Source organism: Streptopelia decaocto (genome assembly GCF_964273445.1).
Source record: "Streptopelia decaocto genome assembly, chromosome: 22".
NCBI classification, from domain to species: domain Eukaryota; kingdom Metazoa; phylum Chordata; class Aves; order Columbiformes; family Columbidae; genus Streptopelia; species Streptopelia decaocto.
The window spans coordinates 542,520-613,601 of NC_138677.1; the positions used below are offsets into that span (position 1 = coordinate 542,520).

A 71,082-nucleotide genomic window follows, 5' to 3' on the forward strand; every position below is an offset into this window, starting at 1 on the left:
ACACCCATCTGTTTCTTGTGCTGTCACTGCCCATAACTGGAAGAAGAGAGAAGAAAATAACCTGTGCACCTGATTCCCTCACCAACCATTCCAAGGCCCTAAAGTACCTTTTCATTTCCCTTAGACTATGGGTCACAGCCTCATCACTACCCACATGAAAGATGAGAAATGGGTAGTAGTCTGAGGGCCACGTCAGGCTAGAGAGTTTCCTGGTGATGTCCTTAACCCGGGCCCCAGGAAGGCAGCAGACCTCCCTAAGAGGAGGGTCCTTCCGGCATGTTGGACCCTCTGTACCCCCCATAAAGGAGTCACCTAAAACTAACCCTTCTTATGAAGGTAGGCCTTTCAGATCATGTGAGCACCTGTGACGTAGATGGTTCTTCGTTTTCATTGGCCATTGACTGGCCTTCCACTTCTAGAGCATCGTATCTGTTGTGTAGAGGCACATGGGAGGGTAGAGTGGGCAAGGGGATGTTTCACCTCCCACCTTGGGTATGGAATTGTTTCCATTCACCCCTTTCCCTTGACCTACTGCCTTCAGTCAGGCAGGGGGAGGGTAATGGACTCTCTTGGTCTTGGTTATTTGGTGGTGGCCTTTCATGTCTCAGGGAGGCCAGAGCTTGATCCCACCAGTCTATTTCCTTCTTCTCCTCCCTGATTCTTCTCAGCCTTTCTACCTCCTCTTTTAACTCTACCACCAGGCTGAGCAGGTCATCCACTTGATCACACCTCACACAGCTGTTCTCTCTCCTACCCTTCCACGACAGTGAGAGACTCTGGCATTCTCTGCAGCCTGAGGTCTGGACAGTTGTATGCTTCCATGGCAGTGCTGTCTTGAGTTGCTGCCTTCTTCGTGGCAAATACAAGGGACTTACCGTTCCTCCAGGTGGCTACCATAGTTAGGCTCCTTCTGTGGGGGTGATAACCACTAACTGAACTAATCTCCTGAGCTGGCAGAGCTTCCTCACCCTTCCTGCTTGCCCTTCTGCACAAACTGCCATGCTAACTGCCTCACCTCTGTTCGCTGGCCCTGTTCACTGTGCTGCGTGGTCCCCTGTGCTCCCCAGGGACAGTTTAAATCTTCTGGCAATGCCCCCTCTGCCTCAGCCTCTCATGAGATATGCCGCTTCTTGGCACTGCTGAGGCCCCACCTTGAATACTGTGTTCAGTTTTGGGCCCCTCATCATAAGAAGGACATTGAGGCACTAGAGAGAGCGCAGAGAAGGTGATGAAGCTGGTGAGGGGCCTGGAACACAAGTCTCATGAGGAGTGGTTGAGGGAACTGGGTTGTTTAGCCTGGAGAAAAGAAGGCTGACAGGAGACCTTATTGCTGTCTACAACTACCTGAAAGGAGGTTGTAGCATGGAGGGTGTTGGTCTCCTCTCCCAAGTAGCAAGTGATAGGACAAGACGAAATGGCCTCAGGTAGTGCCAGGGGAGGTTCAGATTGGATATTAGGAAAAAAATTCTTCATGGAAATGATTGTCAGGCATTGGTACAGGCTGCCCAGGGCAGTGGTGGAGTCACCATCCCTGGAGGTGTTTAAAAGGCATTTAGACGAGTTTCTCAGGGACATGGTTTAGTGTTAGAGTTAGGTTAGGTCAGGTTATGGCTGGACTCAATGATCCTGAGGGTTTCTTCCAACTGAAATGACTCTATGACTCTACGAATGCCAGAAACGCCTCTTCCTTGGGTTTCCTTGCCTTCAGGAAGCCTGCTGTCTGCTCTGGTCTAGCACTCAGCCACAGGAACTAGCTGATCTGGTGCTCAGCCACAGGAATTAGCTGCTGCTACCACTGTGTACCCCGCTGACTGACTGCAAGTGGCCTCAAGTTGCATGAGGAGAGGTTTAGACTTGATATTGGGAACAGTTTCCTCCCAGAGAGTAATGTCAGGCGTTGGAACAGGCTGGCCAGTGAAGAAATGGGCGCTCCCACTGGGTTGAACCAGAGGGCCTTTTTGACTAGAAATTACCTGTGTCAAGAAGAATGGAAACATCTCTGTCAGACGGACTATTCCCCGGGGACCAGAGGCTCTCACAGCCCGAGAGCCTGAGCCCAAGCTTGCTGCCGCTGAGACATGCCCCCTACCCACCACCATGTCTTTGTTCTGCTCCCTCTAATCAAATTCAGGAAGATTTTCTGACACCTGGGCAGGCACAGACCAGCTCTGGGTCAAAGCCCCCTGAGACTTTTAATAAGAACAAATACGATGTACATTGTAAAAATGGGAAAAAATAACAGAGGAAACTCTGGGCTATTTCTGCCACCCATGGGTAAAGGTAGGTGGCTCCCCAGTGCTCATGGCTCTCCCAGCTGCACAGACATCTCCTCCCTCCTGGCCGCACCCAGCTGCATAGCGGGGATGGGCTCTGCTGTTGTGGGGCTCAGGGACTGCTGTGCACCCAGGTCCAGTGTCACAGCCTCTGTGTCCTTATGAGGATGTGCCAGAGAGACCTCTTCAGCATCATCATAGCCCATGCTCTCCAGGGACAGGGATGAAGTGTCTCCTTCAGCTCCACAGAACCCAGCCCTTCTCTGGGAAGGCAGGTCGCCCCCTGCAAGCAGCAAGGCAGGACATTGCAGTTTCACCCCATGGGGTCTGTGCATCACCTTCCTCCCTGCTCCTCACCACATTCAGCTCCTTCTCCCACCCTTCAATCCCTCCACAGAAAACTCCTGGGGCAGTTCCCCCTTCCCAGGAGGTTTAGGTCTCAGTACAGCAGCAACTAGGATGGCAGCAGGGATGGCACCCCAGGAACCAGCAGCTCTAAATTTCCCCCTCACCTCTGGGTGCACCCCTGGGTCCTGCTCCCTTCTCTAGCACCCTGGGCATTTCCCAGGCTCCCTGCCCAGGGGCAACGTCCTCTCCAGGGTCAGAAACCTCCCTGGCATCATCATAGCCATCCACTGGGTCATCCCCGGGCAGAACACGAACATCTGAAAAGACAGGGGAGCTGGCGACAGTGAAAAGATACATCCTGCAGAGCAGAGAATGGGAGGATGAGCAGGGACACAGGGCTGAGACACTGATGTTGGTAGCACCACAGGAGACCCTCAAGTCCTCCCCATCTCTGACAGTGACACTCAGTGACACCTCTGTCCATCATCTGTCTGTAGGGAGATCAGCCCCTTCCTGCTCCATTCCCTAGTGCTGATCCCAAACTATCTTCTTCTTCTCTGACCTCATGGTAGAGCTGCAACTGGGTCAGGGATTCCTCTGCAGAGGAGCCTGAAGAGGTGTGCAGCAGGTGTTATGGAGCAAACCCACTGACCTGGCTCATGGTCAGTGCTGCTGGGGAAGAGTGATCCACAGAACTGGGGCTACATGGGGAAGAGGGCTAGAAATTCTCCCTGCTCCCCTGGGACAAACCCTGCCTCAAAGGTGCTCCCAGAGCTGCCCCAGGACGGGTCTTCCCTCACTCCCCTGGTGTAACATGAAGTGCAGGGGCAGGAAGAGAGGGGCTGTCCAGCTCTGATGGGCCAAGCTGGTTGAGAGGCACCTTCTCTCCTGGGCCTAGGACCTGGGTGCTCTTCCCACAGACCACACAGCACTGCATAGACCACGGGCTCTGGGGCTTCAGAGGATCAGCGCTGGTTTGGGGCCAGGGGAAAGGATCCTGCAGGTGTTCCTCCAGGGAGAACCCACACCCACCTGAGCGACCAAACCTTGCCTGCTTCTCCCACGCTGGGCTGTAACCGATTTCCTCGTACACAGCCTCGGGGAAGAGTTCCTGAGCTCTCCTAGAGCCTGGAGACAGAGGCAGGGCTGGCAGAGGGAAAGGCAGAACAGCAACAGGACCCCATTGTGCTCAACCAGATCTGTTCCATGGGCCAGCCCTGGACCACTCCAACAGCACAGACCCACTGCACTGTCCAGGAACAGCTGCCACAGCCCCAGTGAGGGCCATATTGCCATGGAGATTATCTGGGGCACTGTCATCCTCACATCATCACTTCATTGACAGCACTCATGTTCTTCTGGTCCTTGGGTCATGCCCTCCACTCATGTTCTTCTGGTCCGTGGGTCATGTTCCCCTTGTCTGACCCCAGAGCAAGTGCCATGTTTCCTTTTCACCTGGACCTGAACACTTTTTGTCCCATGAGTCCATAGCATCGCCCCTGCCCTGCCAAGGGGTGGGCAGCACTGGGCAGAGGGTCAGCCCAGGGGCCTGACACCATGGAGATGGACGCTGCTGTTCTGTGCTCCTCCTGCCTTCTCCCTTGCTCCAGAGCCCTCTCCAGCACTACCCCCAGCACTTCCAACCTTGGCCATTTCCCCCAGACTAAAATCTCCCCCAGTTCTGCTCTGCTGTTTCTCTCCTTGCCCCATCACAATGTCCCACCACCTCTGGGTTCTCTCCACCCCTTGCTCCTGGTGCCCTGTGGTCAGTCAATGGGGACGTGTGTGGGACAGGTGGCAGCACATAGTCTCATGCTCTCAGCTCTGTTTGTGCCCCTTACTGACACCCCACAGCACCCACAGACCTTCCAGGAGGCATCACTGGGACCTCTGTGGAAGGACCCACCTCTGCACCCATCCCTGGCACTGAGCACTTGCCCAGCCAGGAGGGCCAGGACCAGGCAGAGGAGGGCCCCCAGGATGATGCAGATGATGATGGGCACTGAGACTTTCCCGCTCCCAGTCGGATGGCCTTGGGTGGGATCTGCATGGGCAAGAACATGGAAAGGGCAGCACCAGCCCTGGGAGCGGCAGAGGCAGCACCAGTCCTGACCCCCATCACACAAGGCAGCAGGGGGTGGAGGTTCCCAGGGGGAGTGATGGAGAAGTTTCCGCTCTGAGGAGTAAATTACAACCCTCCTCAATCCCCGCAGAACTACCCCACTGCCTCCACCTAGGAGTTTCACACTCCAGCAAGGAGCTCCTTCCACCCAACTGTGGGTCAGAGCCTGGCCCTGAGGATACCCAGCCCTAGGGGGAGGACAAGTTACCTGCTTGGGGTGGGGATGCTGCTGTCCTGGGTGTAGCTGCAGAGGAGGAAAAGGAGAGCTGGGCTGAGAGGATGGGAGTGCACATACCAGGGATCCTCCTTTCCTACACACGATGGTGTGTGTCTGCAGATGTCCCTGACACATCCCACCCAAATTGCCCCTCCTGTAGTCCTGGAAAGACCATGCCAGGCCAGGGTCCAGGGCCTCTGCTCTGGGTGGCAGGCAGGGTGGCACAGGCACCCCAGGGGATAGTCCTGGAGCTGCAGGGCCCTACGAGCAGTGGCCAGAGGACATCCAGTTGCACCAAGGCTGCTCCCTCCTTGGCACCAGGCTGCTGCGCTACACAGGAACATCCTTGTTCTTGGGAGGTCAGGGGACAAGTGGGCGAAAGGCCTTCCCCAGCTCCCTGCCAATACCCGAGCAAGGGGTCCCAGCCCCCCGCTCACCCGAGCAGCGCACAGCAGCATCTTCCTTATGCCGGCAAGCACGTCCGTCCCCAGGCCGGGCCCAGCAGTCTTGCAGAGACGACTCCGTCCCTCGGCACTCTACCCGCTCCAGCCAGATGGGGCCTTGCCCTACCCCAAAAGCAGCCTCATGCAGGGCAGACACTGCAGGGCCGCAGCCCAGCTGCCTGCACGCCACCTGGGCATCCTGCATGTCCCAGGAGTCATCGCACACTGTCCCCCAGGAGCCGCGATGCCACAGCTCCACTCTGCCTGAGCACCCGTCCTCGCCTCCCATGGCACGGATCTTCTCCCTGTCTGGAGAAGGCAAAGAGCTCCCACGGCACTCAGACAGCAGAGGAGCCAGGCAAGAGGAGCACGCGGAGGAGCAGCTCCCTACCTGTGCAGCTGCTGGAGTTGGGGCACGGGGCCAAAGGCTCTGGGGGCATTTCTGGGCGTCTCCCTGAAGAAGGAAACACTGTGGTGAAGGGGCTGGCTGGGGGATTGTGCAGAAGGGTGGGGCCGAGCTCTGCTTGTGCCTGTGTGTGCCATCTTGGTTATAGAGCAGCAGGGGCGTTTCAGTGGAGGGGAAGCTCCTCTGAACCCTCTCTGTTGTCTGCTTAGGCCTCACCTGGAGATGTTTCTGTCTCCCCCGGGCACTGGTGGGTGGGAAGTGCTGCTGCACATGTGAGGCTCTGAGAGCTAAGGTCACATTTGTGCCATCAGCAGCAGAAGGGTCTGACAGGGAAAGGAAAAGCCTGTCCATCTCTTTCTCTGCATTTGGCCATGCCCAGAGGAGAGCAGAAACTGAGGTGACACCAGTGCCCAAGTGGCTCAGAGTTACCATTGCAGGTGATGTGCATCTCTTCTTGCAGGTCATTGCAGGACTGTGGCTCCCAGGGAGTGGAGGGACACTGCCAGAAGGAGAAGTTTGTCTCCCCACACTGCACGTAATCCAGCCAGGCAGGACCAGACACCCTGCCATGGGGCAGGGCTGTTTCCAGGGATCCTCCGTCCCCGCAGCCCAGCTCTTTGCACACCAGCGACGCTGTGTCAGGAGTCGTTGAGTTGAAACAAACACTCCCCCACGTCCCATTGTAGAAAACTTGCAGGCGCCCGGAGCAGCCGTCACTGTTCTCCAGCCTCAGGGCCACGAACTCTGGGAGGAAAGGCAGCAAGAGGAACAGGCTGGTCTGGGGCTGTGGGAGCCAGGACACCCCTGCGCTCCCCAGGCCCCCAGCCAGGGAGGGCAGGGCCAGCAAGTCCCCCTTGCACCCAGGGCAGAGAGAAGTCCCTGATGACAGACACCACTGGTCTCCCCACTAACCCTGGGGGACAGCTGAGCCCCCTAGGGAACCCCAGTAGGACTGAGGGCACCCATGCATGGTTGTCTGTAGGACGGGCTCAGGCAGAGGCTCATCCAGGGACAGCATGGACCATGCCCAGCTTTCCTGCGTCCTGCCCTCCCCAGGAACCAGGCTCCCAGCACAGCTCCTGGCACAGACCTGAGCAGATGACACCCACGTCTTCTTTGTGCCCACAGTCGTGCTGCCCCCAGGGCCTGGCAGCACAGTCCCAGAGAGCAGCTTCGGCCCCGGAACAGTTCACGCTGTCCAGCCAGATCTGCCCGGAGCCTTCCCCGAACAAAGCGAAGCCAGCTGCCTCTACTGCCCCTCCGCAGCCCAGCTGGTGGCAAACGACGGCGGCATCAGACAGGTCCCAGCCATCGTCACAGACGGTCCCCCAGCTGCCCTGGTAGTAGATCTCCACTCTCCCTGCACAGCGCCCCGGCCCGTTCACCAGCCGGACCCGCCGGCTCCCTGCAGTGGGGAGAAAGCCCAGGTGCTGTCAGGGGGTGGCTGCCCATCCTTCCCATCATTTGTGGGCTCATGCAGCACCACTCACCCCAGCACATGACTCCCACGTCCTCCACAACCCCTCCCAACAGGGCACTCCCGGGCAGGGAGGTGTTGCAGAGGGTCAGGCTGGCCTCGTGCCCTGCGCACCGGACCCCTCGCAGCCCCACGGGGCCCGTCCCTCGCTCAGGCTTGGGGGGGTTGTAGGCTTTTTCTGCCTCTCCACACTGCAGCTGCCGGCACACCACGCTGGCCTCCCGCACGTCCCACTGGTCGTCCAGCACTCTGCCCCACGTCCCGCGCTGGAAGATCTCCACTCGCCCGTCGCACCGGCTCCCGCCGCCCACCAGCCGCAGGGACGCAGGGTCGGCTGGGCCTGGGGAGAGCAGAGGAGCCACAGCCATCAGTGGCACTGGGCAACATGGCAGCCTTCAGGGGGTAGGTCAAGGGGGGATTTTCTGACTAAACAGGACAAGATTGAGCTCTGTGCTAACAAGAAGCAAGGGCAAAGCTGTGGGTCCCTTCTGCAGCTCACACCCAGCTTTGCTTCTGCTGTGGCATGAAGGCAGCTGCTGCTTGGATGGTGGGATGAGTCCCTGCAGGGCTCTCTGTGGGAATGGGATGTGTTTGTCTGCAGCTGAAGGGATGGAGCAGAACCATGCAGCCCTGTACTGGGCTCATCCACAGACCCCAGGCCTGGCAGTGGTGCTGGGGCCTAAGCCACTACCCCGGGGGCAGACACCTGCCTCTGTTCAGACCTCAGCTCTCACAGAGCAGAGCAGTCAGTCTGAGCAGGGAAAGCCCACCAGGCAGCTCCTGGGGAAGTCAGGGATCCTCCAGAGAGAAATTTAGCCTTGTGTTCCCATGGGACCCCTGCTTTGGGTGCACATGTCTCACAAAAAGGGCAATAGAGTTAATGCACCATTTTCCTGGAACTCACCTGAGCAAATGACAGCAGCGTTGTTCCCATGGGAGCATGGGGAGGCCCCCAGGGTGATCACTGGGCACTGTCCCAGGTGGGCTTCAGTCCCGTCACAGTGGAATGAGTCTCTCCAGACAGGGCCAATGTCTCTCCCAAAATGCTCTCCTCCAGGAATTGACTCCGCAAAACCGCAGTTGAGTTGATGACAGAGAACGTGGGCATCCAAGAGATCCCAGCGGGAGCCACAGAGGGTCCCCCAGGTCCCTAGCACCTGGACCTCCACCCTCCCTGCACATGCTGTGCTTCCATTCACTAGCCTGAATCCTGTGTACTCTGGGGACAGAGGAGAAGGATAGAGGGTGGGTTGGTGCTTTTGTACCCTCTGTATGATGAGAGGACAGAGGGAGACCATGCCTTTCTTCTCCTTCTGCACTGATTTCATGCTGCAGACAGTCCCATTACCCACCCTGCTCAACATGGTCCTTGCTCCCTACCCCAACCCCTGGCACAGCCCCAGTGTTCGACACCCCACCCTGAGTCCTTACGTGTGCAGGTGACAGCAGCGCTGTTCATCTGGGTGCAGGCCTGGTCCCTGGAGAACCCCTTGGGGCAGGCGGACAGGAGGGACTCATTCCCCACACACTGCAGCTCTCCATCCCACATGGGACCAGCCCCTTCTGCAAAGTGACCTCCTCCAGACACAGGCAGGGCCGTGCCGCACTGCAGCTCCCTGCAGACCACCTCAGCAGCTTTGGGACCAAAGTGGGAATCACAAACAGTTTTCCACTGGTCCCCATCACGGATCTCCACATGTCCTGAGCAGCGGCTCTTGCCTTCCACCAGCTGGACAAATCCTGGAAAAACCAAAGAAACAAACCAACAAAGACAACAGCACCACCAAGCCATACCCAAAAGCCTGGGAGTTCCCAGAGCCCTCTGTGCTTACATGCCCATGTCCCACATCACTGCATAGAATCATAGAACATGTGACCAAACTGCCCATTGCACATCCCAGAGGAAGCTGTTAGGTTTGTGGTACAAACACATCCAAACCCCCGCCACTGCTTCTCTATACCATCAGAGCACTTGAGCGTATGTATCTGCCACACATTCACAGCTGTAAGTACTGCTCAAATAAAGTGCTCCCACACAAGGTTCTCTGTGCTGCCTGGCACGGTCCCCTCAACACCACAGGAGTGTGAGCAGTTGGGATCCAGGAGAACTGACCCAGATGATAATGACTGAAGAACAACAGGCAAAGGAGTCCAGGAAGGCTGGTTGCTCTTCAAGAAGGAAATCTTAGAGGTGTAGGAGTAGGCTGTGTGCTGAAAGATGAGGTGACAGGGAAAAAGACCAGGCTGTCTGAACAGAGAGCTTTGGCTGAAACTCGGGAATAAAAGGTGAATTTATAAACTTTGAAAGAAGGGGCAAGCTACTCAGAAGGACTACAAGGATGCAGTGAATTTATGCAGGGAGAAAATTAAAAGGGTCAAAGCCCAACTCGAGTTGGACGCTGGTAGCTGCTGCTGTAAAAGGGAACAAAAAATGCTTCTATAAATACATTGCAACAAAAGGAGGGCTAAGGAGATTCTCCACCTTCTGGTGGATGCAGGGGGAAACATAGTGACAGAGGATGAGGGAAAGGCTGAGGTACCTTAGACACACAGAAGTCTATGGGGTAAGATGGGATCCACCCAAGGTTACTGAGCGAGCTGGTGTAGGTCATCACCAGGCCACTTTCCATTATTTACCAGCAATCCTGGCTAACTGGGGAGGTCCCAGTTTACTGAAAGCTGGAACAAGTGATGTCCATTTACAAGAAGGGCTGGAGGAGGATCTGGGGAATTACAGACCTGTCAGTCTGACCTTGGTGCCAAGGAAGGTCATGGAGCAGATCATCCAGAGTGACATCATATGGCGCTTACAGGACAACCAAGAGGTCAGGTGCAGCCAGCATGGGTTTATGAAAGGCAGGTCCTGCTTGACCAACCTGATCTCTTTCTGTGACAAGGTGACTCACTTAGTGGATGAGGGAAAGGCTGTGTATGGCATGTACTTAGACTTCAGAAAAGCCTTTTACACCATTCCCACAGCATTCTCCTGGAGAAACTGGCAGCTCTTGTCTTGGATGGGTGTACACTTCGCTGGGTAAAAAACTGGCTGGGTGGTCAAATTTGTGGCGAACAGAGCCAAATTCAGTTGGCGGCCAGTTGCAAGTGGTGTTCCCCAGGGCTCAGTATTGGGGCCAGTTCTGTTTAATTTCTTTATCAATGATCGGGATGAGGGGATTGAGTGCACTCTCAGTAAGTCTGCAAACGACACCAAGTTGGATGGCAGTGTTGACCTGCTGGAGGGTGGGAGGGCTCTACAGAGGGATATGGAAAGGATGGATCAATAGGCTGAGGCCAATTGTCTGAGGTTCAACAAGGCCAATTGATGGGTCCTAAATTTGGGTCATAACAACCCCATGAACACTACAGGCTCGGGGAAGAAGAGCTGGAAAGATGCCTGGTGGATAAGGATCTGGAGGTGTTGGTCAACACCAGCTGAACATGAACCAGTGTGTGCCCAGGTGCCCAAAAAGGCCACCAGCATCCTGGTTTGTACCAGCACTGGTGTAGTCAGCAGGACCAGGGCAGTGACCATCCTGCTGTCCTGGGCACTAGTGAGGACAAACCTCGAATCCTGGCCTCAGTTTTAGGCCACTCATGACAGGAAAGACCTTGAGGTGCTGAAGCAAGTTCAGAGAAGGGAACAGCTGGTGAAGGGTCTGGAGCACAAGTGTGACGGAGAGCAACTGAGGGACCTGGGGCGTTCAGTCTGGAGAAAAGACGACTGAGGGGAGACCTTCTCGGTCCCTACAACTACCCGAAAGGAGTAGCCTGGAGGGTGTTGGTCTCTTCACCCAAGTAGCAAGTGATAGGACAATAGGAAATGGCCTCAGTTTGCACCAGGAGAGAATTAGATTGGATATTAGGAAAATTTCTTGATGGAAAGGCTTGTGAAACAGTGGAAAAGGCTGCCAAAGTGGTGGAGTCACCATCCCTGGAGGGGTTTAAAAGACATAGAGATGAGGTTCCAAGGGACATTATTAGAGTTCCACAGATAGGTTATGGTTGGACTTGATGACCCTGAGGGTCTCTTCAAATCAAAATTATTCTATGATTCCATGTCTACTGCAGCCTTCTCAGCCCCTGCAGAGCTTCAGGCCAGGCAGGACCATCATCACATTGGTGCAACCAGAACCGCACTGTGATTCCAGGGCTGTTACAGGGTTTTGGGAGGCTCCTTTTTGATGGGAGATGTCTCAGAGAACAGAAATGGAGCAGCTGTTATCACAGTTGGTGCCTGTCCATAGCCTTTCAATGCCTGCTGCAGAGGGTGATCTCATCCAGGGGCAACGTGTTCTGCCCAGAGGTGCACAGGCCTAGGCCAATGACACGCCAGGGGGCAAGAGACCTTCATGTCTCCCTGGTCTTACGCTGCCTCAGAGGGTCACAGCAGGCACAGATGAAAGTCAGTAAGTGCTGGCAAAGACCCTGTTTCATGGGTCAGTGTGGGGAGCTGTGGGCAGGCAGGAGGTAGTGGACAGCTGGTCAGTGCCACCTGCATGGGATCCTGTCCCCACAGGGCTGTCACAGCCCCAGGAATATCCCAGCACCAGCCTTTGCATGTGGTGATGCAGGGGAAGCAGCCAGAGTCAAGCAGCTGCCAAGCTCTTTAAGCCTGGCAGTGCAGGACCACACAGCTGAGCCCTGGGCCAGGCAGAGGGGGGCTGTGTGCCACCTGCTCTTCTGCCCAGGGCCCAGCACAGATACTCTCTGAAAAGTCTCTCCAAGTCTGTCAAAGTACACGTCTCCAAGGTGGCAACAACCCAGCATAACCAACCATCTCATAATCTTGCTCCAAGGTGTGTGGTGCCAAGCAAGACCCCTGGTGATGTCTCCGCACAGGGATCCTCAGCCTTGTTGGCTGGGAACTGGAAGAATGGCTGGGGACCAGTGGAGACCAGTGGACACCCCAGGGCAAGGATGGAGGATTCCCCTGCAGCCCAAGACACCAATGGAGGTGGGTCCAATGCACTGTAGCAGGGTTAGTTCAACGTGGGGTTGGCTCCCTCTGGCCTTTCCTCAAGGACTGGGGCCATGAGCAACGGGAGTGCCAGCTCAGCAGTCTGACCAGCATCACTGGGCCCTACTCCAGCTTCTGTTTGTTGCTCCATGAGGGCAAAGTCAGGTGACTTTCAACATCCAAACCCCAAATGTGGGCAATAAGCTGACCCCTTACCTGAACATGTCACTCCAGCAACCTCATTATGATTACAATCGTGTTCACCCCATCCTGCATGTGTGCAGTCAGACAGGGCAGATTCAGTGCCATTACAGGAAATGTCATCAATCCAGATGGCGGCAGATCCAGAATCAAAATAGCCAGCCTGGTGAACTCGAACAGCAGTCCCACAGCCCAGCTGCTTGCAAACCACTGCTGCATCGTTCATGCCCCAGTAGTCATCACACACAGTCCCCCACTGGCCTTGGTGTTTCACCTCCACTCTCCCAGCACAGCGCCCGCTGCCATCCGCCAGCCTCACCTCCGCAGCACCTTCAAACACTGACACAGGACCAGTCAGAACAGCATCAAGCCCCAGCACTATTGCTGTCAGAGTGGGAGCCCAATCCCCTCCCTGTTGTCCCCAGTGTGGTGCAGCGTTCCCTTCTATCCCCACAGGCTCTGCAAGGCTGAGGGTGAGCAGCTCCAGCACAGCTGGGTCATTTGTGAGCTCACAGAATTTGGCACTTCCTTCTATGATAACGGCCCCTTCAACCTGTCCTTGCCCCAGACCCACCTAGAGCACCCGCTCCTCCCCAGCCGGCACCCTGGGAAGAGACCTGCTCCCAGGGATCCCCAAGCACACACTGCTGCTTGTCCCCAGGGCCCCCAGCTCCCCTGGACCACAGTCAGCCCTGGGCACCTCCCAGCTCATCGTTTCAGACCTATGTGTATCCCGTGCTGACAAACATGATGATCCCAGGAAGCCCTCCTAGCCCAAGCCCTCTCTCTGTCCTTGGGCACCAGCCCAACCTTGTCTAGGATCCCCAGGATGGTCACCTCTCTGCCAGCTGTGGGAACAGATGCCCCAGTTCCCTTGTCTCCACAAGCACAAACTGTCCCCTCCTCAGGCTGGGGTTCATTTCAGTGTTCAACAGCCCACCCTGAGTCCTTACGTGTGCAGCTGACAACAGCGCTGTTATTCTGGGTGCAGGCCTGGTCCCTGGAGAACCCCTTGGGGCAGGCGAACAGGAAGGACTCATTCCCCACACACTGCAGCTCTCCATCCCACATGGGACCAGCCCCTTCTGCAAAGTGACCTCCTCCAGCCACAGGCAGGGCCCTGCTGCACTGCAGCTCCCTGCAGACCACCTCAGCAGCTTTGGGACCAAAGCGGGAATCACAAACAGTTTTCCACTGGTCTCCATCATGTATCTCCACACGTCCTGAGCAGCGGCTCGTCCCTTCCACCAGCCGGACAAATCCTGGAAAAAAAACCAAACCAAACCAAGACAATAAAACAACTGGGAGTCCCCAGAGCACTCTGGCAGTTACATACCCATATCCCACATCATCTCATAGAATCATAGAACATGTGACCAAACTGCCCATTGCACATCGCAGAGAAAGCTGTTGGGAGAGTCCTGGTGACACAAACACATCCAAGACCCCTTCACCCCTTCGCCACACCTTCAGAGCATTTGAGCTCTACGTCTGCCACACACTCACAGCCACAGGTACTGCTCAAAGTGCTCCCACACAAGGTTCACTGTGCTGCCTGGCATGGTCCTCCCAGCACTGCAGGAATGTAAGCAGTTAGGGTCCGGAAGAACTGACCCAGAGAATGATGACTGCTGCAGCCTGCTCAGCCCCTGCAGAGCTTCAGGCCAGGCAGGACCATCATCACATTGGTGCAACCAGAACCGCACTGTGATTCCAGGGGTTTTCCTGGGGTTTTAGACAGTTTCTTTTTGGCGGCAGATATCCCAGAGTACAGAAATGAAGCAGCTGGTACCACAAGTGGTGTCAGGCCAGAGCCTTCCAATGCCTGTTGGAGGGGGGAGTTTCTCAGTCAGGGACACTGTACTCTGCCCAGAGATGCACAGGCCCAGGCCAATGGCCAGGCAGGGGACAGGAGACCTTCATGTGCCCCTGTTTCTTATGCTGCCCCAGAGGGTCACAACAGGCACAGATGAGATGAATAAGTACTGGCAAAAACCCTGTTTCATGGGTCAGTGTGGAGAGCTCTGGGAAGGCAGGAGGTGTTGGACAGCTGGTCAGCGCCACCTGCATGGGATCCTGTCCCCACAGGGCTGTCACAGCCCCAGGAATATCCCAGCACCAGCCTTTGCATGTGGTGATGCAGGGGAAGCAGCCAGAGTCAAGCAGCTGCCAAGCTCTTTAAGCCTGGCAGTGCAGGACCACACAGCTGAGCCCTGGGCCAGGCAGAGGGGGGCTGTGTGCCACCTGCTCCTCTGTCCAGGGCCCAGCACAGATACTCTCTGAAAAGTCTCTCCAAGTCTGTCAAAGTACACGTCTCCAAGGTGGCAACAACCCAGCATAACCAACCATCTCATGCTCTTGCTCCAAGGTGTGGGGTGCCAAGCAAGACCCCTGGTGATGTCTGCACACAGGGATCCTCAGCCTTGTTGGCTGAGAACTGGAAGAATGGCTGGGGACCAGTGGAGACCAGTGGACACCCCAGGGCAAGGATGGAGGATTCCCCTGCAGCCCAAGACACCAATGGAGGTGGGTCCAATGCACTGTGGCAGGGTTAGTTCAATGTGGGGTTGGCTCCCTCTGGCCTTTGCTCAAGAACTGGGGCCATGAGCAACAGGAGTGCCAGCTCAGCAGTTTGACCAGCATCACTGGGCCCTACTCCAGCTTCTGTTTGTTGCTCCATGAGGGCACAGTCAGGTGAATTTCAACATCCCAACCACAAATATGTGCAACAGACTGACCCCTTACCTGAACACATCACTCCAGCAGCCTCAATATGGTCACAGTCATGTTCCCCCCATCCTGCGTGTGTGCAGTCAGACAGGGCAGATTCGGTGCCATTACAGCTAACATCATCCAACCAAATGGGGCCAGATCCTGGCCCAACGTATCTGTACTGAAGAACACCAATAGCAGACCCACAGCCCAGCTGCTTACAAACCACTGCTGCATCGTTCATGCCCCAGTAGTCATCACACACTGTCCCCCACTGGCCTTGGTGTTTCACCTCCACTCTCCCAGCACAGCGCCCGCTGCCATCCGCCAGCCTCACCTCCGCAGCACCTTCAAACACTGACACAGGACCAGTCAGAACAGCATCAAGCCCCAGCACTATTGCTGTCAGAGTGGGAGCCCAATCCCCTCCCTGTTGTCCCCAGTGTGGTGCAGCGTTCCCTTCTATCCCCACAGGCTCTGCAAGGCTGAGGGTGAGCAGCTCCAGCACAGCTGGGTCATTTGTGAGCTCACAGAATTTGGCACTTCCTTCTATGATAACGGCCCCTTCAACCTGTCCTTGCCCCAGACCCACCTAGAGCACCCGCTCCTCCCCAGCCGGCACCCTGGGAAGAGACCTGCTCCCAGGGATCCCCAAGCACACACTGCTGCTTGTCCCCAGGGCCCCCAGCTCCCCTGGACCACAGTCAGCCCTGGGCACCTCCCAGCTCATCGTTTCAGACCTATGTGTATCCCGTGCTGACAAACATGATGATCCCAGGAAGCCCTCCTAGCCCAGGCCCTCTCTCTGTCCTTGGGCACCAGCCCAACCTTGTCTAGGATCCCCAGGATGGTCACCTCTCTGCCAGCTGTGGGAACAGATGCCCCAGTTCCCTTGTCTCCACAAGCACAAACTGTCCCCTCCTCAGGCTGGGGTTCATTTCAGTGTTCAACAGCCCACCCTGAGTCCTTACGTGTGCAGCTGACAACAGCGCTGTTATTCTGGGTGCAGGCCTGGTCCCTGGAGAACCCCTTGGGGCAGGCGAACAGGAAGGACTCATTCCCCACACACTGCAGCTCTCCATCCCACATGGGACCAGCCCCTTCTGCAAAGTGACCTCCTCCAGCCACAGGCAGGGCCCTGCTGCACTGCAGCTCCCTGCAGACCACCTCAGCAGCTTTGGGACCAAAGCGGGAATCACAAACAGTTTTCCACTGGTCTCCATCATGTATCTCCACACGTCCTGAGCAGCGGCTCGTCCCTTCCACCAGCCGGACAAATCCTGGAAAAAAAACCAAACCAAACCAAGACAATAAAACAACTGGGAGTCCCCAGAGCACTCTGGCAGTTACATACCCATATCCCACATCATCTCATAGAATCATAGAACATGTGACCAAACTGCCCATTGCACATCGCAGAGAAAGCTGTTGGGAGAGTCCTGGTGACACAAACACATCCAAGACCCCTTCACCCCTTCTCCACACCTTCAGAGCATTTGAGCTCTACGTCTGCCACACACTCACAGCCACAGGTACTGCTCAAAGTGCTCCCACACAAGGTTCACTGTGCTGCCTGGCATGGTCCTCCCAGCACTGCAGGAATGTAAGCAGTTAGGGTCCGGAAGAACTGACCCAGAGAATGATGACTGCTGCAGCCTGCTCAGCCCCTGCAGAGCTTCAGGCCAGGCAGGACCATCATCACATTGGTGCAACCAGAACCGCACTGTGATTCCAGGGCTGTTCCAGGGCTGTTGGGAGGTTCCTTTTTGGCGGCAGGTGTCACAGAGCACAGATATGCTTAAGCTATTGTCACAGCTGGTGTCAGTCCAGAGCCTTCCAACGCCTGCTGGAGGGTAGATGTTCTCAGCCAGGGACACTGTACTCTGCTTAGAGGTGCACAGGCCCAGGACAATGGCCAGGCAGGGGACAGGAGACCCTCATGTCCCCCTGGTCTTATGCTGCCTCAGATGGTCACAGCAGGCACAGATCAGAGTCAATAGGTGCTGACAAAGACCCTGTTTCATGGGTCAGTGTGGGGAGCTGTGGGCATGCAGGAAGGGGTTGGCAGCTGGTCAGTCCTGTCCTCACAGGGCTGTCACAACACCTGGGATATCCCAGCACCAGCCTTTGCATGTGGTGATGCAGGGGAAGCAGCCAGAGTCAAGCAGCTGCCAAGCTCTTTAAGTCTGGCAGTGTAGGACCACACAGCTGAGTCCTGGGTATGGTCAGCGAGGGGCTGTGTGCCACCTGCTCCTCTGTCCAGGGCCCAGCACTCATGGTCTCTGATTGGTGGCACTTGGCCCTGCTTCAGCATGTTTGTTGCTCCCTGAGGGCACAGCCAGGTCCCCTCACCCATTTCAGCTCCAAAGACTGGGAACAGGTTGACCACTCACCTGAACATATCACTCCAGCATCACGAAAGTGCTCACAGTTATGTTCACCCCATCCTGCATGTGTGCAGTCAGAAAGGACAGGTTCGGTGCCAGTACAGTTGACATCATCCATCCAAATGCGGCCAGATCCTGGCCCAAAGTGTCCGTACTGAGGTGCGCCAACAGCAGACCCACAGCCCAGCTGCTTACAAACCACTGCTGCATCGTTCATGCCCCAGTAGTCATCACACACGGTCCCCCACTGGCCTTGGTGTTTCACCTCCACTCTCCCAGCACAGCGCCCGCTGCCATCCGCCAGCCTCACCTCCGCAGCACCTTCAAACACCAACATTGGAGGAGTCAGGAGAGTGCTGAGCCCCAGTGCTGCAGATCTGGGGGAACCTCCTGCCTTCATGGAGTCAGAGGTGCCAGGGTGGGAGTCCACTTCCCTCCCTGCTGTCCACACTGCAGTGTGAGGTCCCTTCTAACCTCAAAAGCTGTTCAAGGCTGGTGGTGCCCAGTTCCAGCACTGCTGGGTCATCCTCCATCCCACCACACAAGGCACCTCTTCCCACCCCAATGGCCACCTGCCCCCCACCCATGCCCACCCGCACACTGCCCTGCCCTGCCCTGGGCACCCACTCCTCCCCAGCCCAGCACACCCTGAACAGCCCCGTGTACCATCCAAATCCAACCCACCCCCAGGGCTTTCCCTATTCCCACTGAGAGAAACCCGAGCATCCCCCCACCACGCATCCCCTCCTCTCCCCTGGTGCCAGCCCAGCCCCTGCACTGGGCCAGGCTCCCCAGGAAGGCCATCTCTGTTCTGCAGATGTCCCCTGTCCTCTTCTCTCATGGGGCACAAACTGCCCTTGTGGGGTCAGGATTCCCCTGGAACAAGGAAGAGGTGAGCAGCACGCAAACCCTCTGGGGCACCCCAGAGGTTGGCAGTGCCCTGGGGATCTCTGGGTGCTGCCATCACCAGTAAGGCCACCACTGGCTACAGAGGCAGAGTGCTAGGAACAAAGGAGTCCCAAAAGGTACACCAGGACAGGGTGTGAATCCAGTCAGGCACAGGCTGCCCTGAACACTAGACCCCTGGAAAAGGAGATACTCTCTCCCACCCAGATGGGCACAGGGAAAGGCACAGGCTCCATGGAACTGAGCACACTCTGCCCCTTGTCTCAGTAGCACCTGCAAAGAAATGCCATTCCCAGACAGATCCCCATGACCACGCTGGTACCCGCTGTCCCTGAGTGGAGGAACAAGGGCATTGGCACTTACCCCTGCACAGCTGTACCCAGAGGAGCAGCCACAGCGTCTGAGGGTACAGGAGTCCCTCTGTGCCCATCCTGAGCCTCCTGCCCTGATGGCACAGCCCTCTGTGCCACACTCCCTGCCACAGCTCCAAGGGACTCATGGGAACAATGATGGTGGGAGGGCAATATATCTCTGAAGATGCCCCCTCAGCTACAGGAGGAGCCAATCAGAGCAGCAGCACCTTTTTAGACATTATCGGGAGCTATCTCCCCTCCGACACAGCCCAGTCCTCCAATGATCTTCTCCAGTGCCATTCATGACCATATATGAGGGACGGCTCCGCTGCAGGTGTCACATCACTGTGGTGGTGCAGTGTCACAGGACAGGGATGGCTGTAATGGGGGAAAAACTTTTTTCAGCCCTTGAGCTCTGAGTGTGGACCAGGAGCACTGAGCATGTCCCATGACAGGCACATTCAAGAGCACAAAGTGAGAGTGTTCAGCCACTCCGTGCCATAAGACCCACAGGGCTGCGACTGCACTGGGGCTGTGTCAGGAAGGGAAGGAAACAGCCCCTGCCCTTGTGACAGACCCTGCTGTGCTAGGAGCAGCTGCTGCGAAAGGACCTTAGCCCAGGCCAGCGCCCCATCCCAGGAGCTCACCCACCCCTCCCTGGAGGCCCACATGGAAAGTCCCTCACAGGAGCTGGAGCTGGGACACACCCCTGTCCTGGCAGCAGACGTGCAGCCCCGAGACTCCAATGTGTCCCTGACTGTCAGCGTGTCACCGAGGGGCCGTTATTCCCCATGGGTGGATCAGAGCTGCAGCCTACAGGTGCACAAACCACAGCCCCCGCGCTCCCCCCGCGGCACCCAGGCAGGAAGTCTGTGGCTTCCTCCTGGCACTGTGCCCAAACACACGCCTGCAGTGCCCCCGAGACACCCCCACCCCCGTGGCTGCAGCCAGGGCTGCAGGGGCTGCTGCTTTGGCCTCGCAGACATGGGCCAAGAAGCTCCCGTCCCCCATGGTGACCCTGTGACAGCACATGGACAGTCTGCATTGAGCTCCATTGCCATGGGGTGCCACCAGTGATGTGAGCACTGCACCATCCTACTGCCATTTCTGTGTGGTCATGGGTTATACTGATGGTGACCTCACACCCTCTACTACAACAGTTGTGTGCTCATGAGTTACGCTGCCACGCGTATGTGTGCTGTGTATGGACTTCTGCTGACAATGGTTATTCCCAAAAGCTGTATATGGGCATTGTGTGAATATTGTTTTGGTGAAATCAGGAGCACCTACGCAAGCCATGGGCATGTTCCCAGCCCATTTGCTACTCAGCCACAGGTGATGTCATAGCATTTACATCTGCTATTGGCCTACTCCTGGCCTATCGGCTATTAGACACCAATGGCCTCAAAACCACCTACACAAACTATGGGCCTGTTCCTGCTCTATCAGCTGCTCAGGCAGCAGTGACATTACAAGCACCTACGCATGCTATGGGCCTACTCCAGGTCTGTGAGCTTCTCAGTCATGACTAACTCAATCATCTGGTGACCTCACAAGCACCTGTAAGGACATGTACCTGGTCCTGGCCTATCAGCTATCCAGCATCACAAGTACATGCCCAAGCCATGTTTCTCCCTATGGCCTGTCAGCTCCTCAGGCACCATTGACCTGACCACCACACATCCACCCACCTGCCGTCTGCTTACCTGCAATACACAAAGGCACAAGTGACCTCACAAGCTGTGACACAAGCCATGTGCCTGCTCTTGGCCTACCAGCTACTTGAGTATCAGTCATCTCGCAACCACTCACATAAGCCATGAGTCAGCTCCTGGCCTATGATCTACTCAGGCACCAGGGACCTCACCAGCACAACCCATTTGCTATGTGCTCATGTGGGAGGTGACCCCATCTGGCAGCTCCCACCCAATCACTTTCAGGAACTGGAAGAGCAAAAGCAAGAAAGAAATTCTCATGGGTCAAGATAAAGACAATTTAATAAATGGAGAAGTAATCACTCACAACAGGAGATGTACGCCTGGCCTGTCTCTGAGCAAAGCACACTTTGAAGAAAACACCTGTCCCCCCAGTTTTATTGCTGATCATGACATCATATGGTGTGGAATATCCCTTTGGTCAGTTGGGTTCAACTGTCCTGGCTTTGTCCCCTCCAGCCTCTTGCCACCTCCAGTCTCCACACTGGTAGAGCAGAGTGAGAAACAGAGAAGGCCTTGAGGCTGTACCAGTGCTGGTCAGCAACTGCTACAATGTCAGAGTGTTGTTGAAGCTGTTTTGGCCACCAAGGCAAAGCACAGAAGGGGAACAAGAAAATCATCTCCCTCCCAGCCAGACCAAGCACACTCTCCACCCCTTATTCCCTACTGTGTGCACCCTGCTCAGGTCCTACAATGTTAAAGACATTTACATCCAGCACCACTCCCTTCCCCATCCTTTGACACGACACATGCTGCATACTGGGTTTGACTGGTACGGCTCAGGTGGACTTGGACAAGTCCAAGCACACTCCTGACTTCTCCTTTCACTCAGCCAGCCAGAGCTTTTTGAAACATTCCATCAGGTTATGAATATGACTCGAACTCCAGATGAATATTCTGACTTTGAATGCATAGGACTGCATAGGCCTGTTAAAGAGGAAAGGAGGCAAAAGCAGATGCGTTAGCAAATGGACGTTTTCTTGAAGGTAGATCACCATGGTGTGTTTCACTTGAGCTCGACCTCTCCAGTCTGAGAAATAAGACTTGACTACACAGTTACATGAAGAGAATGCATAACTGGTATCTTGCAGACAAGAAAACCTATTTGTCACCCACCTGCACCCCACAGTGGTCTCACAGGTAGCTGGGAGATCCCTCACAACCATGGGGAAAGGGAGTTCCCCTCACCCTTTCTCTCTTTGGCACCTCTAAATCCAGTTTGTGGTTCAGGGGTTCATTGGCGAGTTCCTCTGCTTCTGATAGTCTCTTCTGAGATCCCCTTCAGGTCTTTTCCATATTGTCCTTATGCATATATTCTTCTGAAGCTGGCATTTGTCCTGGTTTTCCGTGTTCACAGACAGTTTGCCTGTGTCTTGCAGCACAGAGAAGAATTCAGAGCCTGATGTAATAATCCCACATGGCCCATCCTGCTGGGTTGGGCTGGGATGTGAAGGCTTTCCTGGGCTTTTCTTTGTAGGTTAAGGGATTTGCACTGAGGGCCCCTTGGTGGTCTCCTAGGGCATCATAGCCCTTGGGCATGATCCAGCTCATCTGTGCCCTCCCAGCCTTCTTGAAGTTCCTCTCACCCCACACATCTGTGGGCTGCTTCTGCACCTGGTAAAGTGAGGATCATCAACTCATCTTTGTACTTTTATTTCTATTCACATGTAAACTGTAAATCTTCATTCCATTGGCACTTATTAAAGAAGGCTTTATCCATTTTATATGTATGTTAAAATGGCTTTATATATTTATCTGCTGTAGACATGCTTATATCTGTATAAAATGTATACACATACATACATGTATAAAGCTATATATTTTTAAAAAACATATCTATTAATAAATAAAACAACATGAAATGAAACAATTTTAAAAATGAAATTAAATCAAAAATAAAATAAAATATAAAATAAAATAAAATAAAATAAAATAAAATAAAATAAAATAAAATAAAATAAAATAAAATAAAATAAAATAAAATAAAATAAAATAAATACTGGCTGCTCCTGACTTGGATGGGCATACTCCTTGACGGGTAAAGAACTGACTGGATGGCGGGCCCCAAATAGTTGTGGTGAATGGAGTCAAATCCACTTGGCGTCTGGACATGAGCGGTGTTCCCCAGGGCTCAGTACTGGGGCCAGTTCTGTTTAATCTCTTTATCAATGATCTGAATGAGGGAATCGAGTGCACTCTAGTAAGTTTGCAGACGACACCAATTTGGGTGGGAGTGTTTATCTCCTGGAGGGTGGGAAGGCCAGAGGGATCTGGACTGGTTGCATCATTGGGCTGAGGCCAGTTGTCTGAGGTTCAACAAACCAAAAAGGCCTCCAGCATCCTGGCTTGTGTCAGCAATAGTGTGGCCAGCAGGACTTAGGAAGTTATTGTCACCCTCTGCTCAGAACTGCAGAGGCTTCAAGTCAAATCCTGGGGTCAGTTTTCAGCACCTCACTGCAGGAAAGACCTTGAGATGCTGGAGTGAGTTCATAGAAGAGTAAAAAAACTGGTGAGGGGTCTGGAGCACAAGTCTTATGAGGAGTGGCTGAGGGAACTGGGGCTGTTTAGCCTGGAGAAAAGGAGTCTGAGGGGAGAATTTCCTGCATTCTACAACTACCTGAAATGAGGTTGTAGCATGGAGGATTTTGGTCTCTTCTCCCAGGTACCAAGAAATAGGACAAGAGGAAATGTCCTCAAGTTGCACCAGGGAAGGTTTAGATTTGGTATTGGGAGCAATTTCTTCCCGGAAAGGGTTGTCGGGCATTGGAAGAGGCTGCCCAGTGAAGTGATTGAGTCACCGTCCATAGAGGTGTTTAAACAGCGTAGAGATGAGGTTCTTAGGCATGTGGTTTAGAGGTGGACCTGGCAGTGTACGGTTAATGGTTGGATGTGATGATCTTAAAGGTCTTTTCCAACCAAAATTATTCTATGGATGATTGGATGAATGGATAGAAGCAGAGAAGGGCCTTCCTATGAGCCCTGGGCCTTGGCCCACCATGGCATGAGGAGACCAAGGCCAGTATCACTGTGTCCTGAATCTTAGAATCACAGAATCACTGAATAGTTTGTGTTGGATGGGACCTTTAAAGTTCTTCTACTCCACCCCCCTGCCATGACCAGGGACATCCTCAACTAGATCAGGTTGCTCAGAGGCCCACCCAAACTGGCCTTGAATGTTTCCAGGAATGTTTCCGTCTACCACCTCCCTGGGCAACCTGGGCCAGTGTTTCACCACCCTCCGTGTAAAACATTTCTTCCTCATATCTAGCCTGAATCTCCCCTTTTTTAGTTTAAAACCATTATGCAGAGTTGTTCCTCTGCTCTTGTCTCCCCTGTCTCCAGAGAGCCTTTCCACAGGGGAGTGTGTCTGTGCTGGCCTGAATGACTGGCCCTCCCCCTCCCTGAGTGACCACAGGGTCCCGATCTGGTGGTGCTACTCTGCATCGGGAGCAGAATGATGTGAATGAAAACCATGGTGACACAGTCTAAGACAAATTCCTGTAGGTCCTTCACTATCTCCAGGGGCACTGGGCACCCATAGATGAAGGCTCAAACCAGGAACACTCCTTAACATGTTGCCCCATGCCCTCCTCCCCTTAGACCATGAAGAACCCAAGCACAGCAGCACGGCCTAGTGGGTAGAATGTGTTGGCAATGTGCAGCACAGCACAGAGGAACCCAGTGGCCCAGGCAGCTGCTGCCATGTGGACACAAGCTCTGCTGCCCAGGAGGGTCCCGTAGTGCAGGGGTGTGCAGATGGCAATGTAGTGGTCATAGGACATGATGGTGAGAAGATAAAACTCTGCTTCAACCAGGAAGGCAAACAGGAAGACTTGGGCAATGCATTCTTGATAGGAGATGACCCTGGTGTCCCAGAACGAATTGGCCATGGATTTGGGGACAGTGGTGCAGATGGAGCCCATGTCAATGAGGGCGAGGTTGAGGAAGTAGAAGTGCATGGGGGTGTGGAGGTGCTGGTCCCAGGCTATGGTGGTGATGATGAGGCCATTGCCCAGGAGGGCAGCCAGGTAGATGCCCAGGAAGAGCCAGAAGTGCAAGAGCTGCAGCTCCCGTGTGTCTGTGAACGGCAGGAGGAGGAACTGGGTGATGGAACTGCCGTTGGATATTCAGTCCCCCTGTCCATGAGATACTGTCATAATAGGGGAAGATTTCCCTGAGAAAAAAACAAACAAACAAAAAAACCAAACCATATCTCATAGACCCTCCTCAGCTGTGCACACCCTTGTCCTTTTCCAGGAGACCTTCTTTCAGCTCCACGGCTGGAGGCCTGGGTGGTGCTGGCTGGAGGTGCCGTGAGGAGCAGGGCCTGTGCCCGCTGGCTGCTGAGGAGTCAGCCCTGCTCTGCAGCAGTGGGGTCATGGGAACGGTGGGCAGGGGCCAGTCCTGGGGTTCAGCTTTGTCATATGAAACCTTTCCTAATACAGAAGGGCTTATCAGCATCTGTACTCCCAGTGCTAAGGTAACAGGAGCCCAGAAAGCAGTTTGAGAGGTTTGGGTTTTTTCAGAGCTCCATTCTGTTCTTCCCTGGGAAGTGTTCTTGCTTGTCAGAGACCCTCAGCATTTCTGATATACTCAGAGAGAAAACACAGGGTCCTGCAAAGCAAAAGGATTGCCTATGGCTCAGTGTACAGCGAACACTTACTTGTTCCCAGCTACCGTGGGATTACATCTTTCTCAGATGGACTGCAATTATGCTACCATGTTATCTTGAAAACCCATCAGGCACTGCTGAGAGAAGATTGATCCACTAAACTTGGATGCAGACTACTAAATATCTCAACCTTTTCTCAAGGTTTGAGCAGCCGCCTTATAACCCAGGGCATACATGGCTCTCTTCACCCACCCAACAGCATTTCCTAAGTCGCAGAATCTTTTTACCTCTCCAAGGGAGTTTCAGATAAGAGGAAGATGCTGTGGGAGAGATTTGGAACTTTGAAGGTAAACCCAAGCCTAGAAGGTAAACCCAAGCAGAGGATCGCTCTGCCTAATGAGGACCCCGAACAATTCCCAGACATAGGTTTTATTCTACATTTTCATTACATTTCCAAGAAATCCTTTGCATATGCATTACATTCCTTTGTTTTTTGGTTTGTGACCTGCTTCAGCTGCTGTCGTCACCTTATTTTCTGAGACCAAAGGCATGGTCTCCTACCCACGTCCTGCTTAACTTGAAATATACCATTCTTGTGACTTCATGCCTAATAAGTGCTTAAAACCTAAAATCTGTGAACCTTATTCTTATTCATTTAAGAAGTGCCTAAAATCTATGACCCTTATTCTTATCAACTTAGTACTAATTGCTGATTTTAAGTATAATTAATGCCTCCTCTTTTCTTGAGGGTTTGTAGCCATTAGGCTTCAATCCTCATTAAAATTCAAGTTTATAATCAGCAACATTCAGCTGAAGGACTCTTTATCGAACAGTCTTGAGATATGTGTTAAAGCAAGACTCAACTAATTGTGTGGGCCTCAAAATGTCTAAACTACAAGGTCAATAGTGTCTATAGTTCGTGACTGTTTTGCAAGCCGTTCTTATCTTTGTTGTGTGGGCACTAAAACGGAAAGGATTTATGTAACTTTAGGTTACCAATTGCAGACAGGATTCATGCCTTAAATCTAGGACACTTATTCATATAGTCTTATTTTATTACTAATTGATGATTTTAGGTATCAGGCTTTTCAAGTGCTAGACCACAACTGATGTACATATTCCCTGAGTTCATCCAGTTACCTGCTGTTTCATACACCCAGAAATGCCATCCCAGACAACATGCTCTGGGACATGTTCCTCATCTGAAGTGAAGATGAGCATTCTTTTAGTCCCCAGCTCATCCTCTGGACCTTTTGGAAAGACACATGCAACATTCGCTTTGTGCCAGTGTCAGAGAGTCCCCCCAGTCTCCATGACCTTTCAAAGATGATGGAGAGTGGCCTCACTGTGACATTGTCTTACTTACTCAGCACCCTTGGATGTAACCTGTTTTCCTATGAACTGGCAATGTTTGACTTTGCTCAGGTAGACTTTGGTTTGATTCTGATCCACAACTGGCTGTTCTCCAGAGTCTGACCTTGAGGCACAAAGGTTTGGGAGACCTTGCTGGTGAAATCTGAGGCAAAAAGGACATAGAATATCACAGTTTTATCCACACCCACTCTTTCTATATTCAGCACTGTCCAATCAGTATCTTTGTTTACTTCTTTAAGCATTCCTGAAGTAGGAACAGCTTGTTATGATTATTTTGAATTCACTTTTAGGTTTTGCCTCTGTATTTATACAAAGAAATGTTCTGTTTGGATGATGCTGTCCTTGAAGACTAGCTGTGCTGAGCTCTGCTACCCTTCGGTGCTACTGACAACTGAATCCCTACTACAACTCCCCAGAATAGGTCAAAATCTGCTCCTCTAATGTCCAGAATATGCAGTCTTCTGTTCTGTTTCCTCACTACCCTGAGAGGTGGCACTCTGCTGTTTAAGGGCCATGACAGACAATTTTCACATCACTGAGCAGCTCTGCCTTGATCAGAAGTGTCAGATCCAGATTTGCATTACCCTAGTTGGCCAGTCTTTCAGTTGTGCTAAGATGTCCCGAGACACTCCAGAAACCACCAGGACTGTTTGTGTGCTGCCATATTCCCATTCCAGAAAATGCCAGGGGCATTGCAGTCCCAGGGAGACTCAGGCTTCTATACCCAGGGACTTAATTCAGATCCTTAGAGAAGAATCTGTCCTCTTCCTCACCCTGACTGCAGGTTTCTCATCTCCCACCACAACGTCATCTTTACTGGCCTTTCCCCTGATCCTCACTCACAAGGACTCAAGTTTTCACCAGTGGAGAAATTACCAAGCACCCAACTGTTTGTCTGTCTCCTGGCTCCATCTGCAGCAGCTCTGCGGCATTTCTGTCCTTTTCCTCTCCTATCTTTGTTCACCTTGTCCTCATCACTGGAATTTCTGGGGTGGGGTTCAGGTTAAGCTGCAGTTCAGAGACCAGTCCTGTGGGTCCTGCCATGCAGAGGTATCCATCGGAGTAAAGTGTCAAGTCCTCTCCTAATTTGCAGGTCCAGGGCAATGCAAATGAGTGGATTCTCCTTTCAGGACAGCCCAAATTTAGGACATTTGACTCTCCCTGGAGGTTCCTGCTGAGCTGTGGGCTGCCCTCTAGAAGCAAACAGCTCTGCCATGACATCCCTGTGCTATCTCACAGTCCCATGGAGAAGACGCTTTGGCTTTAAGGCCATGGCAGTGCGGCTTATCACCTGTATGTGGGCAGCTCAATGAGCCACGTGTATCCCTGGCTGGAAGGGCAGAGCTGAGATCCTCCTTAGGTACAGTGAGGTGGGGTGAGAAGTTTGGTGATCTGCCCTTGGAAACTGGATTCCTCTGCTCTCATCAGTGGCCAGTTTCTGCTCAGGGGAACATCTGGACGTGATCGTCCTCCAGATCAAGGAGAAACCAGCCCAGGGCAGCTGAGACCAGGAGTGAAGGACAGACCAGTGCCCTCACTCTGCATCGACAGTCACCTTGCCTCTTAGCACCCTCAAGATGTCAGTTGGTATGCAGCAGAAAAATAGCAAGCATTTCTGCCTCAAAAACAGCCCTCAGATGTGGTGGGAAAACTGGAACAGAAGAAACAAAACAAAGTCCCCACAGTTCTGCTCTGCAGTGTGGTGAAATGGGAGTGGCAATGCTGAAAAGCTCTTCAATATCATGAGTGGATTTAAACTGAGATTACCCCGTGTTCCTATTTACCTATTGTGGAAGGGCAGGACTGACTCCTGCAGAGCCTACAGCAGAGGCCCTGCTCCCAGTGACACCATCAGCCAGCACCAGCCATAGCTCATGAAAGACACCTGCCAAAGTCTTCCTGAAAGGGCCAAGGTGATTAGGGGATTTTTATGAGTATTGAAGGTATTTTGCCCAGAGAAATCTTACCTAGCTTATTTATACCTTTTCCTCTTTGGACAGTCCCAATGCATAGAGACAGCCAATGTCCAACAGCAGCTCCATCACCCAGTTCCTCCTCCTGGCATTCACAGACACACGGGAGCTGCAGCTCTTGCACTTCTGGCTCTTCCTGGGCATCTACTTGGCTGCCCTCCTGGGCAATGGCCTCATCATCATCACCATAGCCTGTGACCAGCACCTCCACCCCCCCATGTAGTTCTTCCTCCTCAGCCTCTTCCTCTTTGATCTGGGCTGTATATCCACCACTCTCCCCAAATCCATGGTAAATTGTCTCTGGGACATCAGGGCTATCTCATATGAAAGGTGTGCTCCCTGCACAGCTCTTTTTCTACCTGTTCTTGATCATAGCATTCTCTTCTCACCATAAAGGCCTATGACCACTATGTTGCCATCTGCAAACCCCTGCACTACGGGACCCTCCTGGGCAGCAGAGCTTGTGTCCACATGGCAGCAACTGCCTGGGCCAGTGGGTGTCTCCATGCTCTGCTGGACGCAGCCAATACATTTTCCCTGCCACTCTGTAAGGGCAATGCTGTGAACCAGTTCTTCTGTGAAATCCCCCAGATCCTCAAGCTCTCCTGCTCTGATTCTTATCAGAGGGAAACTGAGCTTCTTACTTTTAGTGGTTTTCTATTTTTGGGATGTTTTGCTTTCATCATTCTGTTCTATGTGCAGATCTTCAGGGCTGTGCTGAGGGCTGAGCAGGGAAAAAAACACATAGCCTTTTCCATGTGCCTCCCTCACCTGGCTGTGGTTTCCATGCTTGTCAGCACTGCCACCTTTGCCTACCTGAAGCCCCCCTCCATCTGCTCCCCATCCCTGGATCTGGTGTTGGCTGTTGTGTACATGGTGGCACCACCAACACTGAACCCACTCATCTACAGCATGAGGGAGCAGGAGTTCAAGGATGCTCTAAGGAAGCTGATTTTTTTCAGCACCCACAGGCTGCCTACTTCCTCCTGCAAAGGGCTCCCAATGTATGTAAATAAATGAACCTACAACAACTTTGGGTTTTGTCTGAGATCTACCCTTAGTGTAGAAAGAATGAATGGGAAATGAAAAGACTTTCCTGGATGCACCAGCTTTGAGAAGGCTGGTCTGTGCCTGGGGCAGTAAGAGCTCTTGACGACCTCAAGGGCCAGGGCTTTGTGCTGGCCTGGGGGAAACGGGATGGTATGGAAGGCCTGCAGACATCTCAGGATCATGTGGAGAGGAGAGCAAAGGACACAGGATGCCTCCTTTTCCTTCTGCCATGCATGTTCACCCACCTCTGAGGTGAGCCCCCCTCTGAACCTCAGGAGCTGCTGTGCCCTTCAGAGGCAGAGGCTGTGGGGTGAGTGCCCAGAGCAGCTGCAATGGGAACTGCTGTGGGACCAGCCCTGACTGGGCTTTGCTGGGAGGAGGGCATTAGAGGTGGAAGGAGGGCAGGGGAGGTAACAGAGCATCAATGGAGTTGGATTGGGCTGAACAGCACCTGGGAAAGAAAAACATCAGTATATATCTCATGCAGCATGGCCATGCAGGGTGAAGACTCACACCTGGGGATTGTGGTGCAGAGCCAGGTCTTGTGGAAGGGATCAAAGACATGCAGGTGCAGGAGAGGAGGAGGCTCATCTGTGGCCTTGGTGGTATGAACAGACCAGGAAGGTGGCCCAGGGCCTTCATCACCACCCAACCACTGGCCATCTCTCATGGGCCATTTCCAGCACTGGCCGCTCATCCCAGGTTTACGGGTGAGGTTCCCTGTGAGGCCATCTCCATCCTCCTGCTGGGCTCAGGGCCTGTCTCAGGGAATGGTCAACCCTGCCCAACCTCTCTCCTGGTCCAGACCCTGGCAGACCCTGGAGCAGGGCTGTCTGTGACCCCCACAGGTGACAGGAGCTTGGAGAGGCTTCCCATCAGGGAGGCCATGGGGGACAAAGCACCAAGGACTGCTGTGGGCATCACATCAGGAGATCATTCCCCACCCCAAATGCACTCTGTCCTGTGCTGAGCCTGCACTGTGGGGTTGTGAGACCATCTGTGAGGCAGGAGGGCTGGGCTGTCATAGCACAAGGTGCAGACAGGGGCCACAAAGCAGCTGCCAAGGATATCAGCAAGGATATGTACAGACGAGGAGTGTATGTGCATCACTTTTGCTGTGCAGGGATGGCTTTGGGAAAGGCAAAGCTCACCTGGAGTTGGTGGCTGCAAGAAAAGTCAAGAGCAAAACCAAGAGCTCAGATTTCTGCATCAGAAACCAAGGCTGAACAAAGTTAATGCAGAGCTGCTGCTGAGTGGGGAGGAGAATTTAGTAACAGCAGAGAATGATGCTGGTGCTGAGGGACTCAATGCCTTCTGTGCCTGGGTCTTTACTGAAACACCCTCCCAGGCCTCTGTGCTCAGTGAAGGGCTTCAAGGAAAACACATCTTTGGCAGGAACCTCAGGAAACCCCAGCAGGACAAACACCAGTGTCTGCCCCTGAGGTGACTCACCCTGGCAGCGGCACAGGCCAGGGCTGCCTGGCTGGGAGCAGCCCTGTGGGAAAGGTCTGGGTGGGCAGGGAGCTGGACAGGAGGCAGCGTGTGCCCTGGTGCAAGGGAGGCCAGGAGCACCCTGGGCTGTGCCACCAGGAGCATGGCCAGGAGATGGAGGGAAGGGATTCTCTGGAATACTCCATCCAGATTTCAGATCCCAATTCAGCAAAGATATTGGCAGGCTGGAGTTGGTTTAGCAAAGGGCTCTCAGGACAGCGAGGGACTGGAGCAGTTTCCCTGTGAGGAGAGGCTGAGGGAGCCGGGCTTGTCCAGCCCAGAGAAGGGAAGATTGATGGGAACTTCATCACAGCCTTTCAGTACCAATGAGGAGGTCATGGAGAATGCAGAGCCAGGGTCCTCACCATGATGCATGATAGAAAGACAAAAGAAAAAGAGTGGATGGTGAAAGAGGAGAGGTTCAGCCATGATATAAGGAAAGTATTTTTTTTCCCCATGAGCTCAACCAGGAACTTAGAGAGAGTTTGCAGTCTCTGTTCTTGGAGATTTTCAAGCTTGGGCTGAACCAAGCTTTGAAAAAGTTGGTCTAGCTCTGTTTCTCACAGGGTTGACTGCACACTTCTTGAGGTCCCTTCCACCCTCCTTTCCCTTACTGTGCTATGATGATGTTGGGTCCTGTTTCTGACTGGAGCAGAGCAGACGTTCATGGGGCATGAATCCTCCTGTGCTGTAGGTGACCATCTAAACCAACATCTAAACCAGTGAAGAGAGGTCAACAGATCTGGATAAAGACTGAGAAGCCTTGGGCAGGGAAGGTTTTGGGTGCACTGGCTTTGTGCAAGACACAAAATGATATTTTTTCAATTATCATAATCCTCTCAAATGCCAGTTAATGTTAATGAAAATAAGAAGTGAAAACAAAGAACCAAATCAAAGAATCAAAGAAAGGTGTCAATAAGTCTTTGAGTCTTTGGAGGAAAACTATTTTCTTTTTTTTTTTTTTTCTTTTTTTTTTTTTTTTTTTTGTTAAGGAAAGAGTTTTCCAGAACTGGGAATGGCTGTAGGACACAAATGCCTTTAGCTACAGGGACACACACAGCTGGTGCCAGTGCAGATGCCCAGTCCCTGCTCAGTCTCCACCTGAGACTTGCAAGGTGCTCAGGTCTTCCACTGGTCCTCTGTGATAGATGCTAATCCAGACCAACAAGTCAGGTACACTAGGGCCCCTTAAAGTGGAACGGGCTGCTCATGGTCAGAACACTGATGTCTGCCTGGAAAGGTGCACGGTTTTTTATTTTTGTTTTACATGTAAAAAAACCAATCAATCACATTTTAATCAGCTGAATCATTTGAGTACTTTAAAGAGCTGGCAGTGTATTCCCACCATGACACAATGGGAAATTCCAGTCTGAACTAATGGCAGGAGAAGAAAGATTGATCTTCCCCTGTACTTTAATTACCAATACTTTATTGTTCATCTCCATTGTCATTCAGGAGTTTCCACCTCTCCTGATGAAATAGCCGTGTCTAAGGACGTCTTTTCTGCAGACTATTTGGACATAAGCCCATCCCAGTGCTCTCAGTTTCCCTTCTCAGCTTGTTATTTGATAATTCAGATTCCTCTCTACTGTGTGGTTTCTGCTTTGAGTTTCAGGGAGCCAGAAACTCAATTTTTCAGAGTTCTAGTGAACACATTACTCAACATTTTAATTGTGTTTATATCTATCCCTTCCTATCTTTGTTTAAAACAGTTCTTGTATGGAAATCCCTTGTGGACAATGGACCTCATTAGATCCAGCTTTGACCTACAGTTGAGGAAAGTGTTTTACTGCTTATTAAATTGTGTAGTGTTTATGTTTTCTTTGTTGGCATTGAACAGAAACCTTTCAGTGCTTGTGCGCAGCCAGGTCTCTAAGGAGAGCAGGTGGGAGCTGGTGTACAGGAGCTGCACCATCCAGCTGCAGATCTCAGTGAAGAAGTCTGATGTGAGGAAAAGTGATGCAAGTCCCAGGTGGCTGATGAGGGAACTCATGGGATTGCGGCGGGTGAGGACTGAGGTTGTCCATACAGTGTCTGACCTCAAGAGACTGTTCTCCTGCTAGTCCATATATCTTCAGCAGACCCTTTGGATCAATGTCCATTGTAGAATGCTGCTAGCATTCTTCTATAAATGAAAAATATTAGAAAATACTCTTGAAAGAAAAAAACCCTCCTTTATGAAATCTTCATCATTAAGTATCCCACTGAAACCTCTCCAATTTGTTGTACAAGTCTTGAAGACTTGAAGAAAATAATGGGAAGAGACATGGCTTGTTAGGGCTTTCTGTGTTTTAATGAGCCCCATGGCGTATTTGGTGCTGAGTCCATGAACCTCAGATACAAAGAAGAGACTGAAGAATCTTCTCAAGAAGTCTAAGTCAGAAGCAAAGTTCAAAGTAACTTGAAGCATTAATGGGCCCCACTGAGGCCATTACTGACAAAGCCACCCCAGGGTCTCATTAGAGCAGATACTTGGAGGCTGTGATTACATCAGACAAAGGCAAAGCACAGGCAGTTCTGATGCTGAGGAAACCCTTGGTTTGTCTGATGAAGGAGAATGGCCAATCCTTGACCCTTCACCCCTAGAAAGGGAGATCCTGTCCCTCACATGTGTCTCAGGGCTATTCCTGGGGATGTGGGGAGTGCAATGCCAAGTGAAGGACAATGGTGTGACACTTCCTGGTCTTCCTGGGAGGGTGCAAGGAGGCGATGAGGCCCCGTGACCATGACAATGATGTGTCTCCTCTTAGGCCTCAGTGGCAGGGACATCAGCCATAACCAAGGGGACAAAGACCTTGGGTCTTTCAGGGACATTCGGGCTTGCCAGCACCCTTGGCCATCTCCACCACAGTCCATCCTGCACTGTCCCAGGCCTGTGGCTGTTTCCCTGCAGGCTGCAGACACACAATGCGCTTCCCCATCTTGTTCTCACCACAATATGTCCCCACCTGTGCTGCTGTCTCTTCATCCTCATCAACTGTTTCTTGAAACACAAAGCCAAGGGCTGATCCAGACTTCCTCTGAACGACCACAGTACTATGCTCAGAATGACATTTCTTTATCCTGAGGTCCACTCTGGACCTCCACAGCTGCAGTTTATGATGGTTTTCCTTTGTCATGCTTTTTCCCATTACCAAAAAACTGCCATCATCTTGGAAAGCGACTTTGAAGTTCTCTAGAGCTACTACTATTCTTTCCTGTCATGATTTAACCCCAGCCCACAACTAAGACCATGATAGCCACTTACATACTCTCTCCAGCCCCCTAAGTGGGATAAGAGAGAGAACTGAAAGGGAGGGGAGAAACTCATGGGTTGAGAAAAAAACAGTTTAATAAGACAACAACAACAATAATAATATTCTACTATTACTACTACTAATATATATATAAATTCAAATAAATGGCACACAGTGCAACCCCTCTTGTAACTCCAGTCATACCAAACAGCCTGTCCCAGAGACAGGAGCACCCTTGTCCTGAGCAGACCTGCAGCTGGAAAGACAAAGAAGTCCTTGTTTTCCCTGACAACAGTCAAGATATCAGTGACATCTTACATGACCTTGATACTAAATCCCAAACACTGGAAAGCTAGTGGAAGAAAAGATTGACTCAATCCCGGGGAAGAAGCAGCGTTATCTCATTGTTCTCATAGTAAGTCTAATCAAAAGGCGGTGCTAGCTATGAAGGAGAAAAGCTTCTAACTGCATGAAGATTAACACCATTTCAGTTAAACCAGCATGTTCACTCAGCCTCCACCAGGCTAGAGAAACCAGCGTCTCTCACGGTCTCCATACTTGACCCCAACCCTATCTTGGCAGACTTCCTCTGGCCACGTGCCAGGTCATCTGCATTCCTCCAGAATAAGGATCCTCAAAATGGAACACACCACTCCAGATGTGACCACACCAGTGCTGAGTCAAGATGGACAATAAGTGCCCTTGTCTGGGTGGCCACGCTGCTCCCAGTGCAGCCCAATGTGCTCATGGCCATATTCCTATTTAGCACCACTGACAACTGACTAAACAGCCAGGCTCAGAGGGTTGTGACCAGCAGCACAAGGCCCAGCAGCAGGTACCATGAGGAGTGGTGGAGGACACCAAAACTCAGTCCTCAGTCTGGGAGTTCCCAGCAGGCACTGCCAGTGGCTGCAGCTCCCAAGAGACCCCCTGACCCCATGAGCAGCAGTGAGTCCTCTTCTGACCATGAGAAGCTGGTCTGGCTGCAGAGGAGCTGCTGGGAGCACAGCACTACCTGCCCAACATCTCCCAGACAGGTGTCTCTTGGGTCCCTAGAACCATTAGAGTTACAATGGGGAGCGCACTGCCTGTCCGGGCTATAGGAGATGGGGTGTCTAATGAGGTTCCTGAGGCACTTTCTCCTGGCTGTTCATGAAGCAACAAGAGGGCTGGATATTGAGACTGAGGGACTGTTCCTAGAAGCCTCCAATGAACAAAGGGATGGTCAACAGTTTCCTAAGTTCTCCTCTGCATGCTGCCTTTTCTAAAGGGAATCACAGGAGGTTGCCAACCCTGTAGAGAACCCAGGAGAGGCCTTGTCCTTCTTCTGGTCACAGCTGGAACCCAGTTCTCCAGCTCAGCCCTAGCTGAGGAGCCTTGTCTAGGAGTGACTTTTGGTGTAAGGGTGGGGAAGCTTGTTTTAAGGGCATGTGCTGAGCACCAGGACTGACGTACCAGAGCAAAATTATGTGGCTTCTGGGTGAATATTTTTTTCAGTGAAGACGTAGGGTTCCAGATTTCCTTTCTATGCTACTCTTCAGGAGGGACGATGGCACTAGGAGATGGAAAGTGGTAGAAACCAATCTTTCTCCAGCCTCTTCCCAGGTCTGGTGGAGCACCAGGACAGCAAGGACTTCTGGCCCTGCACCCTAAACTCTGGGTATTATCTTGGAGTAGCTCAACACCAGCATTTTTCTCTCCAAGGCAACTGCCTGTCCAGGTCAGCTCCTGTCTGATCTCCCCCTATCCCTCCTCTGGTCTGGCCTGGTGTCCCTGGTACCTTCCCTGTGCTGCCTGCAGTGCCCAACCTGGCAGTGATGCTCTGCAGAGCCAGTTGGCTGCAGGACCATGGGGTGACTCCACACTGGCTGTGCTGCTCAGTGAGGGATGCAGATACAACTGATTGGGTGGCACTGTCACTGAGCTCTTTTCCAGGGGCCTAAAGCTGTGGAAAGGGCTCAGAGCATTTCTTATGACTTGGGGTGTTTTCCAGTGCACATTGAACCATCCATGGGCTTTTACTGAAGGAGATGTTAATCATCCTCCAGCCTCCTTTTCATGATCTTACTGGGTCCCCATGGCCTCCCCTGGCGAGCAGAGACCTTGTTTACTGTGGATACCTTCCTGGCTTCAGCTGAGATAGAGTAAATTTTCTTTCTAGTAGGTGTGTTTTGGATTTTATATGAGAAGAAGGTGAATAATACACTGATGTTTTGGTTGTTGCTGGTTACTCAAAGACTTTTCATCTTCCCATGATCTACCAGGTGCACAAGAAGCTGGAGGAGCAAAGCTGGGACAGCCGACCCAAGGTGGCCAAAGAGTTATTCCTTAGCATGTGATGTCATGCTAACTATTGAAAGTAGAGGTAGCTCAGGGCAAATTCAGCTGCTTGGGAACTAATGAGCTATTGGTGTCACAGGTACCAAGTGGTTGCAGTGTGCATCACTTGTTTCGTATATTCTATTATTACTGTTATTATCACAAAATCACAGAATCCCAGAATGTCAGGAGTTGGAAGGGACCTGGAAAGCTCATCCAGTCCAATCCCCCTGCCAGAGCAGGAACACCCAGATGAGGTTACACAGGAAGGCGTCCAGGCGGGTTGGAATGTCTGCAGAGAAGGAGACTCCACAACCTCCCTGGGCAGCCTGGGCCAGTGCTCCATCATCCTCACTGAGAAGAAGTTTCTTCTGATATTCAAGTGGAACCTCCTGTGTTCCAGTTTGCAACCATTGCCCCTTCTCCTATCATTCGTTGTCACTGAGAAGTGCCTGGCTCCATCCTTGTGACACTCACCCTTTACATATTTATAAACATTAATGGTGTCACTCCTCAGTCCCTCTTCTCCAAGCTAAAGAGACCCAGCTCCCTCAGCCTTTCCTCATAAGGGTGGTGCTCCACTCCCTTAATGATCCTCATGGCTCTGCACTGGACTCTCTCCAGCAGTTCCCTGTCCTTCTGGAAGTGAGGGGCCCAGAACTGGACATAATATTCCAGATGTGGTCTCACCGAGGCGGAGTAGAGAGGCAGGAGAACCTCTCTGACCTACTGACCACCCCTCTTGTAATCCACCCCAGGTCCCATTGGCTTCCTGGCCACAAGGACACAGTGCTGGCTCATGGTCATCCTGCTGTCCACCAGGACCCCCAGGTCCCTTTCTCTTACACTGCTCTCAAACAGGTCATTCCCCAACATATAATGGTACCTGGGGTTTTTCTTGCCCAGATTCAAGACTCTACACTTACCCTTGTTATATTTCATTAAATTTTTCCCTGCCCAACTCTCCAGCCTGTCCAGGTCTCTGATGGCAGCACAGCTTCCAGTGTCAGCCACTCCTCCCAGCTTGGTGTCATCAGCAAACTTGCTGATAGTACACTCTATTCCCTCATCCAAATCATTGATGAATATATTGAATAATACCGGCCCAGTACTGACCCTTGAGGGACTCCACTAGATACTGGCCTCAACTGGACTCTGCCCCATTGACCACGACTCTCTGGCTTTTTTCCTTCAGCCAGTTCACAGTCCACCTCTGTGGAGGGGTTTTGATAGATAAAGATCTGTTGCTGAATTAGTCAGGCTCAAAGGAATCTCAAGGCCGCTTCGAGAAGCTGAGAACAGAATCTGCTGTGAGAAAGAGGGACGTTCCACAATCACCGGGGTCCTGGCATGGCGTGAATCATCGGACGTATCATCAGTGAGACTCCAGCGCACGGACAGCCCACGATACTCATTTAGCGAATCCATGCTTGGAGCATGGACGCGTGATTAGAATATAGTTGCATATATAAGGAGGCTTGTTTCTGTAATAAATGGCTTTAGCGTGATTCACATTGAATCGACTTGTTTTGCTGAGTCCTTATTCGTTCCAACAAATGGTGACCCCGACGTGATACTCTGACTGGCGTACCACTGAGGTCGGGGAAAAGCCTGGAGCGGCCCAGCCGGAGGCGGATCAGCTGGACTGAGAACCAGGCGGAGGCGTACGGACGTTCCGCATTAATTTTGTTGAAGAAATCACCGGAAAAGGTGAGCGGCTGGGAGCAGGAGTAGGGAAAAGTGAACTTATGGGGCAAAATATATCCTCGAGGAAGAAGCTATAGTTAAACTCCTCCTGCCTATTCTCTCTATGAGAGGACTTAAATAGGAAGAAAGTAACATATGTAGACTATTAATTCGGTATAGAATTAATGGCTACCAGGGAGAAAACGAGAAGGCTTTTAAACATTAACTTTGGGACGATAAAGGGCAGAAATTATGGAATAAGGTCAGCAATGGAGATGATAAAGAAACTAAATCATTAGTGACTACATGGAAGCTTATAATTTCCACCTTAAAAGACTTAAAGGCTGAGCGGGCTACCGTTGCCAGAATTTTTCCAGCATTGCAGCCTGATAACAAACCTAAAAATGACTGTGAAGTTTACCCAGATTGTGTCTTTTGACCCTCTCCCCACTCCATCCCCTGTTGTGCCGTCCCCCCGATGATACAGCAGTCTGGGGCGGGGGGAGGAAAAATGCCGAGCGGGTGGCCTCCTGTACCATCATCTAACCCCGGTGAGAACAGCAAGTCCAGAGGACTGGAGTCAGACAACTTGCTCAAAGAACCTGTGATAGCTGAGAATGCTAAAGTCGTAAACAAGTGTACTATCAGTCCTTTTACCAATTTTACCAATCTGCTTTTACTGTCTTTTAACCCTCCAACTTCCACAAGAGAACAGAAGGAGTCACTGGATAAGAGCTGGACAACAGAACTGTGTGACAGATTAGATCAGTTAACAGCAAGTGAATCCGACAGTCGGCAATACAGTCATGATAATCGTGACGAGAAAGGGGGTGCTCCTGGGGACTCAGGGTATAAAACTTAGAAGTTAAGGAAGCATTGATGTTGAAATTAGCAGCAGAGAATGCTAGTGCTTGCTATCAACGTGTTATTTGCGAGTTTTACAGTACATATTGTGTGCTCCTGTGTATTGCCTCTCTGAAAATCAAGCAGCTTGTCAGGAATGTGAGTTAATTGTTTTACTAGTTGTTTTTAAGTGCGCCGTAAAACCTTCTCCCCCTCCTCCCCCTCCCTGCCTCCCTCTTCTCAAGGTTTTTACTTGCAAGATGGGGTCAGGAATAATTGTTTTCAGTTGTGTTCCTAAAAAATCAGTATTGGGAGGTGTTTTAAAACTTAGGAAAGCACTCGGAATTATAAGGAAGGAAGATCTTGTTAAATATTGAAATCAGTGTTGCCTGCTGTATAAGTTAAATGATTGGGAAAAGTGTCCGGAGGATAGAATCTTGTTGCAATTAATGTTGGTTTTGAGGCCAGAAGAGCAGGACAAAATAAATCTCTACAAGAAATCATTAAATCATTTCAGACAGTTTTATGCGCGGGGCAATTTGAACTTCAACAAGCTGAGAGAGAATTAGCTGATAACACACAGGTCAGAAAACTTGTTAAAGTCTGCAAGATGCTTTCCTTATTAATCTGTTTTTTTTGTGGGTATCTGTTTAAGTATGTTGCAGTTTTGGTAGGTCTGTGCTATATGGTACAGTAAGTTCACAGACTGTTAAATCATGAGAATCAGTTGACTCAAAAGGTGTGTTTTGTGATAGTACAAAAGATCATGAGTAATTTAGTTCCTTACTGCGTGAACGTGGTGTTAAGATTTTGTGTGTAGTAGCTGTTATTTTTTTTTTTCTCTAGCGTACTAGCTTTGTTCCAATATCCAGACTCACGCAACTCTGTGACAGGCTGTCTCTCATCTCGGTGCACTAAATTTGGCTTTTTTGTATGCGCATCAAGTAAAGAATCCTGGTTTTAGAATAACAGTTGTAGCGCACCAGATGAGACACTAATGAAAGCCTTGCCCAGTCCAGCTCGCTGCGGCGGGGGGGCGGGTGCCAGTTGGGCTCCAGCGCGCACTGACCTGTTTTGTCAGGAGACCCAGCGGCACCGCTATCTGGCCGAGCAGTAAGTGGTTCAAAGGTGCAATGCAAAAATTGAGATATTGTCTTGAATAAGTGTAACTGTGATCTATCTGCATATTTGACCTTGGTATTTGGTTTTCACATCTGAGCTCAGTATTTTAATTTGCATATTTATAATGGGAACTAGTTCCATTGCTAAAATTCCACCTTGCTTCCCCTTAGGATGCATCCTTATACATTAGAGTAACTTTGAGGGGAAATATTCTGAAAAAAGAAAAACTTGAAATGATACTTTACTCGAATGTGGCTTAAATGTGGAATTCTGGGGTTTAGTGCTGTATTGCAATTAATGTTGTTATGCAGAACTTTGGAAAAAATTTGGTGAAGTGTGATACTGTAAGTTAATTTGCCAATTTTGAGACCAGAAAAGAATTTTAATTGTTAAACTCTGCTTTGGAAAAAAACAAAAAACAAAAAACAACAAACCTAAATGCTATAATGGATGTGAACTTGGTATTGTATGAAGTTGTATTTAAAGGTTGCTGGAATGTGAACTGATTTGGATCTAGGACAATAGAATAATGGATTTATGTTTATCATACTGTTTTTTGACATGTCTAAGTTGTAAAAGGTGAATGGAGCTAAGGAATGTAACTATTTCTGAGCTACTTGAAATTGCATATAAAGTGTAGTTGGAATGAAATGGGAAAACAAAACAGCAAAATATCCCAGGCCTGTGTGCAGCTCATTGTAACTGAGGAGTTTGCCAGAGCCTCCCACTTCGTACCAGTGATTATACCACCTGCATGACCTTGGCTCTATCTGAACTGCGTCGAGAAGAGAAAGAAGAAGAAGAAAAAAAAAACAAAACAAAAAACAAAAAACAAACAAACAAACAAAAAAAAAAAAAAAAACAACAAAACAAAACTGTTTTCCTGCTGAAAAACAGAGAAAGGGGGGCTTTACTCCCCCTGCTCTGTCCTTTTTTCCCCTGAAGTATTGTCATCCATTTTTGTTGTGGATAAAACTGCAAAATGTTAATGCTACCCTTGGTGACTATAGAAATGAAACTCATTGGTGCAGTGCCTCACAGAAGAATCCAGGGGATGTTATTGATAATGTGGGACAGCGACCCCAAAGCCTCCTGTATGGTGTATTCTTGATCTGTGGAGATGGAGCCTGACCAGGAATTCCTTCTGGTGCTGTTGGAGGACTGTGCATTTTGGGACTATTAACTCTCTTAACACCCAATGTATCTATGATAATAGATCACAGAAGAGCAAGATGAGAAAAACACTTTTTGCGTGTATATGAGTCAAAATGTGATGATAATGTAGATTTTTGGGGATCAAGGTTAAGGGTTTTAGGATCTCTTGTATCTGGTGTTGGCACAGCTAAAAGCTTTAAATATTTTAGAAAATTAGGATGCTGGCTAGTTAAGCAAACTAACAGAACTTCTAAGGCTTTAAGTGGACTTTTGTTAGATGTAGATTCTGTAAGACATGCCACACGGCAGAGTAGAGCTGCGATAGGCTTTTTGTTATTAGCTCAAGGACATGGGTGTGAAGATTTTGATGGGATTTGTTAAATAAATTGCTTAGTGGTTGAGGGTTTTTAGGATGGTTGTTATCAGTAGTGAAAACAGGACTGATCATTTTGATGATTGTTGTGGGTGTGTTACTGATGTTGCCATGCATGATTTCTCTGCTGCAAAGGGCCCTGCAGCGGACGATGAGGGCAGCATTTTTAGCACAAATAAGAAAAGGGGGAATTGTGGGAAACTGCAGTGGGTCTGTGGAATCCTTGACAGAAAATATGGGAGTAGAGATCAGCCTTGAGATATTAAGATTTACCCTTGAGAAGGATGGGAGTAAAGGAGTATCTGGAGAGAGGAGAGATGTACCCGTGAGAGAGAAGGGGATAGAAGAATAACATGGATGATAGAAAAATTAACCAATGAGATGTTAGTGCTGTAACTTGTAACCAATAGTGAAAAGACACATGAACTGGTAGAATTGTATAAAAATGCACTTGTAGCAATAAATGGCACCTATTACTTTCATCTTGAAAGAATTTGGTCCATGTCGTTTGTCCGTCTCAACCACGACAACCTACTTGGGCCCTATGGGATATGACCTTGGTGTCTGTGGTGCTTTTCTCTCACATCTCCTCTCTCCTCTCTCCCACCTGCTGTTTTGCAGTGTTTTTTATCCTTTCTCAAATACAATATCACAGAGGTGCTGCCGGCATCACTGAGTGGCTCAGATATGGCAAGGAGTGGGTCCATCTTGGAGCAGCTGAAATCTGCTCTGTCTGACGTCGATCAAACTCCTGTTGTCTTCTCAGAGAGGTGTCAACTGTAGCATACCCACCCTCAGGACCAGTTCCAAGACTTTGCCATGTAAACACAATATAGGGTAACAGTGTTTCGGGTGTTACAATCTACTTGATCAAGGAGAAGAAACGGAAAAGGTCTTCTGTCGGCAACTCAAGGAAGTCTCCAGTCAATGAGCAGGTTCCTATGGGGAACTGTAATTGCCCTGACAGTCACTGGCCAGGCAAAGCTGCAGGTGCCAGCAGTCCAACGGATCTTGGGCCAACTGCTTAACACGGCTGCCTGATGGGTCAACAAGGGTGATGCTCACCTGGATCTGGAACTGGAACTGGAACTGGAACTGGAACTGGAAAACAAGGAAGAGCTGGTGAGGGATGTGAACATCAGTGTCCACCTTGGCTGTTACGACCAGGACACAGTGGGGTCCCAGGCACCAGAGGGGAGGGAGGAAGGCCAGCAGCAGAGCAAAGGCTGGTGGGCTCCAGGGGAGAACTCTTTAACATACCGGTGGATGGCAGGTGAGGTGGTGACATGGAAGTAGGCATAGAGGGTGAAGGAGCTCAGGAAATATGACAGGCCTTACAGGACAGCCTGCTCCAAGCACAAGAATGATCTCTCCGAGAACCCATGAAATTAAGCATTTATCTCATTAGGGTGTTTGCCTGAACTGACGGAGCTGCAGGACACAATTGTACCACACAGGAGGTGGAATCACGGGAAGCTGCAAAGAAGGAATTTAGAAACCTTGTCCATGGATGTGGGGATGATGCCAAAGCTGCCTTGGATTTGATACTTTAAGGGGAGCCTGGGGGCAGCAAGATGAGCTGACACAGCTTCCTTACAGTAAAAGAATAGACAGGGTGAATGTGGAACTGCTGCTGATATTCGTAAGAGTAGCATCAGACAGGATAGTGGTACTTCATGGCTTCTTTGCCTCCATCTTCACCAGCAAGGTCTCCTGGGATTTTGTTCCTGAAGGCAGGAGTCTGGAGACACCCAGCAGTGGATGGGGCTCAAGACAGGGGTGACCTGAGCAAACTCAGACACCATTACAGAACAGGAGATGGGTCACTTGACCATCTCCCTGAACACAAGTATCACTGTACTCTGGCACTTGAAATTCCCAGGTACAACCACCTCTTGGTCCAGAAGAGTGTAAACAATGAACAAACCTCTGATGAAGTGAAAGGCAGAAACAAACCCCAAGTTTCTGAGGGTGTTTGTGACGCCATGAAGGACCATCACTGACACAGCTGTGAAGGAAACAACCAGTGCAGGTCCCTGTCCCTGGAGGCTGGTGAAGGAAAGACTTGGAGACACTGGTTACAGGTGGTGAGGGCCATGTGGAGGTTTCTCTGATGGCATGTGAGCCCTTGATGCTTGTTCATCACCAGAATGGCTGAGTCCTGACCCCTGGGACCTGGTAGATTTTTCTCAAATGTTTTTCAAGGCTTTTCCTGTGGTCACTGTGAGTGTTTTGTGTTTTGGGGTGGTGTTTATGTCAACTGCTGTTACTTTAACTGCAAGACTCTGGTTTTCTGTGGAGTTGGAAATGCCTGTGAGTTCCTCACAACTCATCCAGCTTCTTTCATACACCTGGCAATGGTCACCAATCGCCTCAATGTCCCAGTCCCAAACCTGCTGGAATCCTCTATTTGGATCCATAGCCCATCACTCCAGGAGGTTCATGGATCCACCAGGACCATGGATGATTCCTGATGACCATCCAAGTGTGGGCAGTGTAAGAGAGGAGCAGGGCAGGGTCAGCTCATGGGCCATGACTGAGCACAGCCACCCCAGCAGCAGCCGTTCCCCATCTCCCAGGCACAGCCATGCCCACAAGATGGAAATGTCACTGCCATATATGCTTAGCCCAAGAGAGGCCTTTCTTCCTTCCATATTCCCAGGAAAACCTTCCTCCTATTCCTCCTGCACCTGCAGACATCAACTGCCTTCCATTTCTGGGCTCAGACTTGGCTGGAAGGGTTCACTGAAGCCATCAGCCATCTCATTGCTTCTCCCTGACATGCCCTGACCCTCTCCCACACCTACAATGGCCAATCACGGCTGCTCAGGCCTCCCGCTCTTCAGAAGAGGCCTCGAGCTTCTTGGTTCTTCCTGGTGCTTGTTATAAACTCCCTCGCTCTCTCCAGAGCTCATGGTGAGCTTTCTTGTCCATAACCTCTCCAGAGCTCATGGTGAGCTTTCTTGCCCATAACAGCCCCTTCATGACCATGTCTAACTAAATGGTTGTGTTTGTATGATCATTTGTACAGAAAGGTCAGTAACAGGAAAGCACCCAAAATGATGCTGAATGAAATGCCGTAAAGAGCTGATGAGTTCCTCCTGTGTCTGTGTCTCTCCTGGAAGGAGTCTGTCCTGAGAAGGGGATCCAGCTCCTGCCACTCTCTGCAGAGGCACATGAGCAGTGTCCATCACCTGGGGACACAAAGGGTGATGTTTGCCAGACCACCTTTCATCTGAACCACCTATGTATTTACTTGTGGACAGGGTATCTTGCCTTATACTGCAAATACCTATTTGATTGGCACTGCCAGTGGGGCTTTCATGAATGCAGAGTGCTATTTTACAGATATTTAATTATGAACATGTTAAACTTTTTTTTCTTTAAAAAAATGACATTCCTAGACATATTACACAAACACTTGAAAGATTATTGATGCTTTTTAACATGATTATCCACAGAAGGCCACCAGCTTTGCATCTCAGGTACTGGATGCCAGAGCTCAAGGGCAGGATGGTTTGGGCTCTGTCCTGGGATCTGGAAACTGAAAGGTGCTCCCATCTCCCAGCCCCCTGCCCTCCTCAGTGAGGGTGTGAGACATTCTGCAGCGAGGGCTGAACTCACAGTCATGACAAGTATCTTATGTCCAACTGCAGCCAATGGTGTCCTGCCAGCTCAGGATTGGAGCTTCCATTGCTGGAGCTATTTAAAAGACATGGAGATGTGGCTCTTTGGGATATGGTTTAGCGGTGGACTTGGCAGTGTTTGATTTACAGTTGGACTCCATGTTCTTAAGGGTCTTTTCTAAAGTAAATGATTCTATGATGCTATGATTCTATAATTTGGGTTGAAACCACTTCAATTCCCATCACCTCCAGGTTCCCTCAGAGGCTGCTGTTGTGTGGCACAACTGTCCTGGCTCTCCAGGCAGGTTGGGCACTGGTTTGGTGCCTGCATTGCAAGTTTTCCCCTTCCTGGGGTAAAAGATTCTTGAGGAGAGACAGTTGTAGAGATTTGGGACACAGGGGTCTGAGGTAATCCCTTCAAAATCAGAGCAGGCTGAGCTTTGGAGCCCAGGAAAAATTGAGATGCTCTGAAGGATGTTTGTGAACAGTGGTGCTGTCCGTAATAACAGTAACAGGGAACTCTTTATTCTTACTGATGATGATGATAAACTAAAGCTCTTTAATTTCATTCCTAACAGTCACTCTCACTCTTGCTTTTCAAAACACCATCACCTTCTCTTCCAGACACCCAGAAATGGGGTCCCAGTGGACATGTTCTGGGGCACAGCCCTTAGTTCCCCTGCTCACCCATGGGCCATTTTGAAAAGTGCACACACTGTGTGAGAGCTGCCAGTGGTCAGGGAGTCCCCCCAGTCTCCATGGGCTTTCCAAGATGGTGGAGAGTGGCCTCACTGTGACACCGTCCTGCTGTCTCAGCTCCTGGGTCTGCCCCTCCTGTCCCATAGACTGGAAAGGATGGTGATAGTTCCAGTGACCCCTGACTTGATCCCCATCCACTGCTGGTTGTTCTCCAGTTTAGTCACAGAGAACTGGGAAACCGCAATTTCTCAGAAGAAAGATTCTTCCATTCAGAGTGCTGGTAGGAAATGTATTTTGCGAGTAACTGGACACAATCATATATTTTACTGTATATTTACCAAAGATAAATATATTTTTTTTCCTTATGATCACGTACAAAGACAGATAACACAGCTCTCTTGAGATCACTGTTAACATGGCCATCTAAAAAGAGAACAGTTCAATTTACCTTTTGCTCCTTCTTCCCTCCATCAGGCAAGAGTGGCCAACAGCTTCCAGCATGACTCACTCTGTGCCAAGAGTAGAAAGTGGCACTGACAGGCCATGGCAGTGGATTGTTTGGTGCCTTCGACTCTGTGCAAGACACCAGGATTATCTTTTTTAATGCTGTAGGCTTTGGTAGGAGAGAAATCTAGAGAACACTTTTAAAAATGAGGGAAAAAAGAAACCAAAAGAACGATGTAGAATGAAGTAAATGCCTTATTGCAACTTTAAGCAACAAACGTTGTTGGTGTTTTAATTCTCCTTTTTATGTTTTGAATACTTTAAACACCAGTGTTTTCCTATGAGATCAAAATGAGACTTTTCAGGATGTGCATCAAGAGCAAGAGGAGAACTACTGACCCTCCACTAGATTTGCCTTCTCAGCACTCTCTCTGTTATCTGTGCATCTGATCTCCCTCATCCTCCAGGTATTTCCTCCTGCCCTGACTAAACTGACCATGTCTGAAGTCCCATTTCCAGCAGCTGATCTGCACACAAGCACTTGCGATTGCTCTCTGGATTTCCCTTCCTCTTACTATTTGATCACTCACACACTTGTCAACAATCCACTTGCTGCTTTCAGCTTCAGGAGTTAAAAGCTTCCTTGTCTTTCAGTAGTCTGTCTATTCTGTCTTTAGCCAACTCCTTTATTGTGTTTATTTTTTAATTTCCTTTCCGTCTACAACATTTCTTGCATGGTTCTGCCTTGGAGAAGGTGAACCTCAGTGGTGGCAGTTTGTCCTTGGCATTCAGTTGAGGGGTATGTTTTCTTTTAATCATGAATCTCATCAGTGTTATTTTGTTAGTTCAAAAGTAAAGCAAAGTCCCTCTTTGCTGTGTGCAACCAGGTCTCCAAGGAGAGCAGGTGGGAGCTGGTGCAAAGGAGCTGGCACATCCAGCTGCAGATGCAGTGAAGTCTGGTGTGAGGAAAAGGGATGCACGGCCCAGGGGGCCAATGAGAGAAACGATGGGGTTGGGGAGGTGAGGAGCAAGGTTGTCCACACGGTGTGAGACCTCAAGGGACAGTTTCTCCAGCCAGTCCAGACCTCCTTAGGAGAGACCCTGGATCAACATCAGATAATGCTGCAGTCACCTCTTCTCCACACTGAAAAGTAATAAAATACACCCTTTACAATAAAAGGATATTTTTATTAGAAGCTTTTTGAAATCTTTCTCCATAATTACAGCAAGAACACTCTTTAATTCACTGTACAAGACAAGAAGACTATTACAGGAAAAGACAAGGTTTCTTAGGGGTTTCTTCTATGTAATGAGCCCCATGGTGCATTTGGTGCTGAGTCCTTGAACATTGCTCAGGTGCTGAGAGGAGACTGCACAAACCTTTCCAGAAGTTGAAGTCAGAAGGAAAAAGTACTAAGTTCCTTGAAGTATTAATGAGTTCCACTGAGGGCAAGTACCAGCAGAGCCTCCCGAGGGACTCGCTACAGCAGAGAATTGGAGGCCATGATGGCAGATAAACAAAGGTAAACGTGCAGGCAGCTGAGGTGCTGAGAAAACCCTGGTTTAGTCGGATGAAGCAGAGAGGCCAAGGCCTGACCCCCAGCCCCTGGGAAGGCAGATCCTGTCCCTCACACATTGCTCAGGGCTCTTCCTGGGGCAGGGGATGTGGGCTGTGTGGTGTGAGTGAAGGACAATGGGGTGACAGTTCCCAGCCTTCCTGGGGCTGTGCAGGAGGCCATGAGGTGCCCCAGTGACTGAGGACAACACGTCTCCTCACAGGCCTTGGTGGCAGAGGTGATGGCCATAGCCAAGGGGACAGAGACTTGGGTTCTCTTGGTGACATCCAGCCTTGCCAGTGCCCTTTGCCATCTCCACCACAGGTTGTTCTACACTGTCCCACAGCTGCTTCAGTTTCCCTGCAGGCTGTAGAGATCCATCTCGCTTCCTCCCCTTGCTCTCACCCTGGTATTTCCATACATTGACTGATGTGTCTCCACTCTTGTGCTCTGTTCCTGGAAACACAAGAAGATGGATCTATCTCATGGTCCTTCTGGATGTTTTCTTTTACCACAGCACTGCCCTTTGGGTGACATTTCTTCCTCCTCATGTCCAGTCTCCATGTTCCAGGCTCGCTCTGTGTGTCAGTGTTTCTGCTGTAGAGAGGGGGACCCTGAAAACTACTGACCTGTCAGCCTCTTACCTGTGCCTGGGAAGATCATGGCACAGATCCTCCTAGAAGCTGTGCTAAGGCACAAGGAGGATAGGGAGGTGATTTCAGACAGCCAGCACGGCTTCACCAAGGGCAAGTCCTCCCTGAGTAACCGAGTGGCCTTCTACAATGGAGTAACTACATCATTGGACAAAGGAGGGTCTATGGATGTCATCTATCTGAACTTTTGTAAAGCCTTTGACATGGTCCCTCACAACATCCTCTCTCTGGAGAGATACGGATTTGACGGCTGGACTGTTTGGTGGGTGAGGAACTGTCTCAATGGTCGCACCCATTGTTCAAGTGGTGTTCAATGGCACAATGTCTGGATGGCCACTGGTGACAAGTGGTGTCCCTCAGGGGTCCATAATGGGATCAGTACTGTTTAATATCTTCATCAATGACATAGTGGGATCACGTGCACCCTCAGCAAGTTTGCACATGATGCCAAACTGAGTGGTGTTGTTGACACACTTGAGGGAGAGAAGGCCATCCAGAGGGACCTGGATAAGCTCAAGGTGTGAACCCATGTGAATCTCCTGAGTTTCAAGAAGGCCAAACTCAAGGTCCTACACCTGGGTTGGGGCAACCCCAGGTAACAGTACAGCCTGGGGGATGAAGGGATTGAGAGCAGCCATGACAAGAAAGACTTGGGGATACTGGTGGGTGAAAGACTGGACTGGAGCCAGCAATGTGTGCTTGCAGCACAGAAGGCCAAACATATCTTGGGCTGCATCCAAAGGAGCATGACCAGCAGGTCAAGGGAGGGGATTCTGCCCCTCTGCTCCACTCTGGTGAGACCCCACCTGGAGTCCTGCATCCAGCTCTGGAGCCCCCACTTCAGGAAAGACATGGACCTGTTGGAGAGGGTCCAGAGCAGGGTCACCAAGATGATCAGAGGGATGGAACTGCTCTGCTGGGAGGACAGGCTGGGAGAGTTGTGGATGGTAAGCCTGGAGAAGAGAAGGCTGCAGGGACACCTTATTGCGGCCTTTCTGTACTTAAAAGAGACCAATAAGCAAGATGGGGACAGACTTCATAGCAGGGCCTGTTGTGATAGAACAAGGGGTGATGGTTTTGAACTAGAAGACGGGAGGTTCAGGCCAGACATGTGGAAGACATTTTTTACAATGTGGGTGATTAAACATGACCACTGGTTGCCCCAAGAGGTGGTGGATGCCCTGTCCCTGGAGACATCCCAGCCCAGGCTGGATGGGACTCTAAACAACCTGAGCTGGTTGATGTCCCTGCTCATGGCGGGTGGTTGGACTAGATGACCTTTGAAGCTCCCTTCCAACACTCTCTAGGATTCTATGATTCCTACCTCCAACAAAAGCTCCACAGTCTGGGAAATAACCCTTCAAGCATGGAGTCATAGAATCATAGAATCATTTGAGTTGGAAGAGACCAATAAGATCATTGAGTCCAACCATAACTCTAGCACTAAATCATGTCCCTAAGAACCTCATCTATACATATTTTGGATACCTCCAGGTGTCTAAACCACTCAACCACATCCCTGGGCAGCCTGTTCCGCTGCTTCACAAACTGTTTCATAAAGACATGTTTCCTAATATCAATTCTGAACCTTCTTTGGCAGAAGCAAGGCCATTTCCTCTCATCCTATCACTTGCTACTCAGGAGAAGACCAACACCCTCCATGCAACAACCTCTTTTCAGATAGCTGTAGAGAGCAAAAAGATCTCCCCTCCAGCCAGTTCTTTACCCATCGCAGATACACCATCCAGCCATGAGCTGCAGCTTCTCCAGGAGATGTTGTGGGATACGGTGTCAAAGGCCTTACTGAAGTCTAAGGACACAACACCCACAGCCTGTGTCGTGGATTCACTCCCCATGACAGACTTGCTCTCATCTGCTCAGCCGGTCACCTTGTCATAGAAGGAGATCAGGCTGCTCAAGCAGGACCTGCCTTTCACAAAGCCATGCTGATTGGGCCCGATTGCTCGTCTCGTGTGTGTGACCTCACAGTCCTTTCCCAGCCATGTTTATGCTGCAGAGGCAGAAGTGACCTCACAGTCCCCTCCACAGCCATTGGTTCCTACTGGACTATGAGCTCGTGAGACACAAGTGACCACATGACATCGTGCCCACCATCACCCTCCTTGTGGTCCAGTGTGTGAGCAGATCAAACTAAGCTGGTTGCATCAAATTTATCCAATAGATTTCCTATCAAGGGTTTGAGTGGAGAAACGTTCCACAGAGGAGCTGCTGTATTTACACTGGGGCATTTTATATCTCTGCTTCTGACTCTGATTTTTTCTTCTTCTTCCTCTGTCTATTCTGACGTGAAAGAGCTCTCCAAGGAAAAGATTCATGGAGTCCTACAATAGCACAGGTTGGAAGAGACCCCTGAACACCATCTCTTTCCCACTGACATTTATGGCACCCCAAGGAATAGCTGAAGGCATTTGTGCTCACTTGGATTCATCTCACCACATACACACAATGGACAGGCACATGACGTGTATGTTTACAGCTCATCTGCACAATGAAAACATGGACTTGTGACCTAATATTTCATAGAATCATAAAATCATAGAATGTCACGAGTTGGGAGGGACCCACAAGGATCATCAAGTCCAACTTCTGTCCCTGCACAGGACACCCCACAGGTCACAGCATGTGTCTGAGGACGTTGTCCAGTCGCTTCTTGAACCCTGTCAGGCTTGGGGCCGTGACACCTCCCTGGGGAGCCTGTTCAGTGTCCAGCGCCTCTGGGTGAAGAACATTTTATTAATGTCCCACCGAAACCTCCCCTGGCACATCTTCTGCCATTCCCTTGGGTTCTGTCATTGGTCACCAGAAGGAAGAGATCAGTACCTTCCCCTCCTTCTCCCCTTGTGAAGAAGCTGTTGCCACCATGAGGTCTCCTTTGAGTCTTTTCCTCAGCTCTGATGCTGAGAAACCCCTTGGTTGGCTTTCTGAAGCAGAAAGAAGAAGCCATGACCCCCAGGCAATGGGAAGGGGGATCCTGTCCCTCACACGCAGCTCAGGGCTCTTCCTGGGACCGTGGGATGTGGGTGTGCAAGGCCCAGGGAAGGACAACACTGGGACAACAACTTCCAGCTTCCCCATGGGGCTGCAAGGAGGCAGCGAGGCCCCAGTGCCATGAGGACAACATGTCTTCTCCTGGGCCTCAGTGGCAGAGACAACTGCCATGGCCAAGGGGACAGAGACCTGGGTTCTGTGGGTCCCTTCCAGCCATCTCCATCCCAACCTGTTCTACACGGTCCTACCCCTTCCCCTCTTTCCCTGCAGGCTGCAGACACCCATCTCGCTTCCCCACCTGCTCTCAACCCAGCATTTCTGCACCTTCACTGCTGTGTCTGCACCCTCACTGGCTGCTCTTTGGAACACAAACCATGGGCTGATCCAGCTCCCTCTGGGTGAGCTCTTGCCCCACAGCACTGCCCTTCCAGTGACATTTTTCCCTCCTGATATCCAGTCTGCACCTTCCAAATTGCACTTTGTGATATTTTTTTCCCTCTTCTGCTTTTTCCCACTATCAAGGAAAGCTCAGCCATCTCAGAAACTGCCCTTCATGCAGGGAACCCAACCCATTAGGTTTCTTGTGGTCTTTTAGCAGACTGGAGAGAAGTCACCTCACCATGATCTCCTAAATCCCATGACTTTTGCTGGCCTTTCAGCTTCTCTGACAGATACGACCATGTTCCTGCTGCTGTCCCGTCATGTTCTCAGGTGGGATGGACATGACATCCCATCTCCAAGGCCATTTCCTGGGTAGGGCCTGTGGGCACTTTGGCAGAGGTTCTTTCCCAGCTATGTCCCTGCTGCTGGGCTGTCACCTCCAGAGACAGAACTGACCTCACTGTCCCCTTCACAGCCACATGATTCTGACTGGATTATGAGTGTCTGAGACACAACTGACCTCCTAATACCACACTCGTCCATCCCCTTCCTCAGCACCCCGGACCTGACCAAGACTGAAGTGTGTTCTACATCATCCTACACCTGCCCCTCTTTCCCACAGGCTGTAGACACCCATCTCGCTTCCTCACCTTGTTCAAATTTGTCAAATATATTTCCTATTAACACTGTGAGTGAAAAGCGCTCCTCACTGGAACTCCTGTACTTCCGTTAACACCTTCCATATCTCCTCTTCTGCCTTTCTTTCTTTTTTTTTTTTTCCTATTCTTCTACCTATTCTCTCTCCAGAAACCTCTCCAAGGCAAAAATTCATTCAAATCACAGAATAACTCAGGTTTGCAGAGAGCCCTCGTCTCACTCATCTTGTCTCACTCTCCTGCTCAGGGCAGGGTGAACCAGGTGAGGTTGCTCAAGGCCTCCTCCCAGGTTTGCATCTCTCTCAAAGGCACTGAAAGCGCTCTCTGTTACATCATAGAAGGGGAGAATAAAGACATTCACCAGTGTTGTCCAAGTGCTGGTCACTGAGAGATGACACCAGTAACTGGCTGCACGGAGGACTTTGTACCATGCCTTGTACACAACATGCCTTTCTTTGTCCTTTCCATTTGGGTTCAGCAATTCCTTGCTTGTCCTCCACATTCCTGGACATGGCTGCAGGAGGACGTGTCCCAACACTTACCCAGGATGGGAGGAAGGGTGGCCAGCCTGTAGTTACCCCAGTTCTTGTTTGTGCTCTTCTTGAAGATGGCTTTGAGGTCTGAGTTTTCTAACGAGCCCAGAAGAATTCTGGTTTCTATGGCACTTTTGAGAGCACAATCCAGAATCAGGTGCAAGGGTGAGGTAGGAGACTGGAGCACTTGCAATGAGCCTGTCCAAGGCAGCTGAGATGAATCTCAGGGGGCCTGTGGAGTTTGCTCCTGGAGTCACACACAGAAATGTCAGGGTTTCATCAAGCATCCACAAGTGACCTGGCCTCATGGACTCCTTATGCACCCAGGGATGTTCAGAGACAGAGCCTGTGCCTTTTACACACAGAGGCAGGAGTCACAGTGTCCCTCTGGCCTCCTGTTGCCATTCAAAGGGATGGGATGTACCTCAGCCCTGTGGTGTGTCACATGCTCTGCACTCACCTGAGATGTCCCACATCATAAGGAATGGACACAGGGACCTCAGTTCAAGGAAGAAGATCCCAGTGGGTGGTTTCCCATGGGCTGTTACTCCCAACGTGAAGTGAACCTCGAGAAACTGTCTGTCCCACAGGCTTTTCTGGAACCTCCAGGAATAGCTGATCGAATTTTTCCTCACTCAGGTTCATGTCACCTCACATACATGATGTGCGTGCTCACATCTAATCTGAACAGTGCAAACATGGAATTCTGACCTACTCATTCAGGGTCCCTCCATGGAGGGAAGAGCAACCTCTGTGAGCTGGGGAGATGATAGGGAAGGGCTGGAAATGGTGGTTGTGAGGGGCCAGTCCGTGATGATTGACCTGAGGCTCCTTCTATGGGGTGTCCAGTGCACAGGGGCACAGCCCAGCCCCTGCTCTGCTGGTCCTGCAGGTCTCTGGCAGGAGGTTTGGCTGTGAGAGGACACTGATGTGTGCCAGCCCCACACACACACACTGTTCAGCTGTACCCTGGTGTTTGAATCTGTGGGACACTTTTGTACTCATATGCTTGAAGATATAAACCATCATGTACTGCCCATAGGAGATCACCTTTCTATCTGGAAAGGCTGTTGTGAGGTCAGCTCTGTCACAGCTGTTCCCATTGCCTGTCCCTGCCTGCGCTCACAGGACTGACACACAGCAGGACGGTGACCAAGCTGCCAGAGCACTCAGGCCTTGCACCAACACAAGGGATGAGAAGGAGAGTGTGGAGTGGAACCAGAACAGCTCTGGAAGAACAAGCGCTGCTGCTCCCTGGCAGTGCTGCCATACTGGACACGTTTCCCCTCCTCCCATCACAGGAACTGTCCCTGCAGCTGCAGAAAGGCCTTGGAGTTACGATGTCAGTAGAAAAAAGTTGTGGAAGGTCCTTTTATTTTACTTAAACACAGAGATCACGAATTCGTCACTGACACAGCCACTCAGTGAGAAAAGAAAAGCAGGCAGTGAATTACAAAGGGAATTAAAATATTTTCATAATAAAAAAACACAAGGAGAAACAAAAAATACTGCACACAGGATGAAACTGCAATGAGTTAGACTATAACTCTTATGTAGAAGAAGTTAGAGACAGTTTATAGCTTCAGAAGAAATCCAGTCATCTGTTTCCTCAGGGCATCCTTGAGCTCCTGGTTCCTCATGCTGTAGATGAGGGGGTTCACTGCTGGAGGCACCACTGAGTACAGAAAGGACAAAACCAGGTCCAGGGATGGGGAGAAGATGGAGGGGGGCTTCAGGTGGGCAAACATGGCAGTGCTGACAAACAGGGAGACCACGGCCAGGTGAGGAAGACACGTGGAAAAGGCTTTGTGCCGACCCTGCTCAGAGGGGATCCTCAGCACGGCCCTGAAGATCTGCACATAGGACAGCATGATGAAAACAAAACAGCCAAAAGTGAAAGAAAAGCTAACTACAAGAAACCCAGCTTCCCTGAGGTAGGAGTGTGAGCAGGAGAGCTTGAGGATCTGGGGGATTTCACAGAAGAACTGGTCCAGGGCATTGCCCTTGCACAGGGGCATTGAAAATGTATTGGCTGTATGCAGCAGAGAATGGAGGAAAGCAATGCCCCAGGCAGCTGCTGCCATGTGGACACAAGCTCTGCTGCCCAGGATGGTCCCGTAGTGCAGGGGTGTGCAGATGGCAACGTAACGGTCGTAGGACATGATGGTGAGGAGACAATACTCTGCTACTACCAAGAAGGTAAAGAGAAAGAGCTGTGCAACACATCCTGCATAGGAGATGTTCCTGGTGTCCCAGAAGGAATTGGCCATGGATTTGGGGACAGTGGTGGAGATGCAGCCCAAGTCAATGAGGGCGAGGTTGAGCAGGAAGAAGTACATGGGGGTGTGGAGGTGCTGGTCCCAGGCTATGGTGGTGATGATGAGGCTGTTGCCCAGGAGGGCAGCCAGGTAGATGCCCAGGAAGAGCCAGAAGTGCAAGAGCTGCAGCTCCCGTGTGTCTGTGAACGCCAGGAGGAGGAACTGGGTGATGGAGCTGCTGTTGGACATTTGCTGCCTCTGGTCATTACTGTGGAAACAGGAGAGCACGTTGACAAATCAGGACAGAGTTCTCCCAGAAAATCTCTTCCCCCCCTCAACCAACATCCCTCTTCTACTCCCACCTGTGCCACCGCATACAGAAATGCAAATTGTTCTCTCCTTTTTGGCAGCCCCTGTGGTCATCTCCCTGGCTGGAGCGTTGGTTTGTGCTTTCTGACTGCACTGTGAGGATCAGGGCCTCTTCCTGTGGGCTCCCAAGGAGTCAAGCCTGCCCTACAGCACCGGGACCTGGGAAAGGGGGGGAGTTCTTGTGTTTATACATAATCATAATCTACTTATATCATAATTCACAATATCATGCCAGGGAAGCACTGGGGTGACCTAAAGCTGTTCTGACTGGGACAGAATGGGCTCATTCCCCAGCCCCACACATCGCACATCCCAGAGCCCCACAGGGCATGATGGGCTTAGGGAATTTGCTCCCACAGAGACATCTGCATGGCAGGACCTGCAGCATCAGTATCTGATCTTCAGCTGAAAGCCCAGCTGCAGAGAGTTTGAGGGAAGAACACAGGCAGCGGAGCCACTGAGTGGACAAGGAGACATGGCCCAGCGCTCCTGCTGAGAGAGAACAGGGAGACACGGACAGGCCCTCAGGAGCTTCTCCTTCTTGGAAGCTGGGCTGCCAAGGAAGTGCCTCAGCTCAAGACACCACAGACTTGAGGACAGAAGCTGTGCTGGGTGGGAGAGGAGCCTGGCAGCACTGCTAAGGGGTAGACATCAACACTGCAGGGGATGGCAGGGAGGTGCCCAAGTTCTCCCTGTGATGGCACTTTTGGCAGAAGGTCCCTCTCTCCCCCTGCCCAGGTCTCCACTGCCTGGAGCTGTCCCTGCCGGGAGCTGTTTCTCTGTCCCCATGTCTCCTCCCCATCACTGCTCTCAGTGTCAGTCTGTCCCACCCACTGTGTGCTCAGCTCTTCCCTGCACAAACCTGCTGGCAGCTCAGCACTGCCCAGGAACATCTCTATGTGTGTGCGGATTCTGCTGAGAACATCACACCAGCCCTAAAGGGGCTGGAAAGATGTTGCTGCTCTGTGAGCCAGAGAGCGTTGAATTGTGCTCTCAGAGAAAAATAAATATTCAGAGTTTCAGCACTTCCTCCGTAACTGCAAGACATATTTCCATCTTACCTTTCCTGGCCAGCCAGCCAAGAGTAGAGGACAAAAGGCAATAATTGCCTCCTCTTCAGATAATCCCTCCCTTGTTGTCCCTCTTGGAATGTCCCTAGGGGTGAGTTGTCAGCAACTCTGATCCACACAGCACCCTCTCAAAGGCAGAAGGACCCTGTCCTGCCTGGGATCACTCCTTCCCCCCACAGCTTCTCCCCTCCTTGTTGCTGGGATCTCCCTGGGCAGGCTGAGCGCTGACCCTGGCAGGCGGCAGAGTCCCTGCCTGGCACAGCCCTGGGGTGCAGGGACCCTGCTCTACAGGACAGCCCTGGACACCCCTGGGTGCTCACCCAGCTTCACAGTGTTCAACATGGCCTGACAAGAGCCCCGTCCTTACAGATCCCACCAGCTGTGCCTGTGCCAGTTTCAGGAGATGCCTCCAGGAGCTGCAGCTGCACTGCCCTGCACCAGAGACTTACCATGGCAAGGGCTGCAAAGGTTTCTCCTCCAGTGAGCTCTCAGCCATCCTCCGAGTCCTGACCACCTTTAATCTCTCTCTGCCTTGCTCGTATCCTGAGATCCCCAGGCAGAGCCCTCAGCCCTGCTGCGTGTGCAGAGGAGCTGCTCCTGGGCAGAGCTGTCTCTCTGCAGCGCTGCCGCTGCCATGAGCTCCCTGTGTCCCAGGAGCCCAGCCCAGCTCAGCAGCACAGGAGCAGCCCAAGGCGCTTTAATGACCCCTCTGGTGGGTTTGCAGCTGAGTCCATGGACCTCAGACCCTGGAGGAAGTTGATGAAACCTCTCAAGAAGTCCAAGTCAGAATCAAACTCCAAAGTTTCTTGTAATGTTAATGGGTCCCACTGAAGGACACTACTGAGCAACTTTCCCCAGCGCCAGTTAGAGCAGAAAACTGGAGGCAGTGATGACAGATCAGGAAAAGCAAAGTAAAGGTCTCTCTAATGCTGAGTAAACCTGGATGTGTTTCATTAATCAAAGGGCAATGCCCTGACCCCCAGCCCTGGGAAGGCAGATCCTGTCCCTCCCACGTTGCCCAGGGCCCTTCCTGGGACAGTGTGATGTGGGGCTGTGCAAGGCCAAGGGCAGGACTATGGTCCCACACCTCCCAGGTTCCTGGCTGGGGACAAGGAGGCCATGAGGCCCCTGTGCTGGAAGGACAAGGTGTCTCCTCACAGGCATCAGAGGTGCAGACAACAGCCACAGCCAAGGGGAGAAGGAGCTCATGTCTGGTGGGGCTTTCAGCCTCTTTACATCCCTTGATCATCCCCACGACAGCCTGTCCTGTGCTGTGGCATCCCCTGCACCTCTTTCCCTGCAGGCTGGAGACATCCCCCCTGCTGCCCCACCTTGCTCTTGTCTGAGCATCTTCTTTCCTTTGCTGAGCTCTCTCCATCCTCCCCAGCTGTTCCTTGAAGCACAAAGCCTTGGGCTGATGCAGACTCCCTCTGCTGACCTGCTCCACCACAGCACTGCCCTTCCACTCACATTCCTTTCTGCTCATGTCCAGCCTGGACCTCCCCAGCTGCACTTTGGGCCATTATTTCTTTCTCATGCTCTTTCCCACTATGGAGAAACCTCCACCACCTCTGAAACCGCCCTTCAAGCACTCTCAGGCTACTCCTGCACTGCTGCAGCCTCCCCAGCGCTGCTGGGCCAAAGCAGCCCAGGTCCCTCAGCACCCCACACCATGTGCACAAGGTGCTGAACCTGCCTTGGCACAGCCCTGCACTCTCCAGTTCCTCCCTGCTTCTCCAAACTGGGAAGCCGCACACTGGCACACACCCGTGTGTGTGGGTCACACCAGTGCTGAACCGAATGGGATGAGAACTGCAGGTGTCTGGGTCCCACGCTCCTCCTCACGCAGCCCCGTGTAGAGCTGCCTTGTTCATGGTGAGCGTGGACCATGGGCTGGTGTGGGGACCTTGTAGGGCCCAAGCCCTTCCTCTCAGGGTCAGTGCTCAGCATGTAAGGTCCTGGTTTGTCCTGATCGATGGGGTTGTTCTCCTGCCCCGATACAGAACTGGTCACTGATTCACTGTCTCACTGGTCATGAAGAGGAATTAGATGAGGCCTCCTTCAGACAAATGAAAGAAGCCTCATGTTTCCAGGATGTGTCCTCGTGACAGACCTAAGATATCCCAATATCTGCAAGGTACCAGCCATCCAGGAGGGTTTGGAGCTCATTGACAACATCTTCCTGACATCGGTGTCTGAGGAGTCAGTGAGGTGAGGTGCCCTGTGGGACTTCACACTTACAAACCACAAAGAGTTGGTCAGGATGGAACAGTCAGGGATGGGAAAGTGGAGCTGAGGCTCCTGGGAGATGAGAACAAGGCCAAGAGCAGGATTTCAGGAGAGCAGGATTTGGCCTACTGAGGGACCTGCTTGGGTCCTATGGGATATGACCTTGGTGTCTGCAGTGCTTTTCTCTCACATCTCCTCCCTCCTCTCTCCCCCCCGCTGTTGTGCAGCGTTTTTTACCCTTTCTCAAATACAATATCCCAGAGGTGCTGCCAGCATCACTGAGTGTCTCAGATTTGGCAAGGAGTCCATCTTGGAGCAGCTGAAATCTGCTCTGTCTGACGTCGATCAAACTCCTGTTGTCTTCTCAGAGAGGTGTCAACTGTAGCATACCCACCCTCATGACCAGTTCCAAGACTTTGCCATGTAAACACAATATAGGGTAACAATGTTTTGGGTGTTACAATCTACTTGATCATGGAGAAGAAATGGAAAAGGTCTTCTGTCGGCAACTCAAGGAACTCGCCAGTCAATGAGCAGGTTCCTATGGGGAACTGCAATTGCCTTGACATTCACTGGCCAGGCCTAGCTGCAAGTGCCAACAGTCCAAAGGATCTTGGGCCAACTGCTTAACACGGCTGCCTGATGGGTCAACAAGGGTGATGCTCACGTGGATCTGGAACTGAGAAACAAGGAAGAGCTGGTGAGGGATGTGAACATCAGTGTCCACCTTGGCTGTTACGACCAGGACACAGTGGGGTCCCAGGCACCAGAGGGGAGGGAGGAAGGCCAGCAGCAGAGCAAAGGCTAGTGGGCTCCAGGGGAGAACTCTTTAACATACTGGTGGACGGCAGGTGAGGTGGTGACATGGAAGTAGGCATGGAGGGTGAAGGAGCTCAGGAAATATGACAGGCCTTACAGGACAGCCTGCTCCAAGCACAAGAATGATCTCTCTGAGAACCCATGAAATTAAGCATTTATCTCATTAGGGTGTTTGCCTGAACTGACGGAGCTGCAGGGCACAATGGCACCACACAGAAGATGCAATCAGGGGAAGCTGCCTAGAAGGAATTTAGAAACCTTGTCCATGGATGTGGGGATGATGCCAAAGCTGCCTTGGATTTGATACTTTAAGGGGAGCCTGGGGGCCGCAAGATGAGCTGACACAGCTTCCTTACAGTAAAAGAATAGACAGGGTGAACGTGGAACTCCTGCTGATATTCGTAAGAGTAGCATCAGACAGGATAGTGGTACTTCATGGCTTCTTTGCCTCCATCTTCACCAGCAAGGTCTCCTGGGACTTTGTTCCTGAAGGCAGGAGTCTAGAGACACCCAGCAGTGGATGGGGCTCAAGACAGGGGTGACCTGAGCAAACTCAGACACCATTACAGAACAGGAGATGGGTCATTTGGCCATCTCCCTGAACACAAGTATCACTGTACTCTGGCACTTGAAATTCCCAGGTACAACCACCTCTTGGTCCAGAAGAGTGTAAACAATGAACAAACCTCTGATGAAGTGAAAGGCAGAAACAAACCCCAAGTTTCTGAGGGTGTTTGTGACGCCATGAAGGACCATCACTGACACAGCTGTGAAGGAAACAACCAGTGCAGGTCCCTGTCCCTGGAGGCCGGTGAAGGGAAGTCTTGGAGACACTGGTTACAGGTGGTGAGGGCCATGTGGAGGTTTCTCTGATGGCATGTGAGCCCTTGATGCTTGTTCATCACCAGAATGGCTGAGCCCTGACCCCTGGGACCTGGTAGATTTTTCTCAAATGTTTTTCAAGGCTTTTCCTGTGGTCACTGTGAGTGTTTTGTGTTTTGGGGTGGTGTTTATGTCAACTGCTGTTACTTTAACTGCAAGACTCTGGTTTTCTGTGGAGTTGGAAATGCCTGTGAGTTCCTCACAACTCATCCAGCTTCTTTCATACACCTGGCAATGGTCACCAATCGCCTCAATCCAAGTGTGGGCAGTGTAAGAGAGGAGCAGAGCAGGGTCAGCTCATGGGCCATGACTGAGCACAGCCACCCCAGCAGCAGCCATTCCCCATCTCCCAGGCACAGCCATGCCCACAAGATGGAAATGTCACTGCCATATATGCTTAGCCCAAGAGAGGCCTTTCTTCCTTCCATATTCCCAGGAAAACCTTCCTCCTATTCCTCCTGCACCTGCAGACATCAACTGCCTTCCATTTCTGGGCTCAGAGATGGCTGGAAGGGTTCATTGAAGCCATCAGCCATCTCATTGCTTCTCCCTGACATGCCCTGACCCTCTCCCACACCTACAATGGCCAATCATGGCTGCTCAGGCCTCCCGCTCTTCAGAAGAGGCCTCGAGCTTCTTGGTTCTTCCTGGTGCTTATTATAAACTAGCTCAATCTCTCCAGAGTTCATGGTGAGCCTTCTTGCCCATAACAGCCCCTTCATGACCATGTCTTACTAAATGGTTGTCTTTGTATGACCATTTGTGCAGAAAGGGCAGTCATAGGAAAGCTCCCAATATGTCAAAACTGATGCCGAGTGAAATGCCGTAAAGCCCTGATGAGTTCTCCCTGTGTCTGTGTCTCTCCTGGAAGGAGTCTGTCCCGAGAAGGGGATCCAGCTCCTGCCACTCTCTGCAGAGGCACATGAGCAGTGTCCATCACCTGGGGACACAAAGGGTGACGTTTGCCAGACCACCTTTCATCTGAACCACCTATATATTTACTTGTGGACAGGGTATCTTGCCATATACTGCAAATACCTATTTGATTGTCACTGCCAGCGGGGCTTTCATGAATGCAGAGTGCTATTTTACAGATATTTAATTATGAGCATGTTAAACTTTTTTTTTCTTTAAAAAAATGACATTCCTAGACATATTACACAAACACTTGAAAGATTATTGATGCCTTTTAACATGATTATCCACAAAAGACCACCAGCTTTGCATCTCAAGGAACTGGATGCCAGAGCTCAAGGGCAGGATGGTTTGGGCTCTGTCCTGGGATCTGGAAACTGAAAGGTGCTCCCATCTCCCAGCCCCCTGCCCTCCTCAGTGAGGGTGTGAGACATTCTGCCAGCGAGGGCTGAACTCACAGTCATGACAAGTATCTTATGTCCAACTGCAGCCAATGGTGTCCTGCCAGCTCAGGATTGGAGCTTCCATTGCTGGAGCTATTTAAAAGACATGGAGATGTGGCTCTTTGGGATATGGTTTAGCGGTGGACTTGGCAGTGTTTGATTTACAGTTGGACTCCATGTTCTTAAGGGTCTTTTCTAAAGTAAATGATTCTATGATGCTATGATTCTATAATTTGGGTTGAAACCACTTCAATTCCCATCACCTCCAGCTTCCCTCAGAGGCTGCTGTTGTGTGGCACAACTGTCCTGGCTCTCCAGGCAGGTTGGGCACTGGTTTGGTGCCTGCATTGCAAGTTTTCCCCTTCCTGGGGTAAAAGATTCTTGAGGAGAGACAGTTGTAGAGATTTGGGACACAGGGGTCTGAGGTAATCCCTTCAAAATCAGAGCAGGCTGAGCTTTGGAGCCCAGGAAAAATGAAGACACTCTGAAGGATGTTTGTGAACAGTGGTACTGTCACTGATAACAGTAACAGGGAACTCCTTATTCTCACTGATGATGATGATAAACTAAAGCTCTTTAATTTCATTCCTAACAGTCACTCTTGCTTTTCAAAACACCTACTACACCTCAGTACTTGTGTCCTTAAATAAGTTCTTAGAACAATGCTTTTTTTTTTTTTTTTTTTTTTTTTAATCATTTCAAGAGTACACCTACTGGACAGAATTACCCCAAGATCATCCTTCTGAAAGAACTTTTCTCCTTTTTTTCTTTTTTTTTTTTTTTTATTTTTTCCTGTTGTGAGGTGTTGTTGGCACAGGATAACAGTTTCTTTTTGAGACAAAGAAGGCCAAGGAACAGATGCCAGGTCAGTACAAAGGCACAAAGGAAGCTGGAATCTTTGTGTGGAGTGCACTGACACACACTGTTACCTGCCTTTCCAATGTCTGAAGACCCAACTGTGCAGCAGAGCCTGGAGTTCTGAGCTCCCTTCATCTGCCCTGTGTGACACGTGTAAAATAAAACTACCCCAGTCAAATGGTTGGTTTTGATTCTCTTCACAGCCTGAAGCACCACATGAGTCAGGAGACAAGCCAGAATACCCAATGAGGACTCACATGCTCTGCTCTTCAAGTTTAGGTGTTCAATAGCATCTCAGCAGACATGTCACACTGATTCCTGGCTTCAAAGAGCTGGTCAAGAGCCTCATCTCCATTTCTGTAATGGTGGCTTTGATGCCTGACTGATGTGCAGACTCTGTACATGGATACTCACACTTGTTGAACAACCTGCTCTGAAAAGGTTAACAAGCTGAGCAGTTCTTTCTGGAAGGGTATTAGCATACCAAAAAAGAAGACCCTGCATTGGGGCAAAAGAAAAGGGATGCCAAAGTTGCTGTCATAGCTGTTTAGAGGTACTTGTAAAGCAGCCCTGCACCTCATGCTAATTATTCCTGTGCTCAGAGGGAACCTGAGAGCTTTCTCTAAATTGAACACATGAACAAGATGAAAGGACAGTGTCATTCAGGCTGGATGGGACCTCGGGAGGTGTCTTGACCAACCTCCTGCTCACAGCAGGGTCAGACCAGATTGCTCAGGACTTTATCCAAACACATCTTGGTCACTTTCTGGGACAGAGTGAGTGCGCACTCCTGGGAAACAGTTTCCAGTGCTTGACTGTCCTCATGACTGGGAAGTTTCTCCCTTTCTGTAGCACCTTTCCAAGCCCAACCATACAGATTGTTTTTTACCCATCTACTTGCACACGGACACAGACCATAATATCCCACCTTGGACACAAGAATATTAGAGGGTGACACTGTATGTCTTGATAACTTTCAGGTAACAGACCATCAATGTTCTGCCCACGTCCACAACCCTGTCCTTTCCTCACAGAAAGCAAAGAGGATGGACAGACACAACCTGCCCTGGGCAAACCCCGTCACCTTCTCTTCCAGACACCCAGAAATGGGGTCCCAGTGGACATGCTCTGGGGCACAGCCCTTAGTTCCCCTGCTCACCCATTGGCCATTTTGAAAAGTGCACACACTGTGTGAGAGCTGCCAGTGGTCAGGGAGTCCCCCCAGTCTCCATGGGCTTTCCAAGATGGTGGAGAGTGGCCTCACTGTGACACCGTCCTGCTGTCTCAGCTCCTGGGTCTGCCCCTCCTGTCCCATAGACTGGAAAGGATGGTGATAGTTCCAGTGACCCCTGACTTGATCCCCATCCACTGCTGGTTGTTCTCCAGTTTAGTCACAGAGAATTGGGAAACCGCAATTTCTCAGAAGAAAGATTCTTCCATTCAGAGTACTGGTAGGAAATGTATTTTGCGAGTAACTGGACACAATCATATATTTTACTATATATTTACCAAAGATAAATATATTTTTTTTCCTTATGATCACATACAAAGACAGATAACACAGCTCTCTTGAGATCACTGTTAACATGGCCATCTAAAAAGAGAACAGTTCAATTTACCTTTTGCTCCTTCTTCCCTCCATCAGGCAAGAGTGGCCAACAGCTTCCAGCATGACTCACTCTGTGCCAAGAGTAGAAAGTGGCACTGACAGGCCATGGCAGTGGATTGTTTGGTGCCTTCGACTCTGTGCAAGACACCAGGATTATCTTTTTTAATGCTGTAGGCTTTGGTAGGAGAGAAATCTAGAGAACACTTTTTAAAATGAGGGAAAAAAGAAACCAAAAGAACGATGTAGAATGAAGTAAATGCCTTATTGCAACTTTAAGCAACAAACGTTGTTGGTGTTTTAATTCTCCTTTTTATGTTTTGAATACTTTAAACACCAGTGTTTTCCTATGAGATCAAAATGAGACTTTTCAGGATGTGCATCAAGAGCGAGAGGAGAACTACTGACCCTCCACTAGATTTGCCTTCTCAGCACTCTCTCTGTTATCTGTGCATCTGATCTCCCTCATCCTCCAGGTATTTCCTCCTGCCCTGACTAAACTGACCATGTCTGAAGTCCCATTTCCAGCAGCTGATCTGCACACAAGCACTTGCGATTGCTCTCTGGATTTCCCTTCCTCTTACTATTTGATCACTCACACACTTGTCAACAATCCACTTGCTGCTTTCAGCTACAAGGAGTTAAAATCTTCCTTGTCTTTCAGTAGTCTGATTAATTCTGTCTTTAGCCAACTCCTTTCTTGTGTTTATTTTTTAATTTCCTTTCCGTCTACAACATTTCTTGCATGGTTCTGCCTTGGAGAAGGTGAACCTCAGTGGTGGCAGTTTGTCCTTGGCATTCAGTTGAGGGGTATGTTTTCTTTTAATCATGAATCTCATCAGTGTTATTTTGTTAGTTCAAAAGTAAAGCAAAGTCCCTCTTTGCTGTGTGCACTTGGGTCTCCAGTGCAGGTGGGAGCTGGTGCAAAGGAGCTGGCACATCCAGCTGCAGATGCAGTGAAGTCTGGTGTGAGGAAAAGGGATGCACGGCCCAGGGGGCCAATGAGAGAAACGATGGGGTTGGGGAGGTGAGGAGCAAGGTTGTCCACACGGTGTGAGACCTCAAGGGACAGCTTCTCCAGCCAGTCCAGACCTCCTTAGGAGAGACCCTGGATCAACATCAGACAATGCTGCAATCACATCTTCTCCAAACTGAAAAGGATTAAAATACACCCTTTACAATAGAAAGACTCTTTTATCAGAAGCTTTTTGAAATCTTTCTCCATAATTACACAAAGAAAACTCTCTAATTAAGTATACAAGATTGGAAGGAAATTACAAGAAGAGACATGGTTTGTTAGAGCTTTCTTGAGTGTAATGAGCCCCATGGTGCATTTGGTGCTGAGTCCTTGAACATTACTCAGGTGCTGAGAGGAGACTGCACAAACCTTTCCAGAAGTCAAAGCCAGAAGAAAAAAGTACTAAGTTCCTTGAAGTATTAATGAGTTCCACTGAGGGCAAGTACCAGCAGAGCCTCCCGAGGGCAGAGAATTGGAGGCCATGATGGCAGATAAACAAAGGGAGACGTGCAGGCAGCTGAGGTGCTGAGAAAACCCTGGTTTAGTCGGATGAAGCAGAGAGGCCAAGGCCTGACCCCCAGCCCCTGGGAAGGCAGATCCTGTCCCTCACACATTGCTCAGGGCTCTTCCTGGGGCAGGGGATGTGGGCTGTGTGGTGTGAGTGAAGGACAATGGTGTGACACTCCCAGCCTTCCTGGGGGTGTGCAGGAGGCCATGAGGTGCCCCAGTGCCTGAGGACAACACATCTCTTCGCAGGCCTTGGTGGCAGAGGTGATGGCCATAGCCAAGGGGACAGAGACTTGGGTTCTCTTGGTGACATCCAGCCTTGCCAGTGCCCTTTGCCATCTCCACCACAGGTTGTTCTACACTGTCCCACAGCTGCTTCAGTTTCCCTGCAGGCTGTAGAGATCCATCTCGCTTCCTCCCCTTGCTCTCACCCTGGTATTTCCATACATTGACTGATGTGTCTCCACTCTTGTGCTCTGTTCCTGGAAACACAAGAAGATGGATCTATCTCATGGTCCTTCTGGATGTTTTCTTTTACCACAGCACTGCCCTTTGGGTGACATTTCTTCCTCCTCATGTCCAGTCTCCACCTTCTAATCTAGAACTGTGTGGCAGTGTTTCTCTGCTCTGCTGTAGAAAGGAGGATCCTGAAAACGACTGACCTGTCAGCCTCTTACCTGTGCCTGGGAAGATCATGGTTCAGATCCTCCTAGAAGCTGTGCTAAGGCACAAGGGCGACAGGGAGGTGATTTGAGACAGCCAGCACGGCTTCAAACAAGGACAAGTCCTGCCTGACTAACCTAGTGGCCTTCTACAATGGAGTAACTACATCAGTGGACAAAGGAAGGGCTATGGATGTCATCTACCTGGACTTCTGTAAATCCTTTGACATGGTCTCCCCCAACATCCTTCTCTTTAATTTGGAGAGGTATGGATTTGATGGCTGGACTGTTCTGTGGGTGAGGAACTGGCTCAGTGGTCACACCCAGAGAGTGGTGGTCAATGGCACAATGTCTGGATGGCCACTGGTGACAAGTGATGTCCCTCAGGGGTCCATACTGGGATCAGTACTGTTTAATATCTTCATCAATGACATAGTGTGATCAAGTGCAGCCTCAGCAAGTTTGCGGATGTCACCAAACTGAGCAGTGTTCCTGATATGCCTGAGGGACAGATGCCATGAAGAGGGGCCAGGATAAGCATGAGAAGTGGACCCATGTGAATCCCAGGAAAGACATGGATGTGTTGGAGAGGGGCCAGAGCAGGGTGACCGAGATGATCAGAGGGATGGAACAGCTCTGCTGGGAGGACAGGCTGGGAGAGTTGGTGCAGTTCAGCCTGGAGAAGAGAAGGCTCCGGGAGGACCTTATTGCCTCCTTTGTGTACTTAAAAGAAGACAATAAGAATGATGGGGAGAGAATTCTGAGCAGGACATGTTGTGATAGGACAAGGGGTCATGGTTTTGAACTAGAAGGGCAGAGTTAAAGGCCAGACATGAGGAAGACATTTTTTACAATGGGGAAGATGAAATAACAGCACTGATTGCCCAGAGAGGTGGTGGATGCCCCATCCCTGGAGACATCCCAGGCCAGGCTGGATGGGACTCTGAGCAACCTGAGCTGCCTGAAGACGTCCCTGCTCATAGCAGGGGGTTGGACTAGATGGCCTTTCAAGCTCCATTGCAACACTCTCTATGATTCTATGATTCCTTCTTCCAAGGAAAGCTCCACCACCTGGGAAATGACCCTTCAAACATAGAATCACAGGATCATAGAATCATAGAATCATTTGAGTTGGAAGAGACCATTAAAATCATGGAGTCCAACAATAACCTAACTCTAAAACTAAACCATGTCCCTAAGAGCTTCATCTATACATCTTTTAGACACCTCCAGGAGTGGTGACTCAACCACTTCCCTGGGCAGCCTGTTCCACTGCTTCACAAACTTTTCTATGAAGAAATGTTTCCTAATATCAATTCTGCACATTTTCTGGCACAAGCTGAGGCCGTTTCTTCTCATCCTATCAGTTGCTACTCAGGAGAAGAGCAACACCCTCCATGCTACAACATCTTTTCAGACAATTGTAGAGAGTGAGAAGGTCTCCCCTCAGTCTCCTTTTCTCCAGGATAAACAACCCCTTGTCCCTCAGCTGCTCCTTAGAAGTCTTGTGCTCCAGACCCTCAACAGCCTTGTCCCCCTCCTCTGCACTCACTCCAGCACCTCAAGGCTTTTGCAATAGTGAGGAGCCCAAAACTGAACCAAGGATTTGAGTTGTGGCCTCACCAGCATCAAGTACAAGGGGATGATAACTGCCCTGTTTCTGTCCACTACTCTATTCTTGATGCAAGCCAGGAGGCCATTGGCCTTTTTGGCCACCTGGGCACACACTGGCTCATGTTCAGCCGCTGTCAATCAACACCCCCAGATTTTACATCTCTGCTTCTGCCTCTTTGTTTTCTTCTTCCTCTGTCTATTCTGACGTGAAAGAGCTCTCCATGGAAAAGATTCAAGGAATCCTACAATAACACAGGTTGGAAGAGACCCCTGAACACCATCTCTGTCCCACTGACCTTTATGGCACCCCAAGGAATAGCTGACAGTATTTGTGCTCCCTTGGGTTCATCTCACCACATGCACACACTGGGCATGCACATGATGTGTATGTTTACAGCTCATCTGCACAATGAAAACATGGACTTTTGACCTAGTATTTCATAGAATCATAGAATGTCCTGAGTTGGAAGGACCCACAAGGATAATGGAGTCCAACTCCTGTCCCTGCACAGGACACCCCACATGTCACACCATGTGTCTGAGGACATTGTCCAGTCTCTTCTTGAACACTGTCAGGTTGGGGCCGTGACACCTCCCTGGGGAGCCTGTTCAGTGTCCAGCACCTCTGGGTGAAGAACCTTTTCCTCATGTGCAACAGACCCTCCCCTGGCACATATTTCTTCCGTTCCCTTGGGTTCTCTCATTGGTCACCAGTGAGAAAAGATCAATAACTTCTCTTCCTTCTCCCCTTGTGAGGAAGCTGTAGCCACCATGAGGTCTCCTTTGAGTCTTTCCTTCAGCTCTGATGCTCAGAAACCCCTTTGTTTGCTTTCTGATCAGGAAGGAGAAGCCATGAGCTCCAGGCAATGGGAAGGGGGATCCTGTCCCTCACACGCAGCTCAGGGCTCTTCCTGGGACCGTGGGATGTGGGTGTGAAAGGCCCAGGGAAGGACAACACTGGGACAACAACTTCCAGCTTCCCCGGGGGGCTGCAAGGAGGCAGCGAGGCCCCAGTGCCATGAGGACAACTTGTCCTCTCCTAGCCCTTGCACCAACACAAGGGATGAGAAGGAGAGTGTGGGAGTGGAATCAGAACAGCTCTGGAAGACCAAGCGCTGGTGCTCCCTGGCAGGGCTGCCATGCTGGACTCTTTTCCCCTCCTCCCACGCACACAGAAACTGTCCCTGCAGCTCCATAAGGCCTTGCAGGAAGGATATAGTGAAGAACAAGTCACTAAAGAGCCCTTTATTTTGCATGAAGACAAGGAGAAATCGGCTCCTCATTTACACAGCCAGTGGTTATAACAGAAAAGCAGACAGAGAATTTAGAAATAGGATGACAACATTATCACAATAAAAAAAACTACCAACAACAACAGAAAATCCAGATGACAGCCTGGGCCTGTAATTAGTTACACTAAAACTCCTATGTAGAAGCAAATGGGCAGTTTATTGCTTCAGAAATCACTAAGATATGAGTTTCCAGAAGGCATCCTTGAGCTCCTGGTTCCTCATGCTGTAGATGAGGGGGTTCACTGCTGGAGGCACCACTGAGTACAGAATAGACACCACCAGGTCCAGGGATGGGGAGGAGATGGAGGGGGGCTTCAGGTGGGCAAATGAACCAGTGCTGACAAACAGAGAGACCACGGCCAGGTGAGGGAGGCAGGTGGAAAAGGCTTTGTGCCGTCCCTGCTCAGAGGGGATCCTCAGCACGACCCTGAAGATCTGCACATAGGACACCACAATGAAAACAAAACACATAAAAGCTAAACAGGCACTGACCACCATAAGCCCAAGTTCCCTGAAGTAGGCGTGTGAGCAGGAGAGCTTGAGGATCTGGGGGATTTCACAGAAGAACTGGCCCAGGGCATTGCCCTTGCACAGGGGCATTGAAAATGTATTGGCTGTGTGCAGTAGAGCACTGAGAAACCCAGTGACCCAGGCAGCTGCTGCCATGTGGACACAAGCTCTGCTGCCCAGGATGGTCCCGTAGTGCAGGGGTTTGCAGATGGCAACGTAGCGGTCGTAGGACATGATGGTGAGGAGCCAATACTCTGCTGTGATAAAGACGGCAAATGAAAAGAGCTGAGCAGCACATCCTATGTAAGAAATGGCCCTGGTGTCCCAGAGGGAATTGGCCATGGATTTGGGGAGTGTGGTGGAGATGGAGCCCAGGTCAAGGAGGGCAAGGTTGAGCAGGAAGAAGTACATGGGGGTGTGGAGGTGCTGGTCCCAGGCTATGGTGGTGATGATGAGGCCGTTGCCCAGGAGGGCAGCCAGGTAGATGCCCAGGAAGAGCCAGAAGTGCAAGAGCTTCAGCTCCCGTGTGCCTGTGAACCGCAGGAGGAGGAACTGGGTGATGGAGCTGCTGTTGGACATTTGCTTTTCCTGAACATGGGGCGCTGTCATGAGAAAAAAAAGACAGTGTGAAGCCAGGGAAGTGTTCTCTGACAAAAATCAAACCAACTCTCCATAGACCCTCCCCTGTCACACATAGACACCCTTTTGATTTTCTAGGAGAA

The 71,082-nt window shown here is 50.8% G+C and overlaps 3 protein-coding genes across 3 annotated transcripts; all 3 read right to left on the reverse strand.

Moving 5' to 3' along the window:
• Positions 1-2,299: 2,299 nt before the first annotated feature.
• Positions 2,300-44,171, reverse strand: LOC309449021 (scavenger receptor cysteine-rich type 1 protein M130-like; the record flags this gene model as incomplete). Its single annotated transcript, XM_082070932.1, has 18 exons — positions 2,300-2,556; positions 2,786-2,938; positions 3,654-3,749; positions 4,528-4,665; positions 4,952-4,987; positions 5,398-5,708; positions 5,795-5,857; positions 6,220-6,553; positions 6,900-7,214; positions 7,300-7,620; positions 8,191-8,505; positions 12,460-12,783; positions 13,398-13,706; positions 16,128-16,436; positions 17,550-17,864; positions 38,164-38,290; positions 42,817-42,852; positions 44,145-44,171. The coding sequence occupies 18 exons, from the start codon at positions 44,169-44,171 to the stop codon at positions 2,300-2,302; spliced, it is 3,786 nt and encodes a 1,261-aa protein (XP_081927058.1).
• Positions 44,172-54,882: 10,711 nt separating this feature from the next.
• On the reverse strand, positions 54,883-55,815 carry LOC309449022 (olfactory receptor 14J1-like; the record flags this gene model as incomplete). Its single annotated transcript, XM_082070933.1, has 1 exon — positions 54,883-55,815. The coding sequence occupies one exon, from the start codon at positions 55,813-55,815 to the stop codon at positions 54,883-54,885; it is 933 nt and encodes a 310-aa protein (XP_081927059.1).
• Positions 55,816-70,024: 14,209 nt separating this feature from the next.
• LOC309449023 (olfactory receptor 14J1-like) lies at positions 70,025-70,939 on the reverse strand (the record flags this gene model as incomplete). The annotated part of the gene is made up of 1 exon (XM_082070934.1): positions 70,025-70,939. One exon carries the CDS (start codon positions 70,937-70,939, stop codon positions 70,025-70,027), a length of 915 nt encoding a protein of 304 aa, XP_081927060.1.
• Between the last annotated feature and the right edge of the window lie 143 nt (positions 70,940-71,082).